The following is a 72,089-nucleotide window of genomic DNA, read 5'->3' on the forward strand; positions in this document are numbered from 1 at the left end:
AGGGGGAATCCAGTGCGCTTGAGGGACGGCTTGCTGCCTTCACGACAGGGCCTGGGGGCGGCCTAAGGCTATGCAGCACGCTTATGGGGAGGTGCCGGAGCTGGGGGCAGGCGCACGGGGCAAGGGGGGCCCGGGGAGGCTGAGCGGGACCTCCGGTGGGCCGGGGACGCGGCCATCATCTGCGCCCTGGGCACGGGGAAAAGGTCATCGTCCTCCTCCTTTCCCTCTTCCCTTCTGTCAGCTCCCGGGGAACTCACCGCTTCTCGGGAAGCGGCCGCACCCACAAGCCCCCAGTAATCAACACGAAGCCAACCCCAAAAATACACCTCGCGTACCGTACGCGCCACGGCCGCCCGGCACCCGAGCGCCGGAAGACCGCGCCTCCCGCCATGCCCGGCGAACCACGTGACAGGGCCGGCAGCCACTGCGCCAGGACTACAGCTCCCGGCATGCTCTGCGGCACAACCCGGCCGCCCGGCGGCCGGTTTGATGCGGAGCCACCCAGCGTCCCTGCGAGCACAGCTGCAGGCGCAACAGCAGTTACGCAGCCACAACTAGGCACTAAACAAAGGCTTTCCAACACTGGAGGTCTAGAACAGGTAGACATTAGCACAGAAGCACAAGGGGCTCCGTCACCCTGCACAAATCTCCCCGTGCCTACACACGCACACATTCAGAAGTTAGTTATCAGAAAACGCCCGACTCAGCCATTTGCCACAGTCACGAGACTCACGACATGATAACACGACATGACACACGAGGTGGGCTCAGAGTTTTAAGGCAAGAAATACCTCCCACGCCCCCCACCCGAGATCTTTCAGGGTCCACACCTGCCATCGCCCCGCACCAAACCTACCCGGCCAAAGGCTTTCAGGTGGCCCAAAACACTGTACACAGAAAATAACCAGGGACAGACCTGCATTGTTCGGAAGCGAACGATGCCCGACCGGGGCTCCTCTGCGGGGCACGGAGCCCCCCGGCCCCGCCCGGAGACACACACCCGCCCCCCGCTGCCCGAACTCACCCACCAGCGCTCTCCGGCCCCGGACACGGCCGCGCTGCTCTCTCAGGCGGCTGCCGCAGGCGAGGCTCGGGCACCGCCAGGCCTCCAGGCGTCCCGAGGGGCTGCCGGCCACCGCAGGGGATGGCTGCCGGCGGCCGGACCGCCGCGGCGCTCCCCGCCCAGCTCCAAGCAGGCTCCGCCGGCCGCGGGCTTCCCACGCCGGGCCGCAGAGGGGCCCCGGCACCGCACAGGGACGCCTCGCGACCCGGCCGCCACACGCACCGGCCCTTCGGCCTCCACACGCACCGCTCCCGCCCCCGCTCCGACGCGCACGCGCCACCGGAAGCCCGAGCCCCGCGGGGCGGCCCTTAAAGGGCGGCCGGAAGGAACGGCCCCCACCGGCCCCGCCACCGCGCCCAGCCGGTGAGCGCCAGCGCCCCCTGCTGGCCGGGCCGCGCTCAGCTCGCGAGGGCGCCGAGGGCCGGGCGGGGCGGGACGCGCCGGCTCGGGGCCAGCGCCTTCTCGGGGCGAGCGGGAAACCCCTGCGGGCCCCGGTCACGGCCGGGCACAGCCGCGCGCCCTCCGAGAGCTGCTGAACGCGGCTGCCGCTCGTGACACATACCGAGCCGTCTGCGACGGGAGCGGGCAGAGGAGGAAGGGGCCGGCGGCCGCGGGGCCCTGGCCCCAGGCGGGGGGGAGGGGCTGGGGCCCGGGGGGCCGCCCCCCTCCTCACAGTTCCCCCACAGTTCCCCCACAGTTCCCCCACAGTTCCCCCACAGTTCCCCCACAGTTCCCCCACAGTTCCCCCACAGTTCCCCCACAGTTCATCCCATGGACGGAACCGGGACCTACTGTGAGGCACTGGGAAAGAAGTGGGAGGAAGCCGGGACAGACCAATATAGCCCAGTATGGACTAGACCAATATAGCCCAGTATGGACTAGACCAATATAGCCCAGTATGGACTGGAGGGAACTGCGAGGGAACCGCGAGAGAACCCCACGGAACAAACCATGGGGCACGAGAAGGCAGAGGATTAAGAATTAGGGACAGGGAGCCAGAAAAAAAAAAAGAAAAAAACCAAAGGGAGACAGAGAGCAAAAGGAATCGCAATGCGTACGGAGAGAAGAGAGAAACAATTCTAGCATAGGGTCACGCGGGAGCCAGGGACAGCAAGATGGAGAAAGGACAGAAGCTACAGGCTACAGGGCAGAGAGGGAAGAATTAATGAATAGACACAGAGAGCTGGGCAGAAAGAGATGGAGAAAGGCTAAAGATCACACGGCCTACAGGGAAGAGAGAAGAGAGGGAGGAATTTTAAAAACAGGGGCAAGAAGCCAGAGAGAGGGAGAGAGAAGCAACAATAAAATGGGGACAAGCCACAGGGCAGCAAGGAGGGAATCAATGAATAAGAACAGCAGACCAAAGAGAACACAATGTAGAATGGAAAAAAGGAACAGCGGCCTACAGGGAAGGAGGAATTAAAGATCAGGGACTGGGAGGCAGACAGAGACACATGAAGAAACAAGTGAAAAAAAAGAAAAAAACAAACCAACAGCAATGGGCTACAAAGACAGAGAGGGAGGAAATGAGGAAATAAAACGTCGCAGCAAAGAGCTGGACAGAGAGAGATGAGGACAAACAAATAGCACGGGTCCACGTGACAGAGAACGTGGAATTAGAACACAGAGAGAGGGAGCCGGACAGAGAGAGAGGCCGAGAGAAACATCTAGACAGGCTACAGCGGGCAGAGGCAGGAATTAAAACCTAGGGACAGGGAGCTGGACAGAGAGAGATGGAGGTCACAGGGAACAGCGGTGGCTGCAGGAAGAACAGGAATTCATGAATAGGGCAAGGGAGCTGGACAGAGAAGAACTCAGAAAGGCAAGAACAGTAGCAGGGTACAGAGCACAGAAGACGAATTAAAAAGCACGGGGGGAGCGTTGAGGCAGACAGAGAGAGATTAAGAAAAAAGTCACGGGCTACGTGGCAAAGCAGGAGGAATTCAGAAACGAGGATGGGAACCAAGGGAGAGTGTGCTGGTGAAGGATAACGGGCATTAAAAGTGAGGGACGGGGAGCTGGGAAAAGCGAGGCAGAGAAAAACAGAATCACAGAGAGAATCACACAAAGCCAAAAAAGAAGAAACTGAACAACAGGAACAGGTGTAACCAAAGCGATGAAATCAACCAACCAGAGACGGTGTTCCATTACGGGAACATGGAGCGTACCAATCAGCGCACCTGTCGATCTGCATTTTAGTGCCTAGGCGATCGTTAATGTCAGCAGAACAACAGACAACATGCTTCTGTCAGAAAAGGATGACAAAACGCGGTTTCGCTTAGCGGACTGAGAAAACTAGCCAAGACTGCCAAGAGTAAGAGCCGAGAAGCTAAAAGGTAATTCCGGCAGGGGGAGATCGCGACCACCGACTCACAGACCACCACCGACCCAAGTAACACCACCTACTCAGAAGAGAACAACGGAAGAGGACAACCGAGCCTGCGCAGTGATTGACATACGGAACGAGCAAGTTTGTACCCATCGCTAGACAAGACAATAACGACTATGTATGAGTATGTAAAATTTTCATCTACAAATTGTACAGGAAAGGTGCGTGAGGTACGCACGCCAGGAGGAGCGATCCCCCGTGCATCCGGCGCCATGAATATAGAATGCCTGCTCTTTAATACTAAATTGGTGTTGAGGAGTCGTTTCCGATTTTAACGCGTTTTTCGGTAACAGTTTTGGCACCCCAGGTGGGAACCTGCTTTTGAATCTCGACGGATCCGTGGGATCGTGGGACCTGCAGCCGGCCCCGAGGAATTCTCCGGGAGAGCTTCCGATCCCCGGGCCAGAGAATTCTGAGCAAGATCCCCTGGATTGAGGTAAACAAGGCATTCTTTGAAGAAGAAACTTAGGTAGAATAATACGTGGGGTTAGTTTCCCACATAGGATAGGATAGCGGGTTTGAGTCCCACAGGCCTGCCCGTAAGGGGCGGCGAAAGCCACGCAGGGTCGGGGCCAAGAGGTGCCTCGGTTGGTAAGTCTCTGCTAGGCGAAAGCCTGTGGAGCGGGACCCGAGGGTAGGGGAGTCTTCAACAGGGGGTTGAAGTCTCCAGGGATATCTAGCAGGGGGCTACAGATCCCAGTGGCAGATTTCCAGTGAGACCTCTAACGGGGGTTGGAGTCCCTCTGACTAGTATTTGTGATAGTGCACTATCACAACTACTAGTCGACTGGGAGACGGGAGCATTACTGAGTAGGAAACCTATCCCACAGAGAACACCTTTGCGATGTATTTTGAAGCACTGGAAAGACGTCGGGGGCGGTGACCCACTAACTCGGAAACCATTAATTGAATATTGCAATCATTGGTGGCCAACGTATCAATTGGAAGGTGGGCACAAATGGCCAGAACACGAGACATTGCAATATCGTACCATCTTGCAATTAATGTTGTTTTGTAAAAAGGGAAGGCAAATGGGAAGAAGTGGCATATGTTGATTTGTTCTTTACACCGTGGAATCATCCCGAGCAGCAGAAACAGCGTGAGGTATGTCCACAAGATTCTACGGCAATGTTTCTGAAAAGAGGAAAACGTGGTGAGAACTTGAAAGAGTGTTGCTCTACTTGTGATACTGGATACTTCGCTTGATGAAACTGACAAGAAAATAGTATGGAATACAGCCAGAAGGCAGGTGCAGGGAGCACATGCTAACAGGAATTTACAGAGAACAATGAATAAGAATTTTCCATCTACAAATCCCGAGTGGGACCCTAATCAGCCAGGACCCAGGGGAATGTTGACTAGATGTCAGAGAGAGATTTTATTTGGAGTAAGACAAGCAATGCCAAAAGCAATAAATTGGTCAAAATTTATGAAGTGAGACAAGAATTAAGTGAGTCCCCTTCAGCCTTTATGGAAAGACTGAAGGTGACCACCAGAAAATATACTCATTTGAACCCAGAAAAACCAGAAAAAGCAATTCAGCTGGTCTCTATATTCATAAGACAATCAGCCCCAGATGGGGGCGGGGGGAGAGAAAACAACCTTCAGAAACTAGAACAACCTGAATCCAGAGATCTGGGTTAAATGCTTGAAGTAGCTTGGCATGAAGGAGACCAGGGGAATCAACCCTAGCTGAACACCTGGTTACACTGAAGCTACGGAATGAAGAAATAGAATTTTTGGTAGATACGGGAGCCACTTATTTGGTATTGAATACACGTGAAGAGAAATTTGATCATAAATCAGTAGATGTTGCTAGCGCAACAGGGCAAAGAAAAATTAGCCCCTCTCAGAGCCATTAAAGTTTAAACTGGAGAAGCAATGGGCAACTCACCAGTTTCTGCATATGCCTGAATGTCCACTGCCTCTGTTATGACGAGATCTATTAGGTCAATTAGATGCTCAAGTAACTTTTAAAGATGGAGAGATTAAATCACTAATACCAGAATCAAAAGCCACAGAGGCGAGAGCGTTTATTTTACAGGATTCCTCCAGGGAGGAACGGGTTCCCGAGGAAGTGGAAAACGTAGTAATTCCTTTGGTTTGAGCGAGCGGAGCTCCGGAGCGATCTAAGTGGGCAGAGCCGGTAAAAGTAACCTTAAAGCCTGGAGCCAAGCCCGTAAGACAAAAACAATACCCTATTAAGCGAGAGGCTCGAAAAGGATTACAGAAGTTAATTATAAAATTTTTCAGAATATGAGCTTTTAGTGGAATGTGAATCAGAATATAGTACTCCTGTGTCGCCAGTAAAGAAATCTAGAGGCAAAGAGTATTAGCTAGTTCACGATTTAAGGGCTATAAATCAGGTGGTCCAAGATATACATCCGGTAGTAGCTAATCCATACGCTTTACTGACCTCTTTTAAAGGAGGAGCATAAACGGTTTACTGTACTAGATTTGAAGGACGCCTTCTTTTGCATACCTCCAGGCATAAAAAGTCAAAGCCTATTTGCTTTGGAATGGGAAAGCCCCACCACAGAATGAAAGACACAGCTACCATGGACCGTACTTCCACAAGGATTTAAAAATAGTCCTACGATACTTGAGACTCAGCTGGCAAAAAAAAATTAGAGATATAGAAAAAACAGAACCCAGGGAGAGGCATCTTGTTACAGAATGCGGATGACATTCTGATAGCGGCACAAAGTAAAGAAAAATGTTTTGAAATTTTTAAATTTTCTCGGCCAAGGAAGATGCGGAGTTTCCAGAAACAAAACCCAAATAGGAAAAGAAGCAGCCATTTATTTAGGATTTGAAATATCTCAAAGACAAAGACAATTAGAAAGTGAAAAGAAAGAAACTATTTGTCAAATTCCCGAACCTAGCAGCCCGAAGGAACTGAGAGCTTTTCTGAAAACAATGAAATAGCATCAGCTCTGGATTCTGAACTATAGACTGTATGTAAAACCATTATTTGAGGCATTGAAAGACTCAAAAGGATAAATATTTAACCTGGACGCCCGGATGCCAAACGGCATTCAAAGAACTGAAAAGAGCCTCGATGATGGCCCCTGCATTAGGCCTACCTGATTTCGCTAAACCTTTTGAGTTGTTTGTCCACGAAAGACAACATTTAGCCCTTGGAGTGCTGACACAGCGACTGGGAACCTGGAAGAGACCTGTGGGCTACTTCTCCAAACAACCTGACCACGCGAGTAAAAGATGGCCTAGGTGTTTACGGGCAGTAGCAACAACAGCGCTGCCGATCCGGGAAGCCCCAAAGTTAACAATGGGACAGAAGATGACAGTATATGTCCCGCACATAGCGGTGACTGTTTTAGAACAAAAGGGGGGTCGTTGGCTATCCCTTAGCAGAATGTTGAAATATCAAGTTGTTCTGTTAGAACAAGACGATGTGGAATCGAAGACTACTGCTATACTGAATCCTGCTATGTTTTTAACAACAGAAAACCTTACGGACAATTTCGAACACGATCGCTTGCTAACTATTGAACAAGTCTATTCCAGCAGACCAGACCTGAGACACAAACCTCTGGGAAAATCCTGATCTGGAGTTGTTTACAGATGGAAGAAGCTCTGGGCGAGAAGAGAAGCGAATGGCCGGATATGCTGTCGTTATCGCCGCCGAGGGAATGGAGTCAGGGGTGCTGCCTGCAAACACCTCAGCACAGAAAGCAGTATTGGTAGCATTGAAGCGAGCTCTGCGAATGGCAGAAGGACAAAGGATAAATATCTAGACTGATTCCAAACGTGCATTTGGTGTGATCCACGATCATGGAGCTATTGGGAAGGAGAAAGGACTGCCATCAGCCCAAGAATCATCAATACAGCATAAAGAAGAAATTCTCCAACTTCTGGAAGACGTGCAGAAACCAAAAGAAGTGGCGGTAAAGCGTTGCAAAGCTCATCAATTTGGCCAGACGGCTGTAAACATAAGCAAACGACTGACCGATAAAGCTGCAAAGAGGACTGCAGAGCAAGGTATCCTTGCACTAGTACCAGTAAAACAGATCAGAATTCCAAAGTTGAAACCGAGATATAATAAATTGGATGAGCAATTAGCAGAACAATTGGAAGCATCACAAAACACAGAGAGATGGTAGGTAACACCAGAAAAACAAGTAATAACAACAACCACCCCACAAGTTATGACAGAACTTGCAAAAGAAAACCATGAGCAAACACATTAGGGTGTAGGCGCTACGGTTTTGAGTTTAAAAACATCTGTAGCGTGTGTAGGCATGACAAGAATAGTTAAACCCATAGTAGCTAAGTGTCCAATCTGTCCTAGAAATAATCCCCTGAACCAAAGGAAACAACCTTTAGGAGTAACAAAACAAAAAATTCTCCCGGAAATTATTAGCAAATTAAGTTCTCTGAGTTACCCAGACAAAATAGATATAGCAGTATTTGTCAGTGCTGATTGACAAATTTTCTAGATGGCCAGAAGCTTTCTCGTGCTGCACCGACAAAGCTAGAGTAGTAGTTAAAACGTTGCTGAAGGAAATAATACCAAGATTTAGAGTGCCAACGGGAACGTCCTCTGATAGAGCACCACATTTTTTTGCAGAGGTACTTCAACAAATTAATAAAATTTTGGGTAGAAAATGGGACCTGCATACACCCTGGAGACCACAATCAAGTGAAAAATTTCAGAACATGAAGCAAACACTAAACTGACATAGTGGAATGTTATTGATCTAGGATGGAAGTATTGAGAAAATTATTATTTCAGAACTTCCAAACAGGGGAAATGTAACCAAAGTGATGAAATCAACCAGAGACAGTGTTCCATTACGGGAACATGGAGCGTACCAATCAGCGCACCTGTCGATCTGCATTTTAGTCCGTAGGCGATCATTAATGCGAACAGAACAACAGACAACGTGCTTCTGTCAGAAAAGGATGAAAAAACGCTGTTTCGCTTAGCGGACTGAGAAAACTAGCCAAGACTGCCAAGAGTAAGAGCCGAGAAGCTAAAAGGTAATTCCGGCAGGGGGAGATCGCGACCACCGACTCACAGACCACCACCGACCCAAGTAACAGAAGAGAACAACGGAAGAGGACAACCGAGCCTGCGCAGCGATTTACATACGGAACGAGCAAGTTTGTACCAATCAGCAGACAGGACAATAATGAATATGTATGAATACGTAAAACATTGATCTACAAATTGTACGGGAAAGGTGCGTGAGGTACGCACGCCAGGAGGAGCGATCCCCCGTGCATCCGGCGCCGCGAATAAAGAATGCCTGCTCTTTAATACTAAATTGGTGTTGAGGAGTCGTTTCCGATTTTAACGCGTTTTTCGGTAACACAGGGAGTCAGATCAAGAGAGCCAGAGAACAACAAAACACCGACAGGCTACAGGACAGAGCAGGAGGAATAAAAAAAAAAAAAAAACGGAGCCAGAGCCAGGCAGAGAGAGGCGGAGAAAGAAAAAGGAGCCACAGGCTACAGGACAGAGAGAGGGAGGACTGAAAAGACGGGGAGGCAGGGAGACACTCAGAGCGAGATGGAGAAAGAAGGTGCGGGGGGGGGCGCAAAAAAAAAAAATAATTTTGCAGCAGGTAAGGAAAGAGAGGGGGCCGGGGGAGAGACAGGGAGGGCCCAGGACGCACAAGAGAGGCAACGGGGCCCCAGTGGCCGAGGACTCACCGCGACTCTCGCTCTCAGCGCTGCTGGCACAATTTAGCCGTTCAGATGCTTCTTTCCCCTCCTCTCCTCCCTGCCTCTTCTGCAGCTCCAGACTCTAGGCCGTCCTCCACCTGAAGAGAATACGTGGGTGTCTTACAGCTCTTACCAGATGAGGCTTCCTAGGCACGTAGCCTAGCTCGCTCGTGCACTACACGCCCGTACCCAACTCCGGGTTACGCGTACAGACCCTACGGTGCACGTTGGTGGCCTGGCCCGCTGCGGGCTATGAAGGGGGATCCTTCCTCCCCCACCTGCATGGACAGGCTCTCTCTTGCCTGCGGCAGGAAGGCAGCTGGCAGCCAGAGCACCTTCAGTTTCTTCTTCTTTACCTTTCGTTGGCGTCTCCAGCTTCAGCCGAGGCAGCTCCTGTCCGCAGCCGGGAAGGGCTTTGTCTATCCCTTTTCGGCCCTGCGCTGCGAGGACGGCGAGGACGGGCAGAGAGAAGCCACGCGAGCCTGAGACGGCCGCAGGCAACGGCATCCCCAGGGGAAGGACAGACAACCACGTCCTCAGCACAGTCTCTGGGAGAGGGAAAGAAGAAACAGCGACCGTCATTACCGTCGATCGACCCTGGCCAAAGCCTCTCCTTCCGCAGGGGCTTCTGGACACACCGCTCCCTCCCCACGCTACTGCTAAGGGCCCCTGCACCAAGGGGGAATCCAGTGCGCTTGAGGGACGGCTTGCTGCCTTCACGACAGGGCCTGGGGGCGGCCTAAGGCTATGCAGCACGCTTATGGGGAGGTGCCGGAGCTGGGGGCAGGCGCACGGGGCAAGGGGGGCCAGGGGAGGCTGAGCGGGACCTCCGGTGGGCCGGGGACGCGGCCATCATCTGCGCCCTGGGCACGGGGAAAAGGTCATCGTCCTCCTCCTTTCCCTCTTCCCTTCTGTCAGCTCCCGGGGAACTCACCGCTTCTCGGGAAGCGGCCGCACCCGCAAGCCCCCAGTAATCAACACGAAGCCAACCCCAAAAATACACCTCGCGTACCGTACGCGCCACGGCCGCCCGGCACCCGAGCGCCGGAAGACCGCGCCTCCCGCCATGCCCGGCGAACCACGTGACAGGGCCGGCAGCCACTGCGCCAGGAATACAGCTCCCGGCATGCTCTGCGGCACAACCCGGCCGCCCGGCAGCCGCAAGGACTACAGCTCCCGGCATGCTCTGCGGCACAACCCGGCCGCCCGGCGGCCGGTTTGATGCGGAGCCACCCAGCATCCCTGCGAGCACAGCTGCAGGCGCAACAGCAGTTACGCAGCCACAACTAGGCACTAAACAAAGGCTTTCCAACACTGGAGGTCTAGAACAGGTAGACATTAGCACAGAAGCACAAGGGGCTCCGTCACCCTGCACAAATCTCCCCGTGCCTACACACGCACACGTTCAGAAGTTAGTTATCAGAAAACGCCCGACTCAGCCATTTGCCACAGTCACGAGACTCACGACATGATAACACGACATGACACACGAGGTGGGCTCAGAGTTTTAAGGCAAGAAATACCTCCCACGCCCCCCACCGAGATCTTTCAGGGTCCACACCTGCCATCGCCCCGCACCAAACCTACCCGGCCAAAGGCTTTCAGGTGGCCCGAAACACTGTACACAGAAAATAACCAGGGACAGACCTGCATTGTTCGGAAGCGAACGATGCCCGACCGGGGCTCCTCTGCGGGGCACGGAGCCCCCCGGCCCCGCCCGGAGACACACACCCGCCCCCCGCTGCCCGAACTCACCCACCAGCGCTCTCCGGCCCCCGGACACGGCCGCGCTGCTCTCTCAGGCGGCTGCCGCAGGCGAGGCTCGGGCACCGCCAGGCCTCCAGGCGTCCCGACGGGCTGGCGGCCACCGCAGGGGATGGCTGCCGGCGGCCGGACCGCCGCGGCGCTCCCCGCCCAGCTCCGAGCAGGCTCCGCCGGCCGCGGGCTTCCCACGCCGGGCCGCAGAGGGGCCCCGGCACCGCACAGGGACGCCTCGCGACCCGGCCGCCACACGCACCGGCCCTTCGGCCTCCACACGCACCGCTCCCGCCCCCGCTCCGACGCGCACGCGCCACCGGAAGCCCGAGCCCCGCGGGGCGGCCCTTAAAGGGCGGCCGGAAGGAACGGCCCCCACCGGCCCCGCCACCGCGCCCAGCCGGTGAGCGCCAGCGCCCCCTGCTGGCCGGGCCGCGCTCAGCTCGCGAGGGCGCCGAGGGCCGGGCGGGGCGGGACGCGCCGGCTCGGGGCCAGCGCCTTCTCGGAGCGAGCGGGAAACCCCTGCGGGCCCCGGTCACGGCCGGGCAGAGCCGCGCGCCCTCGGAGAGCTGCTGAACGCGGCTGCCGCTCGTGACACATACCGAGCCGTCTGCGACGGGAGCGGGCAGAGGAGGAAGCGGCCGCGGGGCCTGGCCCCAGGCGGGGGGGAGGGGCTGGGGCCCGGGGGGCCGCCCCCCTCCTCACAGTTCCCCCACAGTTCCCCCACAGTTCCCCCACAGTTCCCCCACAGTTCCCCCACAGTTCCCCCACAGTTCCCCCACAGTTCCCCCACAGTTCATCCCATGGACGGAACCGGGACCTACTGTGAGGCACTGGGAAAGAAGTGGGAGGAAGCCGGGACAGACCAATATAGCCCAGTATGGACTAGACCAATATAGCCCAGTATGGACTGGAGGGAACTGCGAGGGAACCGCGAGAGAACCCCACAGAACAAACCATGGGGCACGAGAAGGCAGAGAATTAAGAATTAGGGACAGGGAGCCAGAAAAAAAAAAAGAAAAAAACCAAAGGGAGACAGAGAGCAAAAGGAACCGCAATGCGTACGGAGAGAAGAGAGAAACAATTCTAGCATAGGGTCACGCGGGAGCCAGGGACAGCAAGATGGAGAAAGGACAGAAGCTACAGGCTACAGGGCAGAGAGGGAAGAATTAATGAATAGACACAGAGAGATGGGCAGAAAGACATGGAGAAAGGCTAAAGATCACACGGCCTACAGGGAAGAGAGAAGAGAGGGAGGAATTTTAAAAACAGGGGCAAGAAGCCAGAGAGAGGGAGAGAGAAGCAACAATAAAATGGGGACAAGCCACAGGGCAGCGAGGAGGGAATCAATGAATAAGAACACGAGACCAAAGAGAACACAATGTAGAATGGAAAAAAGGAACAGCGGCCTACAGGGAAGGAGGAATTAAAGATCAGGGACTGGGAGGCAGACAGAGACACATGAAGAAACAAGTGGAAAAAAAAAAAAAAACACAAACCAACAGCAATGGGCTACAAAGACAGAGAGGGAGGAAATGAGGAAATAAAACATCGCAGCAAGGAGCTGGACAGAGAGAGATGAGGACAAACAAATAGCACGGGTCCACGTGACAGAGAACGTGGAATTAGAACACAGAGAGAGGGAGCCGGACAGAGAGAGAGGCCGAGAGAAACATCTAGACAGGCTACAGCGGGCAGAGGCAGGAATTAAAACCTAGGGACAGGGAGCTGGACAGAGAGAGATGGAGGTCACAGGGAACAGCGGTGGCTGCAGGAAGAACAGGAATTCATGAATAGGGCAAGGGAGCTGGACAGAGAAGAACTCAGAAAGGCAAGAACAGTAGCAGGGTACAGAGCAGAGAAGACAAATTAAAAAGCACGGGGGGAGCGTTGAGGCAGACAGAGAGAGATTAAGAAAAAAGTCACGGGCTACGTGGCAAAGCAGGAGGAATTCAGAAACGAGGATGGGAACCAAGGGAGAGTGTGCTGGTGAAGGATAACGGGCATTAAAAGTGAGGGACGGGGAGCTGGGAAAAGCGAGGCAGAGAAAAACAGAATCACAGAGAGAATCACACAAAGCCAAAAAAGAAGAAACTGAACAACAGGAACAGGTGTAACCAAAGCGATGAAATCAACCAACCAGAGACGGTGTTCCATTACGGGAACGTGGAGCGTACCAATCAGCGCACCTGTCGATCTGCATTTTAGTCCCTAGGCGATCGTTAATGTCAGCAGAACAACAGACAACATGCTTCTGTCAGAAAAGGATGACAAAACGCGGTTTCGCTTAGCGGACTGAGAAAACTAGCCAAGACTGCCAAGAGTAAGAGCCGAGAAGCTAAAAGGTAATTCCGGCAGGGGGAGATCGCGACCACCGACTCACAGACCACCACCGACCCAAGTAACACCACCTACTCAGAAGAGAACAACGGAAGAGGACAACCGAGCCTGCGCAGTGATTGACATACGGAACGAGCAAGTTTGTACCCATCGCTAGACAAGACAATAACGACTATGTATGAGTATGTAAAATTTTCATCTACAAATTGTAGAGGAAAGGTGCGTGAGGTACGCACGCCAGGAGGAGCGATCCCCCGTGCATCCGGCGCCGTGAATATAGAATGCCTGCTCTTTAATACTAAATTGGTGTTGAGGAGTCGTTTCCGATTTTAACGCGTTTTTCGGTAACAGTTTTGGCACCCCAGGTGGGAACCTGCTTTTGAATCTCGACGGATCCGTGGGATCGTGGGACCTGCAGCCGGCCCCGAGGAATTCTCCGGGAGAGCTTCCGATCCCCGGGCCAGAGAATTCTGAGCAAGATCCCCTGGATTGAGGTAAACAAGGCATTCTTTGAAGAAGAAACTTAGGTAGAATAATACGTGGGGTTAGTTTCCCACATAGGATAGGATAGCGGGTTTGAGTCCCACAGGCCTGCCCGTAAGGCGCGGCGAAAGCCACGCAGGGTCGGGGCCAAGAGGTGCCTCGGTTGGTAAGTCTCTGCTAGGCGAAAGCCTGTGGAGCGGGACCCGAGGGTAGGGGAGTCTTCAACAGGGGGTTGAAGTCTCCAGGGATATCTAGCAGGGGGCTACAGATCCCAGTGGCAGATTTCCAGTGAGACCTCCAACGGGGGTTGGAGTCCCTCTGACTAGTATTTGTGATAGTGCACTATCACAACTACTAGTCGACTGGGAGACGGGAGCATTACTGAGTAGGAAACCTATCCCACAGAGAACACCTTTGCGATGTATTTTGAAGCACTGGAAAGACGTCGGGGGCGGTGACCCACTAACTCGGAAACCATTAATTGAATATTGCAATCATTGGTGGCCAACGTATCAATTGGAAGGTGGGCACAAATGGCCAGAACACGAGACATTGCAATATCGTACCATCTTGCAATTAATGTTGTTTTGTAAAAAGGGAAGGCAAATGGGAAGAAGTGGCATATGTTGATTTGTTCTTTACACCGTGGAATCATCCCGAGCAGCAGAAACAGCGTGAGGTATGTCCACAAGATTCTACGGCAATGTTTCTGAAAAGAGGAAAACGTGGTGAGAACTTGAAAGAGTGTTGCTCTACTTGTGATACTGGATACTTCGCTTGATGAAACTGACAAGAAAATAGTATGGAATACAGCCAGAAGGCAGGTGCAGGGAGCACATGCTAACAGGAATTTACAGAGAACAATGAATAAGAATTTTCCATCTACAAATCCCGAGTGGGACCCTAATCAGCCAGGACCCAGGGGAATGTTGACTAGATGTCAGAGAGAGATTTTATTTGGAGTAAGACAAGCAATGCCAAAAGCAATAAATTGGTCAAAATTTATGAAGTGAGACAAGAATTAAGTGAGTCCCCTTCAGCCTTTATGGAAAGACTGAAGGTGACCACCAGAAAATATACTCATTTGAACCCAGAAAAACCAGAAAAAGCAATTCAGCTGGTCTCTATATTCATAAGACAATCAGCCCCAGATGGGGGCGGGGGGAGAGAAAACAACCTTCAGAAACTAGAACAACCTGAATCCAGAGATCTGGGTTAAATGCTTGAAGTAGCTTGGCATGAAGGAGACCAGGGGAATCAACCCTAGCTGAACACCTGGTTACACTGAAGCTACGGAATGAAGAAATAGAATTTTTGGTAGATACGGGAGCCACTTATTTGGTATTGAATACACGTGAAGAGAAATTTGATCATAAATCAGTAGATGTTGCTAGCGCAACAGGGCAAAGAAAAATTAGCCCCTCTCAGAGCCATTAAAGTTTAAATTGGAGAAGCAATGGGCAACTCACCAGTTTCTGCATATGCCTGAATGTCCACTGCCTCTGTTATGACGAGATCTATTAGGTCAATTAGATGCTCAAGTAACTTTTAAAGATGGAGAGATTAAATCACTAATACCAGAATCAAAAGCCACAGAGGCGAGAGCGTTTATGTTACAGGATTCCTCCAGGGAGGAACGGGTTCCCGAGGAAGTGGAAAACGTAGTAATTCCTTTGGTTTGAGCGAGCGGAGCTCCGGAGCGATCTAAGTGGGCAGAGCCGGTAAAAGTAACCTTAAAGCCTGGAGCCAAGCCCGTAAGACAAAAACAATACCCTATTAAGCGAGAGGCTCGAAAAGGATTACAGAAGTTAATTATAAAATTTTTCAGAATATGAGCTTTTAGTGGAATGTGAATCAGAATATAGTACTCCTGTGTCGCCAGTAAAGAAATCTAGAGGCAAAGAGTATTAGCTAGTTCACGATTTAAGGGCTATAAATCAGGTGGTCCAAGATATACATCCGGTAGTAGCTAATCCATACACTTTACTGACCTCTTTTAAAGGAGGAGCATAAACGGTTTACTGTACTAGATTTGAAGGACGCCTTCTTTTGCATACCTCCAGGCATAAAAAGTCAAAGCCTATTTGCTTTGGAATGGGAAAGCCCCACCACAGAATGAAAGACACAGCTACCATGGACCGTACTTCCACAAGGATTTAAAAATAGTCCTACGATACTTGAGACTCAGCTGGCAAAAAAAAATTAGAGATATAGAAAAAACAGAACCCAGGGAGAGGCATCTTGTTACAGAATGCGGATGACATTCTGATAGCGGCACAAAGTAAAGAAAAATGTTTTGAAATTTTTAAATTTTCTGGGCCAAGGAAGATGCGGAGTTTCCAGAAACAAAACCCAAATAGGAAAAGAAGCAGCCATTTATTTAGGATTTGAAATATCTCAAAGACAAAGACAATTAGAAAGTGAAAAGAAAGAAACTATTTGTCAAATTCCCGAACCTAGCAGCCCGAAGGAACTGAGAGCTTTTCTGAAAACAATGAAATAGCATCAGCTCTGGATTCTGAACTATAGACTGTATGTAAAACCATTATTTGAGGCATTGAAAGACTCAAAAGGATAAATATTTAACCTGGACGCCCGGATGCCAAACGGCATTCAAAGAACTGAAAAGAGCCTCGATGATGGCCCCTGCATTAGGCCTACCTGATTTCGCTAAACCTTTTGAGTTGTTTGTCCACGAAAGACAACATTTAGCCCTTGGAGTGCTGACACAGCGACTGGGAACCTGGAAGAGACCTGTGGGCTACTTCTCCAAACAACCTGACCACGCGAGTAAAAGATGGCCTAGGTGTTTACGGGCAGTAGCAACAACAGCGCTGCCGATCCGGGAAGCCCCAAAGTTAACAATGGGACAGAAGATGACAGTATATGTCCCGCACATAGCGGTGACTGTTTTAGAACAAAAGGGGGGTCGTTGGCTATCCCTTAGCAGAATGTTGAAATATCAAGTTGTTCTGTTAGAACAAGACGATGTGGAATCGAAGACTACTGCTATACTGAATCCTGCTATGTTTTTAACAACAGAAAACCTTACGGACAATTTCGAACACGATCGCTTGCTAACTATTGAACAAGTCTATTCCAGCAGACCAGACCTGAGACACAAACCTCTGGGAAAATCCTGATCTGGAGTTGTTTACAGATGGAAGAAGCTCTGGGCGAGAAGAGAAGCGAATGGCCGGATATGCTGTCGTTATCGCCGCCGAGGGAACGGAGTCAGGGGTGCTGCCTGCAAACACCTCAGCACAGAAAGCAGTATTGGTAGCATTGAAGCGAGCTCTGCGAATGGCAGAAGGACAAAGGATAAATATCTAGACTGATTCCAAACGTGCATTTGGTGTGATCCACGATCATGGAGCTATTGGGAAGGAGAAAGGACTGCCATCAGCCCAAGAATCATCAATACAGCATAAAGAAGAAATTCTCCAACTTCCGGAAGACGTGCAGAAACCAAAAGAAGTGGCGGTAAAGCGTTGCAAAGCTCATCAATTTGGCCAGACGGCTGTAAACATAAGCAAACGACTGACCGATAAAGCTGCAAAGAGGACTGCAGAGCAAGGTATCCTTGCACTAGTACCAGTAAAACAGATCAGAATTCCAAAGTTGAAACCGAGATATAATAAATTGGATGAGCAATTAGCAGAACAATTGGAAGCATCACAAAACACAGAGAGATGGTAGGTAACACCAGAAAAACAAGTAATAACAACAACCACCCCACAAGTTATGACAGAACTTGCAAAAGAAAACCATGAGCAAACACATTAGGCTGTAGGCGCTACGGTTTTGAGTTTAAAAACATCTGTAGCGTGTGTAGGCACGACAAGAATAGTTAAACCCATAGTAGCTAAGTGTCCAATCTGTCCTAGAAATAATCCCCTGAACCAAAGGAAACAACCTTTAGGAGTAACAAAACAAAAAATTCTCCCAGAAATTATTAGCAAATTAAGTTCTCTGAGTTACCCAGACAAAATAGATAGAGCAGTATTTGTCAGTGCTGATTGACAAATTTTCTAGATGGCCAGAAGCTTTCTCGTGCTGCACCGACAAAGCTAGAGTAGTAGTTAAAACGTTGCTGAAGGAAATAATACCAAGATTTAGAGTGCCAACGGGAATGCCCTCTGATAGAGCACCACATTTTTTTGCAGAGGTACTTCAACAACTTAATAAAATTTTGGGTAGAAAATGGGACCTGCATACACCCTGGAGACCACAATCAAGTGAAAAATTTCAGAACATGAAGCAAACACTAAACTGACATAGTGGAATATTATTGATCTAGGATGGAAGTATTGAGAAAATTATTATTTCAGAACTTCCAAACAGGGGAAATGTAACCAAAGTGATGAAATCAACCAGAGACGGTGTTCCATTACGGGAACATGGAGCGTACCAATCAGCGCACCTGTCGATCTGCATTTTAGTCCGTAGGCGATCATTAATGCGAACAGAACAACAGACAACGTGCTTCTGTCAGAAAAGGATGAAAAAACGCTGTTTCGCTTAGCGGACTGAGAAAACTAGCCAAGACTGCCAAGAGTAAGAGCCGAGAAGCTAAAAGGTAATTCCGGCAGGGGGAGATCGCGACCACCGACTCACAGACCACCACCGACCCAAGTAACAGAAGAGAACAACGGAAGAGGACAACCGAGCCTGCGCAGCGATTTACATACGGAACGAGCAAGTTTGTACCAATCAGCAGACAGGACAATAATGACTATGTATGAATACGTAAAACATTGATCTACAAATTGTACGGGAAAGGTGCGTGAGGTACGCACGCCAGGAGGAGCGATCCCCCGTGCATCCGGCGCCGCGAATAAAGAATGCCTGCTCTTTAATACTAAATTGGTGTTGAGGAGTCGTTTCCGATTTTAACGCGTTTTTCGGTAACACAGGGAGTCAGATCAAGAGAGCCAGAGAACAACAAAACACCGACAGGCTACAGGACAGAGCAGGAGGAATAAAAAAAAAAAAAAAAAACGGAGCCAGAGCCAGGCAGAGAGAGGCGGAGAAAGAAAAAGGAGCCACAGGCTACAGGACAGAGAGAGGGAGGACTGAAAAGACGGGGAGGCAGGGAGACACTCAGAGCGAGATGGAGAAAGAAGGTGCGGGGGGGGGGGGGGGGTGCGCAAAAAAAAAAATGTAAATTTTGCAGCAGGTAAGGAAAGAGAGGGGGCCGGGGGAGAGACAGGGAGGGCCCAGGACGCACAAGAGAGGCAACGGGGCCCCAGTGGCCCAGGACTCACCGCGACTCTCGCTCTCAGCGCTGCTGGCACAATTTAGCCGTTCAGATGCTTCTTTCCCCTCCTCTCCTCCCTGCCTCTTCTGCAGCTCCAGACTCTAGGCCGTCCTCCACCTGAAGAGAATACGTGGGTGTCTTACAGCTCTTACCAGATGAGGCTTCCTAGGCACGTAGCCTAGCTCGCTCGTGCACTACACGCCCGTACCCAACTCCGGGTTACGCGTACAGACCCTACGGTGCACGTTGGTGGCCTGGCCCGCTGCGGGCTATGAAGGGGGATCCTTCCTCCCCCACCTGCATGGACAGGCTCTCTCTTGCCTGCGGCAGGAAGGCAGCTGGCAGCCAGAGCACCTTCAGTTTCTTCTTCTTTACCTTTCGTTGGCGTCTCCAGCTTCAGCCGAGGCAGCTCCTGTCCGCAGCCGGGAAGGGCTTTGTCTATCCCTTTTCGGCCCTGCGCTGCGAGGACGGCGAGGACGGGCAGAGAGAAGCCACGCGAGCCTGAGACGGCCGCAGGCAACGGCATCCCCGGGGGAAGGACAGACAACCACGTCCTCAGCACAGTCTCTGGGAGAGGGAAAGAAGAAACAGCGACCGTCATTACCGTCGATCGACCCTGGCCAAAGCCTCTCCTTCCGCAGGGGCTTCTGGACACACCGCTCCCTCCCCACGCTACTGCTAAGGGCCCCTGCGCCAAGGGGGAATCCAGTGCGCTTGAGGGACGGCTTGCTGCCTTCACGACAGGGCCTGGGGGCGGCCTAAGGCTATGCAGCACGCTTATGGGGAGGTGCCGGAGCTGGGGGCAGGCGCACGGGGCAAGGGGGGCCAGGGGAGGCTGAGCGGGACCTCCGGTGGGCCGGGGACGCGGCCATCATCTGCGCCCTGGGCACGGGGAAAAGGTCATCGTCCTCCTCCTTTCCCTCTTCCCTTCTGTCAGCTCCCGGGGAACTCACCGCTTCTCGGGAAGCGGCCGCACCCGCAAGCCCCCAGTAATCAACACGAAGCCAACCCCAAAAATACACCTCGCGTACCGTACGCGCCACGGCCGCCCGGCACCCGAGCGCCGGAAGACCGCGCCTCCCGCCATGCCCGGCGAACCACGTGACAGGGCCGGCAGCCACTGCGCCAGGAATACAGCTCCCGGCATGCTCTGCGGCACAACCCGGCCGCCCGGCAGCCGCAAGGACTACAGCTCCCGGCATGCTCTGCGGCACAACCCGGCCGCCCGGCGGCCGGTTTGATGCGGAGCCACCCAGCATCCCTGCGAGCACAGCTGCAGGCGCAACAGCAGTTACGCAGCCACAACTAGGCACTAAACAAAGGCTTTCCAACACTGGAGGTCTAGAACAGGTAGACATTAGCACAGAAGCACAAGGGGCTCCGTCACCCTGCACAAATCTCCCCGTGCCTACACACGCACACGTTCAGAAGTTAGTTATCAGAAAACGCCCGACTCAGCCATTTGCCACAGTCACGAGACTCACGACATGATAACACGACATGACACACGAGGTGGGCTCAGAGTTTTAAGGCAAGAAATACCTCCCACGCCCCCCACCCGAGATCTTTCAGGGTCCACACCTGCCATCGCCCCGCACCAAACCTACCCGGCCAAAGGCTTTCAGGTGGCCCGAAACACTGTACACAGAAAATAACCAGGGACAGACCTGCATTGTTCGGAAGCGAACGATGCCCGACCGGGGCTCCTCTGCGGGGCACGGAGCCCCCCGGCCCCGCCCGGAGACACACACCCGCCCCCCGCTGCCCGAACTCACCCACCAGCGCTCTCCGGCCCCCGGACACGGCCGCGCTGCTCTCTCAGGCGGCTGCCGCAGGCGAGGCTCGGGCACCGCCAGGCCTCCAGGCGTCCCGAGGGGCTGCCGGCCACCGCAGGGGATGGCTGCCGGCGGCCGGACCGCCGCGGCGCTCCCCGCCCAGCTCCGAGCAGGCTCCGCCGGCCGCGGGCTTCCCACGCCGGGCCGCAGAGGGGCCCCGGCACCGCACAGGGACGCCTCGCGACCCGGCCGCCACACGCACCGCTCCCGCCCCCGCTCCGACGCGCCGCGCACGCGCCACCGGAAGCCCGAGCCCCGCGGGGCGGCCCTTAAAGGGCGGCCGGAAGGAGCGGCCCCCACCGGCCCCGCCCCCGCGCCGGACCGCCCCCGCGCCCAGCCGGTGAGCGCCAGCGCCCCCTGCTGGCCGGGCCGCGCTCAGCTCGCGAGGGCGCCGAGGGCCGGGCCGGGCGGGGCGGGACGCCCCGGCTCGGGGCCAGCGCCTTCTCGGGGCGAGCGGGAAACCCCTGCGGGCCCCGGTCACGGCCGGGCAGAGCCGCGCGCCCTCCGAGAGCTGCTGAACGCGGCTGCCGCTCGTGACACATACCGAGCCGTCTGCGACGGGAGCGGGCAGAGGAGGAAGGGGCCGGCGGCCGCGGGGCCCTGGCCCCAGGCGGGGGGGGGGGGCTGGGGCCCGGGGGGCCGCCCTGCTGGGTCACTGCCCTGCGCCGCACCGCGCTGGGGGCTGGGGCCCGACCGGCGCCGGGGGACCGGGGGCCGCCACGAGCAGGGGGCCTGAGCTTAGCCACGGCCTGCAAAACACCCCGAAGCGTGAGACGCTGCAAGGCCAAGGTGATCCTTGGCAATGGGGGCGCCTGGGCTCGGCCTCCGCCTTACCTGTCCTGGGTCTGCGTGGCGTTCCAGGGGAATGGTGTTTTCCTTGTGCGGAAGGTGGGCTGGCCGTTCGGCCGTGCCCCGGCCGTTACCGATCCTGCCAAAGGCGCTCGCACGCTCTGGCCCATTACTGCTGCGGTACCGCGCCGTAGCAGAAAGGTGTTGTGTTTTCTCACAAAAAGCCTCCTATGGTCAGTTGAAGAAATAACCTCCTTCCGTGGCACTGACTCTTTTCGTACAGTCCATAGCCGGCTTTCGGCTTTTGTCTTTACAGCATTCAGTTTGCTTTCTGCCTAGCTTTCTACCTGCTGTGAAACATTTGGATGGTTTTTTCTTGTTGGTTTTTTTTCCCCCTACTTGCTCCACAACTCCCACACCAACCACCCAGCGTGGCTCGCCTTTCAGCCCCCAGACCGAGGAGCCTTGCCCTGGGACGGCCCTTACATGTCAGCAGAGTTGTTCCAGCTCTCACCCTGTCCCTACCCAGCTGAGGACGTCTGTGTCCGTGGGAGACACCCAGACACTCCCCCTGCAGCGTGGCAGCCCCCTGCCCCGTCAGTGAAAACTGCGGCAATATCGGCTAAGTTTAAAAGCGTCGGCAGGAGGTGCAGAATACGTAAATAAAGCGGCGGTTGGCTGCCGGGTATGGGTGCGATATAAATACATTTTGTTTACAGGCCTTCGTGCCTATTCAGCGTTGAACGGCACCGCAGCCCACCCACCCCGGGGCTCACGGGGCTCGGAGAAGGGTCTCTCCAAGGGCACAACCTAAGGCAGCGCAGGAAGCCCAGCTGCCACGCTCCCAGTTGCTACGGGACGCTTGCTTACAGCTACACCGACGAGGGTACGGATGAGGCTGGAACTAGCAGAAATGCTGACTCTTCTGGCCTTTTATTTGTGGAAGGTACAGCGCGCGAGCCTCGGCGGCTCACAGGAGAAGCGCGCAGTGCTGCCTAACTCTCATTCTCAGCTCACGTACTACTGCCAAAGCTCCTGCCCTGTGCTGTGCCAGATGCCGGCTGGCGTGAGCACCTGGGCTCCTGAGGGACCCCCTTGTCCTGAGAGCCAGAGGTACTCACTTCCCTTTGCATGAGGCCTGTAGGAGATATACCCTGCAATTTAAAAAATCCGTATCAAATGTGGCAGACTCAAAAGAGGGCATTTTTAAAAAGGCAGGTTTGTTTTCTTTGTTAACTTTACGATCTACAGCCTAGCAAAGAGCTCCCTTTCAGTGTCAGTCGCTTGGCTTTCTCCCCTACTGACGAGGTCCCAGCCTCCCAGTGAGATCTCGCTGGAGATATTCTGAGTTTCCCTCGAGTACGTGGCTGCCCTGGCCCGAGGCCAGCGAAGAAGCTGACTTTGCCCGTGCCTGAATCAGCAACACGTCCAGCAGGCGACTTGCAGAGCCCAGGGAACCCTCGTAAAGAGGTTTGGGGGTGGGGCGCGCCACATCTGCGGCATCGGCCGTGGGAAAGGACCGGCGCAGTAAAACAGGTGGGTGAAACCGCGGTCCGCGCCAATACGTGCTGCTGCCTGGGGCATCGCTTTGCTGCGGGTCAAGTCAGATGCTCTCTGTAAGAGTCAGTCAGGGTAAAGGCAGCAGCAGATTTCTTTTCTGCTCATTTTAACAAAGGCTGGACGGAGCCCATAGAGGAAGGCACTACGCGTCTTGCTGGGTTGGTTTCCCTGCCTTCTCGTAAGCTGTCGCAGAAACTTGCACGAGCAAAGCCTGTGCAAGCTGATGACAGCCACACACGGTTGAAGAGGGAGCAGACGGTGAGAGCAGAGGTGTGCGCTCAGGCTGTGCGCTGGAAGCTAATGCTAATGCTGCAAAATAAAGAGTGGATTTTCTTTTTTGGGTTTAGGTGAGCGCTAAACATGACATGTGCGTATGTGCGTGTGTCTCTCGCAGGTTTTTGTCATACACCCCACCCTCCCACCCCAAAAAAACAACCCACACATGCCACGCGTTAAACAGTGGTTTTCCATTGTACTTAGAAGTGCTTACATAGGTGTGTTGGTTTGTTACTTTTTTATTTTTTAATGCAGAAACAGCAATACGATAGATTTAATACAGCTAGCAATTAGATGGGTGTAGCTTTAGAGCGTCGGCTGTTTACAAAGCAACCGCACACCTTCTTTAACTCACAGTTTAAACAAGTAAACTTGCAGTGCATCACACGTGCTTTGTACAGTCACGTTCCACACGGCAGGCCAGATGCTTCACCCTGCCTTGTCCTTGTTGCCCCGACTCCAACGGGACCGCCGAGGCCATCCTGGGGACAGCGCCGCTTTCTAGCAGCTGGGTTGCTTGCCTGGACGCCCCACAGACAAAGAGTCATTTCCCCACTGAACCTCTTCTCAAATAATTTCCTAGCCCTGCAGGCCCCACGTCCTTTGGTTCATATTTCCTTTTTTCCGGGCTTGATGCACAGGACCGACGATTTCCAGAAATAGAAACAGAGGCTGATTCAGTCCAGGCTCAACATTCTCTGACCTAAACCAAACTGTCTTCGAAGAGATAGCTGTACCGTAGGCACCACCTCGGGAACAGAAGTTGCCCTGTCATAAAAAAAAAAAAAAAGAAGGAAAACAAGGCATTTCAGGCTGAGGAGGCTGAGCGGTGTGCTGGGGGCGGTGGGGGTTGGAAAGAAACAGTTCAGACGATTAGAGCGAGCTTAGCGTTGCAAAGCGTGCCATTATTTTTAATTTGGCAGTCAGAAGACAATAGATTCTGACACTGATTTCCTGTGTGCTGCGGGAGTTCTCTCCTCAGCATTCCTGTGCACCATTTTACTTTTGTGTCCCGTCCGCTTCGCTTTTGCGCTGTAGCTCTCCGGTTCTAGCTACGCTTCCCACCACCCCCATTACTCTTTGACAAGCCCAGCTCTCACTGTGCTTCCCTTCCCTTCCCTTCCCTTCCCGTATGCGCGTGCAGGGAAAAGCCCGCGTGTCTGCCACTACAGGACACGCTCTGGGAGGCAGGAGAGATGACGACGCTCCCTGACAGAGGACACAGCTGAGGGGCGGTCCGCCGGGGCTGGGGAGATGGCAGCACCTTCCCTCAGCTGCCCCATCCGAGCACAGGTGCAGGTGAGCACTGAGGAGAGACAAGCAGGCAGGAGCCGCAGAGCGAGAGAGAAAATAAAATTCACGGGTGGGTGCTACTTGCGTCTCATTTTTAGCGCAAGGGATGAATTCTCAGCACATTCTTGGAGCTGCCCCTTTGGGACTCACGGAGAAGAGGGAGGTTGGCCACGCGGTGCAGCCCAGCTCTGCTTCCCCTAAATGGTTTTACTGTTCAGGTGTTGCCCTAATCTGGCCGGTACCCCTGCAAAGAGTTTGGGATTTCTGCTGCCTCTCCGGGCCAGCCGCAGACCCTGACTTCATCGCAGCGAATGACCCTGCGCTCGTCAGAGCGGTTGCCGAGTCACATCCCGCTGCCTTCCCTGCAGAACCGGTGACCCTTTTTCAGCCCTTGCCCCCTCTTCTCTCCGCTCGTTGCCCATCCCTTTATCAGTGCCGGCACCGATCCTGCCTCCAGCTCGCCCTGTCTCCACCTGCGAGCACCCAACAGGAGCTAAATGTCTCCTCAAGGACGCACGGAAGAGACGCGCAGGTAACCCAGCACAGACCCCCTGCAAACATCTTCTTTCCATTTTCTTTCCTCTCCTGACACGAAGAGATGACTTAGGAAAAAGCGTACTGCTCACACTTCACCTGCACTGCTTCTACTTTCACTTTCGCTCTCCTTGGCAGTAATTAATAGCGGTGGCTGGGGGGGCTGGGGCATTCCCCCAAAGCGGCTGCAGTTACATCCGGGCGGTTGTGGCACTCCATTAGCTCTGTAGTTTTTAAATCTAAATCTTCTGGAATTGTTAGTTCTGCTCAGGAATCACCCGTACCTGCAAATTTTCTTAATAGCTACGCTTGACCCCAGCCACTGTTTAACAGCTCACCTTTATTTCTCTTCATTTAAGAACCTAAAGCTTCGTTTACTGCTTGGGTTGGAAGCAGGAGCTGTCGCTGCCTCTGAACTTTCTAACAGCCCTGTTACAATTTCAGTACTACCCGCTCCCAATTTAGCTTTCCGGGTCGATTTTCATTCTAGATTCGAAAATTTCCTTATTTTGTTTCTGATCAGGAGTCATTAATGCCTGCAGTTGATTTAGTAACGGCTGTATTTAGATTGAGCTATTAATGACTCGCAACTCTATTTATGGCATAAAAAAGGACTGCCTTTATTTTTTTTAACTACAGATTAGGAATAATGACTGCCTGGTTTGTTCAGTAATAGGTGTGATTAAATTTAGTCACGACTCCTCCCTAAATAATATGTATTTATTTGCACTCTAACAATTTAACCTTCCCTTTACCGGCCAGGGGCACCGACAAGTGCCCGTGCGTACCTCCGCTCCCCCTGCGCCGGCTCCCCAGGGAACAGCCTCTTACCCTGACCAGAGTCTGCAGCGGCCCGTTGTCATCCCAGCTCCTCGCCCTCGAGAAAGCGGCCGCCTGAAGCGGCGGCAGCTCCGCTGCTGCCCAGAGGGGACGGAAATGGCGCGGGGTAAAGCTCTCCGGGCCGCCTGCGTCCCGCGCGGAGGCGGTGACCTCAGCAGCCTGTACGCTGTTGGGGCCGAGCCAACAACCTGAGGAGGAGTCGCAGGGCGTAGCTGTTTCTGCAACAACCACGCTTTCCCGCCTGGCTGGACAAGAAAGCGGGGCCTGCGGGGGCCTGGAGAGGCAGCATCGCTGCAGGTTGTGCCACGGCTGTTGAGAGGCCAAGGCAACACCTGAAACAGTGAACGGCACAACTAGTGAAAACCCCCAAGGTTCCGGGTTCAGTAAAGACAGGAATTGCAGCAGCACAATAAAATGATCTCACGAGGGGAAAAAAAACAGCAAAGCAAAAACCAAACCCCAAACAGAACACCATACCACTAACCCGTCTCACCGCCCCCTCAGCGCCCAAAACAGCATCCTGGGAGAAAAAAAGCAAAGCAGGCCACAAGGGACCTTTCTAGTACAGATGCCGCCAAAGAGTGCCAAGCTCTGGAATCCTTACCTCAGGCAACGCCTCCGCTTCTCTAAACGCCAGAGCACGCCTGCCCGGGGGGCTGAGACAGCCCCAAAGCTGCGACCGCCCGAGGGAACACGGGAGCACCGACGCCAGAGAAGCCCAGGGCCAGAGCCGGGGCTCTTCCACCCCCGGGCCCCGCCCCCGCCCTTCCCACAGCGCCCCGCGAAAGGGGCGGGCCGAGCCCCCCGGGGGGTGAAGGCCCCGGGAGCCGTACGAGAGCCGCCTGGAGTTCCCGGCACGGGAGGGAGGGGGGAGAGAAAACACCCAAACCGAGCCCCCCGAGCGGAGCAAACACAGGCTCGGGCTGTTGCCGGGGGGCGGGGCCTGTCGCTAAGGGGAGAGAGCCGGCACCGCCCCCCGGGCCGTTGCCGGGGGGTGGGGCCTGTCGCTAAGGGGAGAGAGCCGGCACCGCCCCCCGGGCCGTTGCCGGGGGGTGGGGCCTGTCACTAAGGGGGTGTGTCCAAAGGGACGCTGGCAATGCCCCTGGAGCCATCACCAAGGGCAGGGCCTGTTGCTATGGAGGGTGGGGCCAGGCAGCACCAGCAACACCCCCAGGCTGTCACCAGGGGGTGGGACCTCTTGCTAACTGGGGATGCTGGGGAGCACACGAGCACGGCCCCACCCCACCAGGCCCTCGCCAGGGAGCGGGGCCTGTCGCAAAGGTGGGTGGGGCCAGAGGGGTCAGACATCAGCCCGCGCGTATAGACCAGTGCGTCCCAGTAATGACCAACATGCCACACAGTATGGATCCCAGTATATCCCAGCTCCCTCCCAGCGACGCCCAGTACATCCCAGTTCCCTACCAGTACATCCCAGTTCCCTACCAGTGCAGCCCAGTACATCCCAGATCCCTCCCAGTCCCTCCCAGTTCCTTCCCAGTCCGTCCCAGTACATCCCAGTTCCCTCACAGTACATCCCAGTTCCCTCCCAGTTCACACACAGTTCACTCCCAGTTCCATTCCAGTACATCCCAGTACATGCCAGTTGCCTCCCAGTTTCCTCTAAGTACATCCCAGTACTTCAAAGTTCCCTCCCAGTACATCCCAGTTCCCTCACAGTACATCCCAGTACTTCACAGTTCACTCCCACTACATCCCAGTACGTCCCAGTTCCCCCTTGGTACATAACACTTCCCTCCCAATACATCCCAGTTCCCTCCCATTACATCCCGATTCCCTCCCAGTACATCCCAGTTCCCTCCCAGTATGTCCCAGTACATCCCAGTTCCCTCACAGTACATCCCAGTTCCCTCCCAGTACATCCCACTACATCCCAGTTCCCTCCCAGTACATACCAGTTCCCTCCCACTACATCCCAGTACATCCTGGTACATCCCAGTTCCCACCCAGTACATCCTACTACATACCAGTTCCCTCCCAGTTCCATCCCAGTTCCATCCCAGTTCCCTCTAAGTACATCCCAGTACTTCACGTTCCCTCCCAGCACATCCCAGTACGTCCCAGTTCCCCTCAGTACATAACACTTCCCTCCCAGTACATAACAGTACATCCCAGTGTCCTCACGGTACGTCCCAGTTCCCTCCCAGTACATCCCAGTTCCCTACCAGTACATCCCAGTTCCCTCCCAGTTCCTTCCCAGTACATAACAGTTACCTCCCAGTACATCCCAGTACATCCCAGTACATCCTGGTACATCCCAAATCCCTGCCAGTTCCACCCGGTACAACCCAGTACAAGCCTGTACATCCTAGTTCCTCCACGGTACATCCCAGGGCATCCCCGCACATTGTAGTGCCTCCCAGTACATCCCAGATCCCTCCCAGTACATCCCAGTTCCCTCCCAGTCTGTCCCAGTACGTCCCAGTACATCCCAGATCCCTCCCAGTACATCCCAGTTCCCTCCCAGTCTGTCCCAGTACGTCCCAGTACATCCCAGTTCCCTCCCAGTACATCCCAGTTCCCTCCCAGTATGTCCCACTACATCCCAGTTCCCTCCCAGTCCATCCCAGTTCCCTCCCGGTACATCCCAGTTGCCACCCACTACATCCTACTACATACCAGTTCCCTCCCAGTTCACTCCCAGTACACAACAGTTCCCTCCCAGTACGTCCCAGTACATCCCAGTACGTCCCAGTACATCCCAGTTCCGTCCCTGTTTCCGACCAGTGCGTCCTAGTTCCCTCCCAGTACGTCCCAGTTCCCTCTTATTCCATTCCAGTTCCCTCCAGGATATCCCAGTACATCCCAGTTCCCTCCAGTACATCTCAGTTCTCTCCCATTTCCCTCCAAGTACATCCCAGTTCCCTCCCAGTTCAGTCCCAGTACACAACAGTTACCTCCCAGTACATCTCAGTACATCCTAGTAGATCCTAGGACATTTCAAATCCCTGCCAGTTCCACCCGGTACAACCCAGTACAAGCCTGTACATCCTAGTTCCTCCACAGTACATCCCAGGGCATCCCCGCACATTGTAGTGCCTCCCAGTACATCCCAGTTCCCTCCCAGTACTGGGAGGGACCTGGGATGTACTGGGAGGGAACTGGGACGTACTGGGAGGGACCTGGGATGTACTGGGATGTAATGGGACGGAACTGGGATGTAATGGGACGGAACTGGTATGTAATGGGACGGAACTGGGAAAGAAGTGGTAGTGAACCGGGAGGGAATTGGGATGTACGGGGATGAACTGGTAGGGAACTGGGATGTACTGGCATGGAACGGGGATGTATTGGGATGTACAGGAACGGAACTGGAATGTACTGCGATGTACTGGCATGTACTGGGAGCAAACTGGGATTTACTGGGATGTACTGGGAGGAAACTGGGATATACTGGGAGGCACTGGGAGGGAAGTGGGTGTCAACTGGGACATTCCAGTTTCCTCCCAGTACATCCCAGTTCCCTACCAGTGCAGCCCAGTACATCCCAGATCCCTCCCAGTACATCCCAGTTCCCTCCCAGTCCGTCCCAGTACATCCCAGTACATCCCAGTTCCCTCACAGTACATCCCAGTTCCCTCACAGTTCACACACAGTTCACTCCCAGTTCCATTCCAGTACATCCCAGTACATGCCACTTTCCTCCAAGTAAACCCCAGTTCCCTCCCACTACATCCAAGTTCCCTCCCACTTCCCTCTAAGTACATCCCAGTACTTCACAGTTCACTCCCAGTATATCCCAGTTCCCCCTCGGTACATAACAGTTCCCTCCCAGTACACCCCAGTACATCCCAGTTCCCTCCCAGTATGTCCCACTACATCCCAGTTCCCTCCCAGTCCATCCCAGTTCCCTCCCAGTAAATCCCAATTCCCAACACTTTCCACCCAGTACATCCCAGTTCCCTCCCAGTACATCCCAGTTCCCTCCCAGTACATCCCAGTACTTCACAGTTCCCTCCCAGTTCACTCCCAGTTCCCTCCCAGTACATCCCAGTTCCCTCTAAGTACATCCCAATACTTCATAGTTCCCTCCCAGCACGTCCCAGTACGTCCCAGTTCCCCTCAGTACATAACACTTCCCTCCCAGTACATACCAGTACATCCCAGTGTCCTCACAGTACATCCCAGTTCCCTCCCAGTACATCCCAGTTCTCTCCCAGTTCACTCCCAGTACACAACAGTTACCTCCCAGTACATCCCAGTACATCCCAGGAGATCCTGGTACATCCCAAATCCCTGCCAGTTCCACCCGGTACAACCCAGTACAAGCCTGTACATCCTAGTTCCTCCACAGTACATCCCAGGGCATCCCCGCACATTGTAGTGCCTCCCAGTACATCCCAGTTCCCTCCCAGTACTGGGAGGGACCTGGGATTAACTGGGAGGGACCTGGGATGTACTGGGAGGGAACTGGGATGTACTGGGATGTAATGGGACGGAACTGGGATGTAATGGGACGGAAGTGGGAAAGAAGTGGTAGTGAACCGGGAGGGAATTGGGATGTACGGGGATGAACTGGTAGGAAACTGGGATGTACTGGCATGGAACGGGGATGTATTGGGATGTACAGGAACAGAACTGGAATGTACAGCGATGTATTGGCATGTACTGGCAGCGAGCTGGGATTTACTGGGATGTACTGGGAGGAAACTGGGATATACTGGGAGGAAACTGGGATATACTGGGAGGAACCTGGGAGGGAAGTGGGTGTCAACTGGGACATTCCAGTTTCCTCCCAGTACATCCCAGTTCCCTACCAGTGCAGCCCAGTACATCCCAGTTCCCTCCCAGTCCGTCCCAGTACATCCCAGTACATCCCAGTTCCCTCACAGTACATCCCAGTTCCCTCCCAGTTCACACACAGTTCACTCCCAGTTCCATTCCAGTACATCCCAGTACATGCCAGTTGCCTCCCAGTTTCCTCTAAGTACATCCCAGTACTTTAAAGTTCCCTCCCAGTACATCCCAGTTCCCTCACAGTACATCCCAGTACTTCACAGTTCACTCCCACTACATCCCAGTACGTCCCAGTTCCCCCTTGGTACATAACACTTCCCTCCCAATACATCCAAGTTCCCTCCCAGTACATCCCAATCCCCTCCCAGTACATCCCAGTTCCCTGCCAGTATGTCCCAGTACATCCCAGTTCCCTCCCAGTACATACCAGTTCCCTGCCAGTACATCCCAGTTCCCTCCCAGTTCCCTCCCACTACATCCCAGTTCCCTCCCAGTACATACCAGTTCCCTCCCAGTACATCCCAGTACATCCTCGTACATCCCAGTTCCCACCCAGTACATCCTACTACATACCAGTTCCCTCCCAGTTCACTCCCAGTACATCCCAGTACTTCACAGTTCCATCCCAGTACATCCCAGTACGTCCCAGTTCCCCTCAGTACATAACACTTCCCTCCCAGTACATACCAGTACATCCCAGTGTCCTCACAGTACGTCCCAGTTCCCTCCCAGTACATCCCAGTTCCCTACCAGTACGTCCCAGTTCCCTCCCAGTTCACTCCCAGTACATAACAGTTACCTCCCAGTACATCCCAGTACATCCCAGTAGATCCTGGTACATCCCAAATCCCTGCCAGTTCCACCCGGTACAACCCAGTACAAGCCTGTACATCCTAGTTCCTCCACAGTACATCCCAGGGCATCCCCGCACATTGTAGTGCCTCCCAGTACATCCCAGGTGCCTCCCAGTACTGGGAGGGAACTGGGATGTACTGGGAGGGAACTGGGACGTACTGGGAGGGAACTGGGATGTACTGGGATGTAATGGGACGGAACTGGGATGTAATGGGACGGAACTGGGAAAGAAGTGGTAGTGAACCGGGAGGGAATTGGGATGTACGGGGATGAACTGGTAGGAAACTGGGATGTACTGGCATGGAACGGGGATGTATTGGGATGTACAGGAACGGAACTGGAATGTACTGCGATGTACTGGGATGTACTGGGAGCGAACTGGGATTTACTGGGATGTACTGGGAGGAAACTGGGATATACTGGGAGGAAACTGGGATATACTGGGAGGCATTGGGAGGGAAGTGGGTGTCAACTGGGACATTCCAGTTTCCTCCCAGTACATCCCAGTTCCCTACCAGTGCAGCCCAGTACATCCCAGTTCCCTCCCAGTCCGTCCCAATCCCCTCCCAGTACATCCCAGTTCCCTGCCAGTATGTCCCAGTACATCCCAGTTCCCTCCCAGTACATACCAGTTCCCTCCCAGTACATCCCAGTACATCCTGGTACATCCCAGTTCCCACCCAGTACATCCTACTACATACCAGTTCCCTCCCAGTTCACTCCCAGTACATCCCAGTACTTCACAGTTCCCTCCCAGTACATCCCAGTACGTCCCAGTTCCCCTCAGTACATAACACTTCCCTCCCAGTACATACCAGTACATCCCAGTGTCCTCACAGTACGTCCCAGTTCCCTCCCAGTACATCCCAGTTCCCTACCAGTACATCCCAGTTCCCTCCCTGTTCCTTCCCAGTACATAACAGTTACCTCCCAGTACATCCCAGTAGATCCTGGTACATCCCAAATCCCTGCCAGTTCCACCCGGTACAGCCCAGTACAAGCCTGTACATCCTAGTTCCTCCACAGTACATCCCAGGGCATCCCCGCACATTGTAGTGCCTCCCAGTACATCCCAGTTCCCTCCCAGTACTGGGAGGGACCTGGGATGTACTGGGAGGGACCTGGGATGTACTGGGAGGGAACTGGGATGTACTGGGATGTAATGGGACGGAACTGGGATGTAATGGGACGGAACTGGGAAAGAAGTGGTAGTGAACCGGGAGGGAATTGGGATGTACGGGGATGAACTGGTAGGGAACTGGGATGTACTGGCATGGAACGGGGATGTATTGGGATGTACAGGAACAGAACTGGAATGTACAGCGATGTATTGGCATGTACTGGCAGCGAGCTGGGATTTACTGGGATGTACTGGGAGGAAACTGGGATATACTGGGAGGAAACTGGGATATACTGGGAGGCATTGGGAGGGAAGTGGGTGTCAACTGGGACATTCCAGTTTCCTCCCAGTACATCCCAGTTCCCTACCAGTGCAGCCCAGTACATCCCAGTTCCCTCCCAGTCCGTCCCAATCCCCTCCCAGTACATCCCAGTTCCCTGCCAGTACATACCAGTTCCCTCCCAGTACATACCAGTTCCCTCCCAGTACATCCCAGTACATCCTGGTACATCCCAGTTCCCACCCAGTACATCCTACCACATACCAGTTCCCTCCCAGTTCACTCCCAGTACATCCCAGTACTTCACAGTTCCATCCCAGTACATCCCAGTACGCACCGGTTCCCCTCTGTACATAACACTTCCCTCCCAGTACATAACAGTACATCCCAGTGTCCTCACAGTACGTCCCAGTTCCCTCCCAGTACATCCCAGTTCCCTACCAGTACGTCCCAGTTCCCTCCCAGTTCACTCCCAGTACATAACAGTTACCTCCCAGTACATCCCAGTACATCCCAGTAGATCCTGGTACATCCCAAATCCCTGCCAGTTCCACCCGGTACAACCCAGTACAAGCCTGTACATCCTAGTTCCTCCACAGTACATCCCAGGGCATCCCCGCACATTGTAGTGCCTCCCAGTACATCCCAGTTCCCTCCCAGTACTGGGAGGGACCTGGGATGTACTGGGAGGGACCTGGGATGTACTGGGAGGGACCTGGGATGTACTGGGATGTAATGGGACGGAACTGGGATGTATTGGGAGGCACTGGGAAAGAAGTGGTAGCGAACCGGGAGGGAATTGGGATGTACGGGGATGAACTGGTAGGAAACTGGGATGTACTGGCATGGAACGGGGATGTATTGGGATGTACAGGAACGGAACTGGAATGTACTGGCATGTACTGGGAGCAAACTGGGATTTACTGGGATGTACTGGGAGGAAACTGGGATATACTGGGAGGAAACTGGGAGGGAAGTGGGTGTCAACTGGGACATTCCAGTTTCCTCCCAGTACATCCCAGTTCCCTACCAGTGCATCCCAGTCCGTCCCAGTTCCCTCCCAGTCCGTCCCAGTACATCCCAGTTCCCTCCCAGTTCACTCCCAGTACATAACAGATACCTCCCAGTACATCCCAGTACATCCCAAATCCCTGCCAGTTCCACCCGGTACAACCCAGTACAAGCCTGTACATCCTAGTTCCTCCACAGTACATCCCAGGGCATCCCCGCACATTGTAGTGCCTCCCAGTACATCCCAGTTCCCTCCCAGTACTGGGAGGGAACTGGGACGTACTGGGAGGGAACTGGGATATACTGGGAGGAAACTGGGATATACTGGGAGGAACCTGGGAGGGAAGTGGGTGTCAACTGGGACATTCCAGTTTCCTCCCAGTACATCCCAGTTCCCTACCAGTGCAGCCCAGTACATCCCAGATCCCTCCCAGTCCCTCCCAGTACATCCCAGTACATCCCAGTTCCCTCACAGTACATCCCAGTTCCCTCCCAGTTCACACACAGTTCACTCCCAGTTCCATTCCAGTACATCCCAGTACATGCCAGTTGCCTCCCAGTTTCCTCTAAGTACATCCCAGTACTTTAAAGTTCCCTCCCAGTACATCCCAGTTCCCTCACAGTACATCCCAGTACTTCACAGTTCACTCCCACTACATCCCAGTACGTCCCAGTTCCCCCTTGGTACATAACACTTCCCTCCCAATACATCCAAGTTCCCTCCCAGTACATCCCAATCCCCTCCCAGTACATCCCAGTTCCCTGCCAGTATGTCCCAGTACATCCCAGTTCCCTCCCAGTACATACCAGTTCCCTCCCACTACATCCCAGTTCCCTCCCAGTTCCCTCCCAGTACATACCAGTTCCCTCCCAGTACATCCCAGTACATCCTGGTACATCCCAGTTCCCACCCAGTACATCCTACTACATACCAGTTCCCTCCCAGTTCACTCCCAGTACATCCCAGTACTTCACAGTTCCATCCCAGCACATCCCAGTACGCACCAGTTCCCCTCAGTACATAACACTTCCCTCCCAGTACATACCAGTACATCCCAGTGTCCTCACAGTACGTCCCAGTTCCCTCCCAGTACATCCCAGTTCCCTACCAGTACATCCCAGTTCCCTCCCAGTTCACTCCCAGTACATAACAGTTACCTCCCAGTACATCCCAGTAGATCCTGGTACATCCCAAATCCCTGCCAGTTCCACCCGGTACAACCCAGGACAAGCCTGTACATCCTAGTTCCTCCACGGTACATCCCAGGGCATCCCCGCACATTGTAGTGCCTCCCAGTACATCCCAGCTCCCTCCCAGTACTGGGAGGGAACTGGGACGTACTGGGAGGGAACTGGGATGTACTGGGATGTAATGGGACGGAACTGGGATGTATTGGGAGGCACTGGGAAAGAAGTGGTAGTGAACCGGGAGGGAATTGGGATGTACGGGGATGAACTGGTAGGAAACTGGGATGTACTGGCATGGAACGGGGATGTATTGGGATGGACAGGAACGGAACTGGAATGTACTGCGATGTACTGGGATGTACTGGGAGCGAACTGGGATTTACTGGGATGTACTGGGAGGAAACTGGGATATACTGGGAGGAAACTGGGATATACTGGGAGGCATTGGGAGGGAAGTGGGTGTCAACTGGGACATTCCAGTTTCCTCCCAGTACATCCCAGTTCCCTACCAGTGCAGCCCAGTACATCCCAGTTCCCTCCCAGTCCGTCCCAATCCCCTCCCAGTACATCCCAGTTCCCTGCCAGTATGTCCCAGTACGTCCCAGTTCCCTCCCAGTACATACCAGTTCCCTCCCAGTTCCCTCCCACTACATCCCAGTTCCCTCCCAGTACATACCAGTTCCCTCCCAGTACATCCCAGTTCCCACCCAGTACATCCTACTACATACCAGTTCCCTCCCAGTTCACTCCCAGTACATCCCAGTACTTCACAGTTCCCTCCCAGTACATCCCAGTATGTCCCAGTTCCCCTCAGTACATAACACTTCCCTCCCAGTACATAACAGTACATCCCAGTGTCCTCACGGTACGTCCCAGTTCCCTCCCAGTACATCCCAGTTCCCTACCAGTACATCCCAGTTCCCTCCCTGTTCCTTCCCAGTACATAACAGTTACCTCCCAGTACATCCCAGTAGATCCTGGTACATCCCAAATCCCTGCCAGTTCCACCCGGTACAACCCAGTACAAGCCTGTACATCCTAGTTCCTCCACAGTACATCCCAGGGCATCCCCGCACATTGTAGTGCCTCCCAGTACATCCCAGTTCCCTCCCAGTACTGGGAGGGACCTGGGATGTACTGGGAGGGAACTGGGACGTACTGGGAGGGACCTGGGATGTACTGGGATGTAATGGGACGGAACTGGGATGTAATGGGACGGAACTGGTATGTAATGGGACGGAACTGGGAAAGAAGTGGTAGTGAACCGGGAGGGAATTGGGATGTACGGGGATGAACTGGTAGGGAACTGGGATGTACTGGCATGGAACGGGGATGTATTGGGATGTACAGGAACGGAACTGGAATGTACTGCGATGTACTGGCATGTACTGGGAGCAAACTGGGATTTACTGGGATGTACTGGGAGGAAACTGGGATATACTGGGAGGCACTGGGAGGGAAGTGGGTGTCAACTGGGACATTCCAGTTTCCTCCCAGTACATCCCAGTTCCCTACCAGTGCAGCCCAGTACATCCCAGATCCCTCCCAGTACATCCCAGTTCCCTCCCGGTCCGTCCCAGTACATCCCAGTACATCCCAGTTCCCTCACAGTACATCCCAGTTCCCTCACAGTTCACACACAGTTCACTCCCAGTTCCATTCCAGTACATCCCAGTACATGCCACTTTCCTCCAAGTAAACCCCAGTTCCCTCCCACTACATCCAAGTTCCCTCCCACTTCCCTCTAAGTACATCCCAGTACTTCACAGTTCACTCCCAGTACATCCCAGTTCCCCCTCGGTACATAACAGTTCCCTCCCAGTACACCCCAGTACATCCCAGTTCCCTCCCAGTATGTCCCACTACATCCCAGTTCCCTCCCAGTCCATCCCAGTTCCCTCCCAGTAAATCCCAATTCCCAACACTTTCCACCCAGTACATCCCAGTTCCCTCCCAGTACATCCCAGTTCCCTCCCAGTACATCCCAGTACTTCACAGTTCCCTCCCAGTTCACTCCCAGTTCCCTCCCAGTACATCCCAGTTCCCTCTAAGTACATCCCAATACTTCATAGTTCCCTCCCAGCACGTCCCAGTACGTCCCAGTTCCCCTCAGTACATAACACTTCCCTCCCAGTACATACCAGTACATCCCAGTGTCCTCACAGTACATCCCAGTTCCCTCCCAGTACATCCCAGTTCTCTCCCAGTTCACTCCCAGTACACAACAGTTACCTCCCAGTACATCCCAGTACATCCCAGTAGATCCTGGTACATCCCAAATCCCTGCCAGTTCCACCCGGTACAACCCAGTACAAGCCTGTACATCCTAGTTCCTCCACAGTACATCCCAGGGCATCCCCGCACATTGTAGTGCCTCCCAGTACATCCCAGTTCCCTCCCAGTACTGGGAGGGACCTGGGATGTACTGGGAGGGAACTGGGACGTACTGGGATGTAATGGGACGGAACTGGGATGTATTGGGAGGCACTGGGAAAGAAGTGGTAGTGAACCAGGAGGGAACTGGGATGTACGGGGATGAACTGGTAGGAAACTGGGATGTACTGGCATGGAACGGGGATGTATTGGGATGTACAGGAACAGAACTGGAATGTACAGCGATGTATTGGCATGTACTGGCAGCGAGCTGGGATTTACTGGGATGTACTGGGAGGAAACTGGGATATACTGGGAGGAAACTGGGATATACTGGGAGGCATTGGGAGGGAAGTGGGTGTCAACTGGGACATTCCAGTTTCCTCCCAGTACATCCCAGTTCCCTACCAGTGCAGCCCAGTACATCCCAGTTCCCTCCCAGTCCGTCCCAATCCCCTCCCAGTACATCCCAGTTCCCTGCCAGTATGTCCCAGTACATCCCAGTTCCCTCCCAGTACATACCAGTTCCCTCCCAGTACATCCCAGTACATCCTGGTACATCCCAGTTCCCACCCAGTACATCCTACTACATACCAGTTCCCTCCCAGTTCACTCCCAGTACACAACAGTTACCTCCCAGTACGTCCCAGTTCCCTCCCAGTACGTCCCAGTACATCCCAGTTCCGTCCCAGTTCCCTACCAGTGCGTCCTAGTTCCCTCCCAGTACGTCCCAGTTCCCTCTTAGTCCATTCCAGTTCCCTCCAGTATATCCCAGTACATCCCAGTTCCCTCCAGTACATCTCAGTTCCCTCACAGTTCACACACAGTTCACTCCCAGTTCCATTCCAGTACATCCCAGTACATGCCAGTTCCCTCCCAGTACATCGCAGTTCCCTCACTGTTCACACACAGTTCACTCCCAGTTCCATTCCAGTACATCCCAGTACATGCCAGTTGCCTCCCAGTTTCCTCTAAGTACATCCCACTACTTCAAAGTTCCCTCCCAGTACATCCCAGTTCCCTCACAGTACATCCCAGTACTTCACAGTTCACTCCCACTACATCCCAGTACGTCCCAGTTCCCCCTTGGTACATAACACTTCCCTCCCAATACATCCAAGTTCCCTCCCAGTACATCCCAATCCCCTCCCAGTACATCCCAGTTCCCTGCCAGTATGTCCCAGTACATCCCAGTTCCCTCCCAGTACATACCAGTTCCCTCACAGTACATCCCAGTTCCCTCCCAGTTCCCTCCCACTACATCCCAGTACATCCCAGTTCCCTCCCAGTACATACCAGTTCCCTGCCAGTACATACCAGTTCCCTTCCAGTACATACCAGTTCCCTCCCAGTACATCCTGGTACATCCCAGTTCCCACCCAGTACATCCTACTACATACCAGTTCCCTCCCAGTTCACTCCCAGTACATCCCAGTACTTCACAGTTCCCTCCCAGTACATCCCAGTACGTCCCAGTTCCCTCCCAGTACATACCAGTTCCCTCCCAGTACATCCCAGTACATCCCAGTGTCCTCACAGTACGTCCCAGTTCCCTCCCAGTACATACCAGTTCCCTCCCAGTACATCCCAGTACATCCTGGTACATCCCAGTTCCCACCCAGTACATCCTACTACATACCAGTTCACTCCCAGTACATCCCAGTTCCATCCCAGTACATCCCAGTTCCCTCCCAGTTCCTTCCCAGTACATAACAGTTACCTCCCAGTACATCCCAGTACATCCCAGTACATCCTGGTACATCCCAAATCCCTGCCAGTTCCACCCGGTACAACCCAGTACAAGCCTGTACATCCTAGTTCCTCCACGGTACATCCCAGGGCATCCCCGCACATTGTAGTGCCTCCCAGTACATCCCAGATCCCTCCCAGTACATCCCAGTTCCCTCCCAGTCTGTCCCAGTACGTCCCAGTACATCCCAGTTCCCTCACAGAACATCCCAGTTCCCTCACAGTTCACACACAGTTCACTCCCAGTTCCATTCCAGTACATCCCAGTACATGCCACTTTCCTCCAAGTAAATCCCAGTACCCTCCCACTACATTCAAGTTCCCTCCCACTTCCCTCTAAGTACATCCCAGTACTTCACAGTTCACTCCCAGTACATCCCAGTTCCCCCTCGGTACATAACAATTCCCTGCCAGTACACCCCAGTACATCCCAGTTCCCTCCCAGTATGTCCCACTACATCCCAGTTCCCTCCCAGTCCATCCCAGTTCCCTCCCGGTACATCCCAGTTGCCACCCACTACATCCTACTACATACCAGTTCCCTCCCAGTTCACTCCCAGTACACAACAGTTCCCTCCCAGTACGTCCCAGTACATCCCAGTACGTCCCAGTACATCCCAGTTCCGTCCCTGTTTCCGACCAGTGCGTCCTAGTTCCCTCCCAGTACGTCCCAGTTCCCTCTTATTCCATTCCAGTTCCCTCCAGGATATCCCAGTACATCCCAGTTCCCTCCAGTACATCTCAGTTCTCTCCCATTTCCCTCCAAGTACATCCCAGTTCCCTCCCAGTTCAGTCCCAGTACACAACAGTTACCTCCCAGTACATCTCAGTACATCCTAGTAGATCCTAGGACATTTCAAATCCCTGCCAGTTCCACCCGGTACAACCCAGTACAAGCCTGTACATCCTAGTTCCTCCACAGTACATCCCAGGGCATCCCCGCACATTGTAGTGCCTCCCAGTACATCCCAGTTCCCTCCCAGTACTGGGAGGGACCTGGGACGTACTGGGAGGGAACTGGGATGTACTGGGATGTAATGGGACGGAACTGGGATGTATTGGGAGGCACTGGGAAAGAAGTGGTAGTGAACCGGGAAGGAATTGGGATGTACGGGGACGAACCGGTAGGAAACTGGGAGGTACTGGAATGGAACGGGGATGTATTGGGATGTACAGGAACGGAACTGGAATGTACGGCGATGTATTGGCATGTACTGGGAGCGAACTGGGATTTACTGGGATGTACTGGGAGGAAACTGGGATATACTGGGAGGAAACTGGGAGGGAAGTCGGTGTCAACTGGGACATGCCAGTTTCCTCCCAGTACATCCCAGTTCCCTACCAGTCCGTCCCAGTACATCCCAGTTCCCTCCCAGTTCACTCCCAGTACATCCCAGTACATCCCAGTTCCCTCACAGTACATCCCAGTTCCCTCCCAGTTCACACACAGTTCACTCCCAGTTCCATTCCAGTACATCCCAGTACATGCCTGTTGCCTCCCAGTTTCCTCTAAGTACATCCCAGTACTTCAAAGTTCCCTCCCAGTACATCCCAGTTCCCTCACAGTACATCCCAGTACTTCACAGTTCACTCCCACTACATCACAGTACGTCCCAGTTCCCCCTTGGTACATAACACTTCCCTCCCAATACATCCAAGTTCCCTCCCAGTCCGTCCCAATCCCCTCCCAGTACATCCAAGTTCCCTGCCAGTATGTCCCAGTACATCCCAGTTCCCTCCCAGTACATACCAGTTCCCTCCCAGTACATCCCAGTTCCCTCCCAGTTCCCTCCCACTACATCCCAGTTCCCTCCCAGTACATACCAGTTCCCTCCCAGTACATCCGGGTACAACCTGGTACATCCCAGTTCCCACCCAGTACATCCTACTACATACCAGTTCCCTCCCAGTTCACTCCCAGTACATCCCAGTACTTCACAGTTCCATCCCAGTACATCCCAGTACGTCCCAGTTCCCCTCAGTACATAACACTTCCCTCCCAGTACATACCAGTACATCCCAGTGTCCTCACAGTACGTCCCAGTTCCCTCCCAGTACATCCCAGTTCCCTACCAGTACGTCCCAGTTCCCTCCCAGTTCCCTCCCAGTACACAACAGTTACCTCCCAGTACATCCCAGTACATCCCAGTAGATCCTGGTACATCCCAAATCCCTGCTAGTTCCACCCGGTACAACCCAGTACAAGCCTGTACATCCTAGTTCCTCCACAGTACATCCCAGGGCATCCCCGCACATTGTAGTGCCTCCCAGTACATCCCAGGTCCCTCCCAGTACTGGGAGTACTGGGAGGGAACTGGGACGTACTGGGAGGGAACTGGGATGTACTGGGATGTAATGGGACGGAACTGGGATGTATTGGGAGGCACTGGGAAAGAAGTGGTAGTGAACCGGGAGGGAATTGGGATGTACGGGGATGAACTGGTAGGAAACTGGGATGTACTGGCATGGAACGGGGATGTATTGGGATGTACAGGAACAGAACTGGAATGTATAGCGATGTATTGGCATGTACTGGCAGCGAGCTGGGATTTACTGGGATGTACTGGGAGGAAACTGGGATATACTGGGAGGAAACTGGGATATACTGGGAGGCATTGGGAGGGAAGTGGGTGTCAACTGGGACATTCCAGTTTCCTCCCAGTACATCCCAGTTCCCTACCAGTGCAGCCCAGTACATCCCAGTTCCCTCCCAGTCCGTCCCAATCCCCTCCCAGTACATCCCAGTTCCCTGCCAGTATGTCCCAGTACATCCCAGTTCCCTCCCAGTACATACCAGTTCCCTCCCAGTACATCCCAGTTCCCTCCCAGTTCCCTCCCACTACATCCCAGTACATCCCAGTTCCCTCCCAGTACATACCAGTTCCCTCCCAGTACATCCCAGTTCCCTCCCGGTACATCCCAGTTCCCACCCAGTACATCCTACTACATACCAGTTCCCTCCCAGTTCACTCCCACTACATCCCAGTACTTCACAGTTCCATCCCAGTACATCCCAGTACGCACCAGTTCCCCTCAGTACATAACACTTCCCTCCCAGTACATACCAGTACATCCCAGTGTCCTCACAGTACGTCCCAGTTCCCTCACAGTACATCCCAGTTCCCTACCAGTACATCCCAGTTCCCTCCCAGTTCACTCCCAGTACATAACAGTTACCTCCCAGTACATCCCAGTAGATCCTGGTACATCCCAAATCCCTGCCAGTTCCACCCGGTACAACCCAGGACAAGCCTGTACATCCTAGTTCCTCCACAGTACATCCCAGGGCATCCCCGCACATTGTAGTGCCTCCCAGTACATCCCAGGTCCCTCCCAGTACATCCCAGTTCCCTCCCAGTTCCCTCCCACTACATCCCAGTTCCCTCCCAGTACATACCAGTTCCCTCCCAGTACATCCCAGTTCCCACCCAGTACATCCTACTACATACCAGTTCCCTCCCAGTTCACTCCCAGTACATCCCAGTACTTCACAGTTCCCTCCCAGTACATCCCAGTATGTCCCAGTTCCCCTCAGTACATAACACTTCCCTCCCAGTACATAACAGTACATCCCAGTGTCCTCACGGTACGTCCCAGTTCCCTCCCAGTACATCCCAGTTCCCTACCAGTACATCCCAGTTCCCTCCCTGTTCCTTCCCAGTACATAACAGTTACCTCCCAGTACATCCCAGTAGATCCTGGTACATCCCAAATCCCTGCCAGTTCCACCCGGTACAACCCAGTACAAGCCTGTACATCCTAGTTCCTCCACGGTACATCCCAGGGCATCCCCGCACATTGTAGTGCCTCCCAGTACATCCCAGTTCCCTCCCAGTACTGGGAGGGACCTGGGATGTACTGGGAGGGAACTGGGACGTACTGGGAGGGACCTGGGATGTACTGGGATGTAATGGGACGGAACTGGGATGTAATGGGACGGAACTGGTATGTAATGGGACGGAACTGGGAAAGAAGTGGTAGTGAACCGGGAGGGAATTGGGATGTACGGGGATGAACTGGTAGGGAACTGGGATGTACTGGCATGGAACGGGGATGTATTGGGATGTACAGGAACGGAACTGGAATGTACTGCGATGTACTGGCATGTACTGGGAGCAAACTGGGATTTACTGGGATGTACTGGGAGGAAACTGGGATATACTGGGAGGCACTGGGAGGGAAGTGGGTGTCAACTGGGACATTCCAGTTTCCTCCCAGTACATCCCAGTTCCCTACCAGTGCAGCCCAGTACATCCCAGATCCCTCCCAGTACATCCCAGTTCCCTCCCAGTCCGTCCCAGTACATCCCAGTACATCCCAGTTCCCTCACAGTACATCCCAGTTCCCTCACAGTTCACACACAGTTCACTCCCAGTTCCATTCCAGTACATCCCAGTACATGCCACTTTCCTCCAAGTAAACCCCAGTTCCCTCCCACTACATCCAAGTTCCCTCCCACTTCCCGATAAGTACATCCCAGTACTTCACAGTTCACTCCCAGTATATCCCAGTTCCCCCTCGGTACATAACAGTTCCCTCCCAGTACACCCCAGTACATCCCAGTTCCCTCCCAGTATGTCCCACTACATCCCAGTTCCCTCCCAGTCCATCCCAGTTCCCTCCCAGTAAATCCCAATTCCCAACACTTTCCACCCAGTACATCCCAGTTCCCTCCCAGTACATCCCAGTTCCCTCCCAGTACATCCCAGTACTTCACAGTTCCCTCCCAGTTCACTCCCAGTTCCCTCCCAGTACATCCCAGTTCCCTCTAAGTACATCCCAATACTTCATAGTTCCCTCCCAGCACGTCCCAGTACGTCCCAGTTCCCCTCAGTACATAACACTTCCCTCCCAGTACATACCAGTACATCCCAGTGTCCTCACAGTACATCCCAGTTCCCTCCCAGTACATCCCAGTTCTCTCCCAGTTCACTCCCAGTACACAACAGTTACCTCCCAGTACATCCCAGTACATCCCAGTAGATCCTGGTACATCCCAAATCCCTGCCAGTTCCACCCGGTACAACCCAGTACAAGCCTGTACATCCTAGTTCCTCCACAGTACATCCCAGGGCATCCCCGCACATTGTAGTGCCTCCCAGTACATCCCAGTTCCCTCCCAGTACTGGGAGGGACCTGGGATTAACTGGGAGGGACCTGGGATGTACTGGGAGGGAACTGGGATGTACTGGGATGTAATGGGACGGAATTGGGATGTAATGGGACGGAAGTGGGAAAGAAGTGGTAGTGAACCGGGAGGGAATTGGGATGTACGGGGATGAACTGGTAGGAAACTGGGATGTACTGGCATGGAACGGGGATGTATTGGGATGTACAGGAACAGAACTGGAATGTACAGCGATGTATTGGCATGTACTGGCAGCGAGCTGGGATTTACTGGGATGTACTGGGAGGAAACTGGGATATACTGGGAGGAAACTGGGATATACTGGGAGGAACCTGGGAGGGAAGTGGGTGTCAACTGGGACATTCCAGTTTCCTCCCAGTACATCCCAGTTCCCTACCAGTGCAGCCCAGTACATCCCAGTTCCCTCCCAGTCCCTCCCAGTACATCCCAGTACATCCCAGTTCCCTCACAGTACATCCCAGTTCCCTCCCAGTTCACACACAGTTCACTCCCAGTTCCATTCCAGTACATCCCAGTACATGCCAGTTGCCTCCCAGTTTCCTCTAAGTACATCCCAGTACTTTAAAGTTCCCTCCCAGTACATCCCAGTTCCCTCACAGTACATCCCAGTACTTCACAGTTCACTCCCACTACATCACAGTACGTCCCAGTTCCCCCTTGGTACATAACACTTCCCTCCCAATACATCCAAGTTCCCTCCCAGTACATCCCAATCCCCTCCCAGTACATCCCAGTTCCCTGCCAGTATGTCCCAGTACATCCCAGTTCCCTCCCAGTACATACCAGTTCCCTGCCAGTACATCCCAGTTCCCTCCCAGTTCCCTCCCACTACATCCCAGTTCCCTCCCAGTACATACCAGTTCCCTCCCACTACATCCCAGTACATCCTCGTACATCCCAGTTCCCACCCAGTACATCCTACTACATACCAGTTCCCTCCCAGTTCACTCCCAGTACATCCCAGTACTTCACAGTTCCCTCCCAGTACATCCCAGTACGTCCCAGTTCCCCTCAGTACATAACACTTCCCTCCCAGTACATACCAGTACATCCCAGTAGATCCTGGTACATCCCAAATCCCTGCCAGTTCCACCCGGTACAACCCAGTACAAGCCTGTACATCCTAGTTCCTCCACAGTACATCCCAGGGCATCCCCGCACATTGTAGTGCCTCCCAGTACATCCCAGTTCCCTCCCAGTACTGGGAGGGACCTGGGATGTACTGGGAGGGACCTGGGATGTACTGGGAGGGAACTGGGATGTACTGGGATGTAATGGGACGGAACTGGGATGTATTGGGAGGCACTGGGAAAGAAGTGGTAGTGAACCGGGAGGGAATTGGGATGTACGGGGATGAACTGGTAGGGAACTGGGATGTACTGGCATGGAACGGGGATGTATTGGGATGTACAGGAACAGAACTGGAATGTACTGCGATGTACTGGGATGTACTGGGAGCAAACTGGGATTTACTGGGATGTACTGGGAGGAAACTGGGATATACTGGGAGGAAACTGGGATATACTGGGAGGCATTGGGAGGGAAGTGGGTGTCAACTGGGACATCCCAGTTCCCTCCCAGTACATCCCAGTTCCCTCCCAGTACATCCCAGTACTTCACAGTTCCCTCCCAGTTCACTCCCAGTTCCCTCCCAGTACATCCCAGTTCCCTCTAAGTACATCCCAATACTTCATAGTTCCCTCCCAGCACGTCCCAGTACGTCCCAGTTCCCCTCAGTACATAACACTTCCCTCCCAGTACATACCAGTACATCCCAGTGTCCTCACAGTACATCCCAGTTCCCTCCCAGTACATCCCAGTTCTCTCCCAGTTCACTCCCAGTACACAACAGTTACCTCCCAGTACATCCCAGTACATCCCAGGAGATCCTGGTACCTCCCAAATCCCTGCCAGTTCCACCCGGTACAACCCAGTACAAGCCTGTACATCCTAGTTCCTCCACAGTACATCCCAGGGCATCCCCGCACATTGTAGTGCCTCCCAGTACATCCCAGTTCCCTCCCAGTACTGGGAGGGACCTGGGATGTACTGGGAGGGAACTGGGACGTACTGGGATGTAATGGGACGGAACTGGGATGTATTGGGAGGCACTGGGAAAGAAGTGGTAGTGAACCGGGAGGGAACTGGGATGTACGGGGATGAACTGGTAGGAAACTGGGATGTACTGGCATGGAACGGGGATGTATTGGGATGTACAGGAACAGAACTGGAATGTACAGCGATGTATTGGCATGTACTGGCAGCGAGCTGGGATTTACTGGGATGTACTGGGAGGAAACTGGGATATACTGGGAGGAAACTGGGATATACTGGGAGGCATTGGGAGGGAAGTGGGTGTCAACTGGGACATTCCAGTTTCCTCCCAGTACATCCCAGTTCCCTACCAGTGCAGCCCAGTACATCCCAGTTCCCTCCCAGTCCGTCCCAATCCCCTCCCAGTACATCCCAGTTCCCTGCCAGTATGTCCCAGTACATCCCAGTTCCCTCCCAGTACATACCAGTTCCCTCCCAGTACATCCCAGTACATCCTGGTACATCCCAGTTCCCACCCAGTACATCCTACTACATACCAGTTCCCTCCCAGTTCACTCCCAGTACATCCCAGTACTTCACAGTTCCCTCCCAGTACATCCCAGTACGTCCCAGTTCCCCTCAGTACATAACACTTCCCTCCCAGTACATAACAGTACATCCCAGTGTCCTCACAGTACGTCCCAGTTCCCTCACAGTACATCCCAGTTCCCTACCAGTACATCCCAGTTCCCTCCCTGTTCCTTCCCAGTACATAACAGTTACCTCCCAGTACATCCCAGTAGATCCTGGTACATCCCAAATCCCTGCCAGTTCCACCCGGTACAACCCAGTACAAGCCTGTACATCCTAGTTCCTCCACAGTACATCCCAGGGCATCCCCGCACATTGTAGTGCCTCCCAGTACATCCCAGTTCCCTCCCAGTACTGGGAGGGACCTGGGATGTACTGGGAGGGACCTGGGATGTACTGGGAGGGAACTGGGATGTACTGGGATGTAATGGGACGGAACTGGGATGTAATGGGACGGAACTGGGAAAGAAGTGGTAGTGAACCGGGAGGGAATTGGGATGTACGGGGATGAACTGGTAGGGAACTGGGATGTACTGGCATGGAACGGGGATGTATTGGGATGTACAGGAACAGAACTGGAATGTACAGCGATGTATTGGCATGTACTGGCAGCGAGCTGGGATTTACTGGGATGTACTGGGAGGAAACTGGGATATACTGGGAGGAAACTGGGATATACTGGGAGGCATTGGGAGGGAAGTGGGTGTCAACTGGGACATTCCAGTTTCCTCCCAGTACATCCCAGTTCCCTACCAGTGCAGCCCAGTACATCCCAGTTCCCTCCCAGTCCGTCCCAATCCCCTCCCAGTACATCCCAGTTCCCTGCCAGTATGTCCCAGTACATCCCAGTTCCCTCCCAGTACATACCAGTTCCCTCACAGTACATCCCAGTTCCCTCCCAGTTCCCTCCCACTACATCCCAGTACATCCCAGTTCCCTCCCAGTACATACCAGTTCCCTCCCACTACATCCCAGTACATCCTGGTACATCCCAGTTCCCACCCAGTACATCCTACTACATACCAGTTCCCTCCCAGTTCACTCCCAGTACATCCCAGTACGTCCCAGTTCCCCTCAGTACATAACACTTCCCTCCCAGTACATACCAGTACATCCCAGTGTCCTCACAGTACATCCCAGTTCCCTCCCAGTACATCCCAGTTCCCTCCCAGTACATCCCAGTTCCCTCCCTGTTCCTTCCCAGTACATAACAGTTACCTCCCAGTACATCCCAGTAGATCCTGGTACATCCCAAATCCCTGCCAGTTCCACCCGGTACAACCCAGTACAAGCCTGTACATCCTTGTTCCTCCACAGTACATCCCAGGGCATCCCCGCACATTGTAGTGCCTCCCAGTACATCCCAGTTCCCTCCCAGTACTGGGAGGGACCTGGGATGTACTGGGAGGGACCTGGGATGTACTGGGAGGGAACTGGGATGTACTGGGATGTAATGGGACGGAACTGGGAAAGAAGTGGTAGTGAACCGGGAGGGAATTGGGATGTACGGGGATGAACTGGTAGGGAACTGGGATGTACTGGCATGGAACGGGGATGTATTGGGATGTACAGGAACAGAACTGGAATGTACAGCGATGTATTGGCATGTACTGGCAGCGAGCTGGGATTTACTGGGATGTACTGGGAGGAAACTGGGATATACTGGGAGGAAACTGGGATATACTGGGAGGCATTGGGAGGGAAGTGGGTGTCAACTGGGACATTCCAGTTTCCTCCCAGTACATCCCAGTTCCCTACCAGTGCAGCCCAGTACATCCCAGTTCCCTCCCAGTCCGTCCCAATCCCCTCCCAGTACATCCCAGTTCCCTGCCAGTATGTCCCAGTACATCCCAGTTCCCTCCCAGTACATACCAGTTCCCTCCCAGTACATACCAGTTCCCTCCCAGTACATCCCAGTACATCCTGGTACATCCCAGTTCCCACCCAGTACATCCTACCACATACCAGTTCCCTCCCAGTTCACTCCCAGTACATCCCAGTACTTCACAGTTCCATCCCAGTACATCCCAGTACGCACCGGTTCCCCTCTGTACATAACACTTCCCTCCCAGTACATAACAGTACATCCCAGTGTCCTCACAGTACGTCCCAGTTCCCTCCCAGTACATCCCAGTTCCCTACCAGTACGTCCCAGTTCCCTCCCAGTTCACTCCCAGTACATAACAGTTACCTCCCAGTACATCCCAGTACATCCCAGTAGATCCTGGTACATCCCAAATCCCTGCCAGTTCCACCCGGTACAACCCAGTACAAGCCTGTACATCCTTGTTCCTCCACAGTACATCCCAGGGCATCCCCGCACATTGTAGTGCCTCCCAGTACATCCCAGTTCCCTCCCAGTACTGGGAGGGACCTGGGATGTACTGGGAGGGACCTGGGATGTACTGGGAGGGACCTGGGATGTACTGGGATGTAATGGGACGGAACTGGGATGTATTGGGAGGCACTGGGAAAGAAGTGGTAGCGAACCGGGAGGGAATTGGGATGTACGGGGATGAACTGGTAGGAAACTGGGATGTACTGGCATGGAACGGGGATGTATTGGGATGTACAGGAACGGAACTGGAATGTACTGCGATGTACTGGGAGCAAACTGGGATTTACTGGGATGTACTGGGAGGAAACTGGGATATACTGGGAGGAAACTGGGAGGAAAGTGGGTGTCAACTGGGACATTCCAGTTTCCTCCCAGTACATCCCAGTTCCCTACCAGTGCATCCCAGTCCGTCCCAGTTCCCTCCCAGTCCGTCCCAGTACATCCCAGTTCCCTCCCAGTTCACTCCCAGTACATAACAGATACCTCCCAGTACATCCCAAATCCCTGCCAGTTCCACCCGGTACAACCCAGTACAAGCCTGTACATCCTAGTTCCTCCACAGTACATCCCAGGGCATCCCCGCACATTGTAGTGCCTCCCAGTACATCCCAGTTCCCTCCCAGTACTGGGAGGGAACTGGGACGTACTGGGAGGGAACTGGGATATACTGGGAGGAAACTGGGATATACTGGGAGGAACCTGGGAGGGAAGTGGGTGTCAACTGGGACATTCCAGTTTCCTCCCAGTACATCCCAGTTCCCTACCAGTGCAGCCCAGTACATCCCAGATCCCTCCCAGTCCCTCCCAGTACATCCCAGTACATCCCAGTTCCCTCACAGTACATCCCAGTTCCCTCCCAGTTCACACACAGTTCACTCCCAGTTCCATTCCAGTACATCCCAGTACATGCCAGTTGCCTCCCAGTTTCCTCTAAGTACATCCCAGTACTTTAAAGTTCCCTCCCAGTACATCCCAGTTCCCTCACAGTACATCCCAGTACTTCACAGTTCACTCCCACTACATCCCAGTACGTCCCAGTTCCCCCTTGGTACATAACACTTCCCTCCCAATACATCCAAGTTCCCTCCCAGTACATCCCAATCCCCTCCCAGTACATCCCAGTTCCCTGCCAGTATGTCCCAGTACATCCCAGTTCCCTCCCAGTACATACCAGTTCCCTCCCAGTACATACCAGTTCCCTCCCAGTTCCCTCCCACTACATCCCAGTTCCCTCCCAGTACATACCAGTTCCCTCCCAGTACATCCCAGTACATCCTGGTACATCCCAGTTCCCACCCAGTACATCCTACTACATACCAGTTCCCTCCCAGTTCACTCCCAGTACATCCCAGTACTTCACAGTTCCATCCCAGCACATCCCAGTACGCACCAGTTCCCCTCAGTACATAACACTTCCCTCCCAGTACATACCAGTACATCCCAGTGTCCTCACAGTACGTCCCAGTTCCCTCCCAGTACATCCCAGTTCCCTACCAGTACATCCCAGTTCCCTCCCAGTTCACTCCCAGTACATAACAGTTACCTCCCAGTACATCCCAGTAGATCCTGGTACATCCCAAATCCCTGCCAGTTCCACCCGGTACAACCCAGGACAAGCCTGTACATCCTAGTTCCTCCACGGTACATCCCAGGGCATCCCCGCACATTGTAGTGCCTCCCAGTACATCCCAGCTCCCTCCCAGTACTGGGAGGGAACTGGGACGTACTGGGAGGGAACTGGGATGTACTGGGATGTAATGGGACGGAACTGGGATGTATTGGGAGGCACTGGGAAAGAAGTGGTAGTGAACCGGGAGGGAATTGGGATGTACGGGGATGAACTGGTAGGAAACTGGGATGTACTGGCATGGAACGGGGATGTATTGGGATGGACAGGAACGGAACTGGAATGTACTGCGATGTACTGGGATGTACTGGGAGCGAACTGGGATTTACTGGGATGTACTGGGAGGAAACTGGGATATACTGGGAGGAAACTGGGATATACTGGGAGGCATTGGGAGGGAAGTGGGTGTCAACTGGGACATTCCAGTTTCCTCCCAGTACATCCCAGTTCCCTACCAGTGCAGCCCAGTACATCCCAGTTCCCTCCCAGTCCGTCCCAATCCCCTCCCAGTACATCCCAGTTCCCTGCCAGTATGTCCCAGTACGTCCCAGTTCCCTCCCAGTACATACCAGTTCCCTCCCAGTTCCCTCCCACTACATCCCAGTTCCCTCCCAGTACATACCAGTTCCCTCCCAGTACATCCCAGTTCCCACCCAGTACATCCTACTACATACCAGTTCCCTCCCAGTTCACTCCCAGTACATCCCAGTACTTCACAGTTCCCTCCCAGTACATCCCAGTATGTCCCAGTTCCCCTCAGTACATAACACTTCCCTCCCAGTACATAACAGTACATCCCAGTGTCCTCACGGTACGTCCCAGTTCCCTCCCAGTACATCCCAGTTCCCTACCAGTACATCCCAGTTCCCTCCCTGTTCCTTCCCAGTACATAACAGTTACCTCCCAGTACATCCCAGTAGATCCTGGTACATCCCAAATCCCTGCCAGTTCCACCCGGTACAACCCAGTACAAGCCTGTACATCCTAGTTCCTCCACAGTACATCCCAGGGCATCCCCGCACATTGTAGTGCCTCCCAGTACATCCCAGTTCCCTCCCAGTACTGGGAGGGACCTGGGATGTACTGGGAGGGAACTGGGACGTACTGGGAGGGACCTGGGATGTACTGGGATGTAATGGGACGGAACTGGGATGTAATGGGACGGAACTGGTATGTAATGGGACGGAACTGGGAAAGAAGTGGTAGTGAACCGGGAGGGAATTGGGATGTACGGGGATGAACTGGTAGGGAACTGGGATGTACTGGCATGGAACGGGGATGTATTGGGATGTACAGGAACGGAACTGGAATGTACTGCGATGTACTGGCATGTACTGGGAGCAAACTGGGATTTACTGGGATGTACTGGGAGGAAACTGGGATATACTGGGAGGCACTGGGAGGGAAGTGGGTGTCAACTGGGACATTCCAGTTTCCTCCCAGTACATCCCAGTTCCCTACCAGTGCAGCCCAGTACATCCCAGATCCCTCCCAGTACATCCCAGTTCCCTCCCAGTCCGTCCCAGTACATCCCAGTACATCCCAGTTCCCTCACAGTACATCCCAGTTCCCTCACAGTTCACACACAGTTCACTCCCAGTTCCATTCCAGTACATCCCAGTACATGCCACTTTCCTCCAAGTAAACCCCAGTTCCCTCCCACTACATCCAAGTTCCCTCCCACTTCCCTCTAAGTACATCCCAGTACTTCACAGTTCACTCCCAGTACATCCCAGTTCCCCCTCGGTACATAACAGTTCCCTCCCAGTACACCCCAGTACATCCCAGTTCCCTCCCAGTATGTCCCACTACATCCCAGTTCCCTCCCAGTCCATCCCAGTTCCCTCCCAGTAAATCCCAATTCCCAACACTTTCCACCCAGTACATCCCAGTTCCCTCCCAGTACATCCCAGTTCCCTCCCAGTACATCCCAGTACTTCACAGTTCCCTCCCAGTTCACTCCCAGTTCCCTCCCAGTACATCCCAGTTCCCTCTAAGTACATCCCAATACTTCATAGTTCCCTCCCAGCACGTCCCAGTACGTCCCAGTTCCCCTCAGTACATAACACTTCCCTCCCAGTACATACCAGTACATCCCAGTGTCCTCACAGTACATCCCAGTTCCCTCCCAGTACATCCCAGTTCTCTCCCAGTTCACTCCCAGTACACAACAGTTACCTCCCAGTACATCCCAGTACATCCCAGTAGATCCTGGTACATCCCAAATCCCTGCCAGTTCCACCCGGTACAACCCAGTACAAGCCTGTACATCCTAGTTCCTCCACAGTACATCCCAGGGCATCCCCGCACATTGTAGTGCCTCCCAGTACATCCCAGTTCCCTCCCAGTACTGGGAGGGACCTGGGATGTACTGGGAGGGAACTGGGACGTACTGGGATGTAATGGGACGGAACTGGGATGTATTGGGAGGCACTGGGAAAGAAGTGGTAGTGAACCAGGAGGGAACTGGGATGTACGGGGATGAACTGGTAGGAAACTGGGATGTACTGGCATGGAACGGGGATGTATTGGGATGTACAGGAACAGAACTGGAATGTACAGCGATGTATTGGCATGTACTGGCAGCGAGCTGGGATTTACTGGGATGTACTGGGAGGAAACTGGGATATACTGGGAGGAAACTGGGATATACTGGGAGGCATTGGGAGGGAAGTGGGTGTCAACTGGGACATTCCAGTTTCCTCCCAGTACATCCCAGTTCCCTACCAGTGCAGCCCAGTACATCCCAGTTCCCTCCCAGTCCGTCCCAATCCCCTCCCAGTACATCCCAGTTCCCTGCCAGTATGTCCCAGTACATCCCAGTTCCCTCCCAGTACATACCAGTTCCCTCCCAGTACATACCAGTTCCCTCCCAGTACATCCCAGTTCCCACCCAGTACATCCTACTACATACCAGTTCCCTCCCAGTTCACTCCCAGTACACAACAGTTACCTCCCAGTACGTCCCAGTTCCCTCCCAGTACGTCCCAGTACATCCCAGTTCCGTCCCAGTTCCCTACCAGTGCGTCCTAGTTCCCTCCCAGTACGTCCCAGTTCCCTCTTAGTCCATTCCAGTTCCCTCCAGTATATCCCAGTACATCCCAGTTCCCTCCAGTACATCTCAGTTCCCTCACAGTTCACACACAGTTCACTCCCAGTTCCATTCCAGTACATCCCAGTACATGCCAGTTCCCTCCCAGTACATCGCAGTTCCCTCACTGTTCACACACAGTTCACTCCCAGTTCCATTCCAGTACATCCCAGTACATGCCAGTTGCCTCCCAGTTTCCTCTAAGTACATCCCACTACTTCAAAGTTCCCTCCCAGTACATCCCAGTTCCCTCACAGTACATCCCAGTACTTCACAGTTCACTCCCACTACATCCCAGTACGTCCCAGTTCCCCCTTGGTACATAACACTTCCCTCCCAATACATCCAAGTTCCCTCCCAGTACATCCCAATCCCCTCCCAGTACATCCCAGTTCCCTGCCAGTATGTCCCAGTACATCCCAGTTCCCTCCCAGTACATACCAGTTCCCTCCCAGTACATCCCAGTTCCCTCCCAGTTCCCTCCCACTACATCCCAGTACATCCCAGTTCCCTCCCAGTACATACCAGTTCCCTGCCAGTACATACCAGTTCCCTTCCAGTACATACCAGTTCCCTCCCAGTACATCCTGGTACATCCCAGTTCCCACCCAGTACATCCTACTACATACCAGTTCCCTCCCAGTTCACTCCCAGTACATCCCAGTACTTCACAGTTCCCTCCCAGTACATCCCAGTACGTCCCAGTTCCCTCCCAGTACATACCAGTTCCCTCCCAGTACATCCCAGTACATCCCAGTGTCCTCACAGTACGTCCCAGTTCCCTCCCAGTACATACCAGTTCCCTCCCAGTACATCCCAGTACATCCTGGTACATCCCAGTTCCCACCCAGTACATCCTACTACATACCAGTTCACTCCCAGTACATCCCAGTTCCATCCCAGTACATCCCAGTTCCCTCCCAGTTCCTTCCCAGTACATAACAGTTACCTCCCAGTACATCCCAGTACATCCCAGTACATCCTGGTACATCCCAAATCCCTGCCAGTTCCACCCGGTACAACCCAGTACAAGCCTGTACATCCTAGTTCCTCCACGGTACATCCCAGGGCATCCCCGCACATTGTAGTGCCTCCCAGTACATCCCAGATCCCTCCCAGTACATCCCAGTTCCCTCCCAGTCTGTCCCAGTACGTCCCAGTACATCCCAGTTCCCTCACAGAACATCCCAGTTCCCTCACAGTTCACACACAGTTCACTCCCAGTTCCATTCCAGTACATCCCAGTACATGCCACTTTCCTCCAAGTAAATCCCAGTACCCTCCCACTACATTCAAGTTCCCTCCCACTTCCCTCTAAGTACATCCCAGTACTTCACAGTTCACTCCCAGTACATCCCAGTTCCCCCTCGGTACATAACAATTCCCTGCCAGTACACCCCAGTACATCCCAGTTCCCTCCCAGTATGTCCCACTACATCCCAGTTCCCTCCCAGTCCATCCCAGTTCCCTCCCGGTACATCCCAGTTGCCACCCACTACATCCTACTACATACCAGTTCCCTCCCAGTTCACTCCCAGTACACAACAGTTCCCTCCCAGTACGTCCCAGTACATCCCAGTACGTCCCAGTACATCCCAGTTCCGTCCCTGTTTCCGACCAGTGCGTCCTAGTTCCCTCCCAGTACGTCCCAGTTCCCTCTTATTCCATTCCAGTTCCCTCCAGGATATCCCAGTACATCCCAGTTCCCTCCAGTACATCTCAGTTCTCTCCCATTTCCCTCCAAGTACATCCCAGTTCCCTCCCAGTTCAGTCCCAGTACACAACAGTTACCTCCCAGTACATCTCAGTACATCCTAGTAGATCCTAGGACATTTCAAATCCCTGCCAGTTCCACCCGGTACAACCCAGTACAAGCCTGTACATCCTAGTTCCTCCACAGTACATCCCAGGGCATCCCCGCACATTGTAGTGCCTCCCAGTACATCCCAGTTCCCTCCCAGTACTGGGAGGGACCTGGGACGTACTGGGAGGGAACTGGGATGTACTGGGATGTAATGGGACGGAACTGGGATGTATTGGGAGGCACTGGGAAAGAAGTGGTAGTGAACCGGGAAGGAATTGGGATGTACGGGGACGAACCGGTAGGAAACTGGGAGGTACTGGAATGGAACGGGGATGTATTGGGATGTACAGGAACGGAACTGGAATGTACGGCGATGTATTGGCATGTACTGGGAGCGAACTGGGATTTACTGGGATGTACTGGGAGGAAACTGGGATATACTGGGAGGAAACTGGGAGGGAAGTCGGTGTCAACTGGGACATGCCAGTTTCCTCCCAGTACATCCCAGTTCCCTACCAGTCCGTCCCAGTACATCCCAGTTCCCTCCCAGTTCACTCCCAGTACATCCCAGTACATCCCAGTTCCCTCACAGTACATCCCAGTTCCCTCCCAGTTCACACACAGTTCACTCCCAGTTCCATTCCAGTACATCCCAGTACATGCCTGTTGCCTCCCAGTTTCCTCTAAGTACATCCCAGTACTTCAAAGTTCCCTCCCAGTACATCCCAGTTCCCTCACAGTACATCCCAGTACTTCACAGTTCACTCCCACTACATCACAGTACGTCCCAGTTCCCCCTTGGTACATAACACTTCCCTCCCAATACATCCAAGTTCCCTCCCAGTCCGTCCCAATCCCCTCCCAGTACATCCAAGTTCCCTGCCAGTATGTCCCAGTACATCCCAGTTCCCTCCCAGTACATACCAGTTCCCTCCCAGTACATCCCAGTTCCCTCCCAGTTCCCTCCCACTACATCCCAGTTCCCTCCCAGTACATACCAGTTCCCTCCCAGTACATCCGGGTACAACCTGGTACATCCCAGTTCCCACCCAGTACATCCTACTACATACCAGTTCCCTCCCAGTTCACTCCCAGTACATCCCAGTACTTCACAGTTCCATCCCAGTACATCCCAGTACGTCCCAGTTCCCCTCAGTACATAACACTTCCCTCCCAGTACATACCAGTACATCCCAGTGTCCTCACAGTACGTCCCAGTTCCCTCCCAGTACATCCCAGTTCCCTACCAGTACGTCCCAGTTCCCTCCCAGTTCCCTCCCAGTACACAACAGTTACCTCCCAGTACATCCCAGTACATCCCAGTAGATCCTGGTACATCCCAAATCCCTGCTAGTTCCACCCGGTACAACCCAGTACAAGCCTGTACATCCTAGTTCCTCCACAGTACATCCCAGGGCATCCCCGCACATTGTAGTGCCTCCCAGTACATCCCAGGTCCCTCCCAGTACTGGGAGTACTGGGAGGGAACTGGGACGTACTGGGAGGGAACTGGGATGTACTGGGATGTAATGGGACGGAACTGGGATGTATTGGGAGGCACTGGGAAAGAAGTGGTAGTGAACCGGGAGGGAATTGGGATGTACGGGGATGAACTGGTAGGAAACTGGGATGTACTGGCATGGAACGGGGATGTATTGGGATGTACAGGAACAGAACTGGAATGTATAGCGATGTATTGGCATGTACTGGCAGCGAGCTGGGATTTACTGGGATGTACTGGGAGGAAACTGGGATATACTGGGAGGAAACTGGGATATACTGGGAGGCATTGGGAGGGAAGTGGGTGTCAACTGGGACATTCCAGTTTCCTCCCAGTACATCCCAGTTCCCTACCAGTGCAGCCCAGTACATCCCAGTTCCCTCCCAGTCCGTCCCAATCCCCTCCCAGTACATCCCAGTTCCCTGCCAGTATGTCCCAGTACATCCCAGTTCCCTCCCAGTACATACCAGTTCCCTCCCAGTACATCCCAGTTCCCTCCCAGTTCCCTCCCACTACATCCCAGTACATCCCAGTTCCCTCCCAGTACATACCAGTTCCCTCCCACTACATCCCAGTTCCCTCCCGGTACATCCCAGTTCCCACCCAGTACATCCTACTACATACCAGTTCCCTCCCAGTTCACTCCCACTACATCCCAGTACTTCACAGTTCCATCCCAGTACATCCCAGTACGCACCAGTTCCCCTCAGTACATAACACTTCCCTCCCAGTACATACCAGTACATCCCAGTGTCCTCACAGTACGTCCCAGTTCCCTCACAGTACATCCCAGTTCCCTACCAGTACATCCCAGTTCCCTCCCAGTTCACTCCCAGTACATAACAGTTACCTCCCAGTACATCCCAGTAGATCCTGGTACATCCCAAATCCCTGCCAGTTCCACCCGGTACAACCCAGGACAAGCCTGTACATCCTAGTTCCTCCACAGTACATCCCAGGGCATCCCCGCACATTGTAGTGCCTCCCAGTACATCCCAGGTCCCTCCCAGTACATCCCAGTTCCCTCCCAGTTCCCTCCCACTACATCCCAGTTCCCTCCCAGTACATACCAGTTCCCTCCCAGTACATCCCAGTTCCCACCCAGTACATCCTACTACATACCAGTTCCCTCCCAGTTCACTCCCAGTACATCCCAGTACTTCACAGTTCCCTCCCAGTACATCCCAGTATGTCCCAGTTCCCCTCAGTACATAACACTTCCCTCCCAGTACATAACAGTACATCCCAGTGTCCTCACGGTACGTCCCAGTTCCCTCCCAGTACATCCCAGTTCCCTACCAGTACATCCCAGTTCCCTCCCTGTTCCTTCCCAGTACATAACAGTTACCTCCCAGTACATCCCAGTAGATCCTGGTACATCCCAAATCCCTGCCAGTTCCACCCGGTACAACCCAGTACAAGCCTGTACATCCTAGTTCCTCCACGGTACATCCCAGGGCATCCCCGCACATTGTAGTGCCTCCCAGTACATCCCAGTTCCCTCCCAGTACTGGGAGGGACCTGGGATGTACTGGGAGGGAACTGGGACGTACTGGGAGGGACCTGGGATGTACTGGGATGTAATGGGACGGAACTGGGATGTAATGGGACGGAACTGGTATGTAATGGGACGGAACTGGGAAAGAAGTGGTAGTGAACCGGGAGGGAATTGGGATGTACGGGGATGAACTGGTAGGGAACTGGGATGTACTGGCATGGAACGGGGATGTATTGGGATGTACAGGAACGGAACTGGAATGTACTGCGATGTACTGGCATGTACTGGGAGCAAACTGGGATTTACTGGGATGTACTGGGAGGAAACTGGGATATACTGGGAGGCACTGGGAGGGAAGTGGGTGTCAACTGGGACATTCCAGTTTCCTCCCAGTACATCCCAGTTCCCTACCAGTGCAGCCCAGTACATCCCAGATCCCTCCCAGTACATCCCAGTTCCCTCCCAGTCCGTCCCAGTACATCCCAGTACATCCCAGTTCCCTCACAGTACATCCCAGTTCCCTCACAGTTCACACACAGTTCACTCCCAGTTCCATTCCAGTACATCCCAGTACATGCCACTTTCCTCCAAGTAAACCCCAGTTCCCTCCCACTACATCCAAGTTCCCTCCCACTTCCCGATAAGTACATCCCAGTACTTCACAGTTCACTCCCAGTATATCCCAGTTCCCCCTCGGTACATAACAGTTCCCTCCCAGTACACCCCAGTACATCCCAGTTCCCTCCCAGTATGTCCCACTACATCCCAGTTCCCTCCCAGTCCATCCCAGTTCCCTCCCAGTAAATCCCAATTCCCAACACTTTCCACCCAGTACATCCCAGTTCCCTCCCAGTACATCCCAGTTCCCTCCCAGTACATCCCAGTACTTCACAGTTCCCTCCCAGTTCACTCCCAGTTCCCTCCCAGTACATCCCAGTTCCCTCTAAGTACATCCCAATACTTCATAGTTCCCTCCCAGCACGTCCCAGTACGTCCCAGTTCCCCTCAGTACATAACACTTCCCTCCCAGTACATACCAGTACATCCCAGTGTCCTCACAGTACATCCCAGTTCCCTCCCAGTACATCCCAGTTCTCTCCCAGTTCACTCCCAGTACACAACAGTTACCTCCCAGTACATCCCAGTACATCCCAGTAGATCCTGGTACATCCCAAATCCCTGCCAGTTCCACCCGGTACAACCCAGTACAAGCCTGTACATCCTAGTTCCTCCACAGTACATCCCAGGGCATCCCCGCACATTGTAGTGCCTCCCAGTACATCCCAGTTCCCTCCCAGTACTGGGAGGGACCTGGGATTAACTGGGAGGGACCTGGGATGTACTGGGAGGGAACTGGGATGTACTGGGATGTAATGGGACGGAATTGGGATGTAATGGGACGGAAGTGGGAAAGAAGTGGTAGTGAACCGGGAGGGAATTGGGATGTACGGGGATGAACTGGTAGGAAACTGGGATGTACTGGCATGGAACGGGGATGTATTGGGATGTACAGGAACAGAACTGGAATGTACAGCGATGTATTGGCATGTACTGGCAGCGAGCTGGGATTTACTGGGATGTACTGGGAGGAAACTGGGATATACTGGGAGGAAACTGGGATATACTGGGAGGAACCTGGGAGGGAAGTGGGTGTCAACTGGGACATTCCAGTTTCCTCCCAGTACATCCCAGTTCCCTACCAGTGCAGCCCAGTACATCCCAGTTCCCTCCCAGTCCGTCCCAGTACATCCCAGTACATCCCAGTTCCCTCACAGTACATCCCAGTTCCCTCCCAGTTCACACACAGTTCACTCCCAGTTCCATTCCAGTACATCCCAGTACATGCCAGTTGCCTCCCAGTTTCCTCTAAGTACATCCCAGTACTTTAAAGTTCCCTCCCAGTACATCCCAGTTCCCTCACAGTACATCCCAGTACTTCACAGTTCACTCCCACTACATCACAGTACGTCCCAGTTCCCCCTTGGTACATAACACTTCCCTCCCAATACATCCAAGTTCCCTCCCAGTACATCCCAATCCCCTCCCAGTACATCCCAGTTCCCTGCCAGTATGTCCCAGTACATCCCAGTTCCCTCCCAGTACATACCAGTTCCCTGCCAGTACATCCCAGTTCCCTCCCAGTTCCCTCCCACTACATCCCAGTTCCCTCCCAGTACATACCAGTTCCCTCCCACTACATCCCAGTACATCCTCGTACATCCCAGTTCCCACCCAGTACATCCTACTACATACCAGTTCCCTCCCAGTTCACTCCCAGTACATCCCAGTACTTCACAGTTCCCTCCCAGTACATCCCAGTACGTCCCAGTTCCCCTCAGTACATAACACTTCCCTCCCAGTACATACCAGTACATCCCAGTAGATCCTGGTACATCCCAAATCCCTGCCAGTTCCACCCGGTACAACCCAGTACAAGCCTGTACATCCTAGTTCCTCCACAGTACATCCCAGGGCATCCCCGCACATTGTAGTGCCTCCCAGTACATCCCAGTTCCCTCCCAGTACTGGGAGGGACCTGGGATGTACTGGGAGGGACCTGGGATGTACTGGGAGGGAACTGGGATGTACTGGGATGTAATGGGACGGAACTGGGATGTAATGGGACGGAACTGGGAAAGAAGTGGTAGTGAACCGGGAGGGAATTGGGATGTACGGGGATGAACTGGTAGGGAACTGGGATGTACTGGCATGGAACGGGGATGTATTGGGATGTACAGGAACAGAACTGGAATGTACAGCGATGTATTGGCATGTACTGGCAGCGAGCTGGGATTTACTGGGATGTACTGGGAGGAAACTGGGATATACTGGGAGGAAACTGGGATATACTGGGAGGCATTGGGAGGGAAGTGGGTGTCAACTGGGACATTCCAGTTTCCTCCCAGTACATCCCAGTTCCCTACCAGTGCAGCCCAGTACATCCCAGTTCCCTCCCAGTCCGTCCCAATCCCCTCCCAGTACATCCCAGTTCCCTGCCAGTATGTCCCAGTACGTCCCAGTTCCCTCCCAGTACATACCAGTTCCCTCCCAGTACATACCAGTTCCCTCCCAGTACATCCCAGTACATCCTGGTACATCCCAGTTCCCACCCAGTACATCCTACCACATACCAGTTCCCTCCCAGTTCACTCCCAGTACATCCCAGTACTTCACAGTTCCATCCCAGTACATCCCAGTACGCACCGGTTCCCCTCTGTACATAACACTTCCCTCCCAGTACATAACAGTACATCCCAGTGTCCTCACAGTACGTCCCAGTTCCCTCCCAGTACATCCCAGTTCCCTACCAGTACGTCCCAGTTCCCTCCCAGTTCACTCCCAGTACATAACAGTTACCTCCCAGTACATCCCAGTACATCCCAGTAGATCCTGGTACATCCCAAATCCCTGCCAGTTCCACCCGGTACAACCCAGTACAAGCCTGTACATCCTAGTTCCTCCACAGTACATCCCAGGGCATCCCCGCACATTGTAGTGCCTCCCAGTACATCCCAGTTCCCTCCCAGTACTGGGAGGGACCTGGGATGTACTGGGAGGGACCTGGGATGTACTGGGAGGGACCTGGGATGTACTGGGATGTAATGGGACGGAACTGGGATGTATTGGGAGGCACTGGGAAAGAAGTGGTAGCGAACCGGGAGGGAATTGGGATGTACGGGGATGAACTGGTAGGAAACTGGGATGTACTGGCATGGAACGGGGATGTATTGGGATGTACAGGAACGGAACTGGAATGTACTGGCATGTACTGGGAGCAAACTGGGATTTACTGGGATGTACTGGGAGGAAACTGGGATATACTGGGAGGAAACTGGGAGGAAAGTGGGTGTCAACTGGGACATTCCAGTTTCCTCCCAGTACATCCCAGTTCCCTACCAGTGCATCCCAGTCCGTCCCAGTTCCCTCCCAGTCCGTCCCAGTACATCCCAGTTCCCTCCCAGTTCACTCCCAGTACATAACAGATACCTCCCAGTACATCCCAGTACATCCCAAATCCCTGCCAGTTCCACCCGGTACAACCCAGTACAAGCCTGTACATCCTAGTTCCTCCACAGTACATCCCAGGGCATCCCCGCACATTGTAGTGCCTCCCAGTACATCCCAGTTCCCTCCCAGTACTGGGAGGGAACTGGGACGTACTGGGAGGGAACTGGGATATACTGGGAGGAAACTGGGATATACTGGGAGGAACCTGGGAGGGAAGTGGGTGTCAACTGGGACATTCCAGTTTCCTCCCAGTACATCCCAGTTCCCTACCAGTGCAGCCCAGTACATCCCAGATCCCTCCCAGTCCCTCCCAGTACATCCCAGTACATCCCAGTTCCCTCACAGTACATCCCAGTTCCCTCCCAGTTCACACACAGTTCACTCCCAGTTCCATTCCAGTACATCCCAGTACATGCCAGTTGCCTCCCAGTTTCCTCTAAGTACATCCCAGTACTTTAAAGTTCCCTCCCAGTACATCCCAGTTCCCTCACAGTACATCCCAGTACTTCACAGTTCACTCCCACTACATCCCAGTACGTCCCAGTTCCCCCTTGGTACATAACACTTCCCTCCCAATACATCCAAGTTCCCTCCCAGTACATCCCAATCCCCTCCCAGTACATCCCAGTTCCCTGCCAGTATGTCCCAGTACATCCCAGTTCCCTCCCAGTACATACCAGTTCCCTCCCACTACATCCCAGTTCCCTCCCAGTTCCCTCCCAGTACATACCAGTTCCCTCCCAGTACATCCCAGTACATCCTGGTACATCCCAGTTCCCACCCAGTACATCCTACTACATACCAGTTCCCTCCCAGTTCACTCCCAGTACATCCCAGTACTTCACAGTTCCATCCCAGCACATCCCAGTACGCACCAGTTCCCCTCAGTACATAACACTTCCCTCCCAGTACATAACAGTACATCCCAGTGTCCTCACAGTACGTCCCAGTTCCCTCCCAGTACATCCCAGTTCCCTACCAGTACATCCCAGTTCCCTCCCAGTTCACTCCCAGTACATAACAGTTACCTCCCAGTACATCCCAGTAGATCCTGGTACATCCCAAATCCCTGCCAGTTCCACCCGGTACAACCCAGGACAAGCCTGTACATCCTAGTTCCTCCACGGTACATCCCAGGACATCCCCGCACATTGTAGTGCCTCCCAGTACATCCCAGCTCCCTCCCAGTACTGGGAGGGAACTGGGACGTACTGGGAGGGAACTGGGATGTACTGGGATGTAATGGGACGGAACTGGGATGTATTGGGAGGCACTGGGAAAGAAGTGGTAGTGAACCGGGAGGGAACTGGGATGTACGGGGATGAACTGGTAGGAAACTGGGATGTACTGGCATGGAACGGGGATGTATTGGGATGTACAGGAACAGAACTGGAATGTACAGCGATGTATTGGCATGTACTGGCAGCGAGCTGGGATTTACTGGGATGTACTGGGAGGAAACTGGGATATACTGGGAGGAAACTGGGATATACTGGGAGGCATTGGGAGGGAAGTGGGTGTCAACTGGGACATTCCAGTTTCCTCCCAGTACATCCCAGTTCCCTACCAGTGCAGCCCAGTACATCCCAGTTCCCTCCCAGTCCGTCCCAATCCCCTCCCAGTACATCCCAGTTCCCTGCCAGTATGTCCCAGTACATCCCAGTTCCCTCCCAGTACATACCAGTTCCCTCCCAGTACATCCCAGTTCCCTCCCAGTTCCCTCCCACTACATCCCAGTACATCCCAGTTCCCTCCCAGTACATACCAGTTCCCTCCCACTACATCCCAGTACATCCTGGTACATCCCAGTTCCCACCCAGTACATCCTACTACATACCAGTTCCCTCCCAGTTCACTCCCAGTACATCCCAGTACTTCACAGTTCCCTCCCAGTACATCCCAGTACGTCCCAGTTCCCCTCAGTACATAACACTTCCCTCCCAGTACATAACAGTACATCCCAGTGTCCTCACAGTACGTCCCAGTTCCCTCCCAGTACATCCCAGTTCCCTACCAGTACATCCCAGTTACCTCCCTGTTCCTTCCCAGTACATAACAGTTACCTCCCAGTACATCCCAGTAGATCCTGGTACATCCCAAATCCCTGCCAGTTCCACCCGGTACAACCCAGTACAAGCCTGTACATCCTTGTTCCTCCACAGTACATCCCAGGGCATCCCCGCACATTGTAGTGCCTCCCAGTACATCCCAGTTCCCTCCCAGTACTGGGAGGGACCTGGGATGTACTGGGAGGGACCTGGGATGTACTGGGAGGGAACTGGGATGTACTGGGATGTAATGGGACGGAACTGGGATGTAATGGGACGGAACTGGGAAAGAAGTGGTAGTGAACCGGGAGGGAATTGGGATGTACGGGGATGAACTGGTAGGGAACTGGGATGTACTGGCATGGAACGGGGATGTATTGGGATGTACAGGAACAGAACTGGAATGTACAGCGATGTATTGGCATGTACTGGCAGCGAGCTGGGATTTACTGGGATGTACTGGGAGGAAACTGGGATATACTGGGAGGAAACTGGGATATACTGGGAGGCATTGGGAGGGAAGTGGGTGTCAACTGGGACATTCCAGTTTCCTCCCAGTACATCCCAGTTCCCTACCAGTGCAGCCCAGTACATCCCAGTTCCCTCCCAGTCCGTCCCAATCCCCTCCCAGTACATCCCAGTTCCCTGCCAGTATGTCCCAGTACATCCCAGTTCCCTCCCAGTACATACCAGTTCCCTCCCAGTACATACCAGTTCCCTCCCAGTACATCCCAGTACATCCTGGTACATCCCAGTTCCCACCCAGTACATCCTACCACATACCAGTTCCCTCCCAGTTCACTCCCAGTACATCCCAGTACTTCACAGTTCCATCCCAGTACATCCCAGTACGCACCGGTTCCCCTCTGTACATAACACTTCCCTCCCAGTACATAACAGTACATCCCAGTGTCCTCACAGTACGTCCCAGTTCCCTCCCAGTACATCCCAGTTCCCTACCAGTACGTCCCAGTTCCCTCCCAGTTCACTCCCAGTACATAACAGTTACCTCCCAGTACATCCCAGTACATCCCAGTAGATCCTGGTACATCCCAAATCCCTGCCAGTTCCACCCGGTACAACCCAGTACAAGCCTGTACATCCTAGTTCCTCCACAGTACATCCCAGGGCATCCCCGCACATTGTAGTGCCTCCCAGTACATCCCAGTTCCCTCCCAGTACTGGGAGGGACCTGGGATGTACTGGGAGGGACCTGGGATGTACTGGGAGGGACCTGGGATGTACTGGGATGTAATGGGACGGAACTGGGATGTATTGGGAGGCACTGGGAAAGAAGTGGTAGCGAACCGGGAGGGAATTGGGATGTACGGGGATGAACTGGTAGGAAACTGGGATGTACTGGCATGGAACGGGGATGTATTGGGATGTACAGGAACGGAACTGGAATGTACTGGCATGTACTGGGAGCAAACTGGGATTTACTGGGATGTACTGGGAGGAAACTGGGATATACTGGGAGGAAACTGGGAGGAAAGTGGGTGTCAACTGGGACATTCCAGTTTCCTCCCAGTACATCCCAGTTCCCTACCAGTGCATCCCAGTCCGTCCCAGTTCCCTCCCAGTCCGTCCCAGTACATCCCAGTTCCCTCCCAGTTCACTCCCAGTACATAACAGATACCTCCCAGTACATCCCAGTACATCCCAAATCCCTGCCAGTTCCACCCGGTACAACCCAGTACAAGCCTGTACATCCTAGTTCCTCCACAGTACATCCCAGGGCATCCCCGCACATTGTAGTGCCTCCCAGTACATCCCAGTTCCCTCCCAGTACTGGGAGGGAACTGGGACGTACTGGGAGGGAACTGGGATATACTGGGAGGAAACTGGGATATACTGGGAGGAACCTGGGAGGGAAGTGGGTGTCAACTGGGACATTCCAGTTTCCTCCCAGTACATCCCAGTTCCCTACCAGTGCAGCCCAGTACATCCCAGATCCCTCCCAGTCCCTCCCAGTACATCCCAGTACATCCCAGTTCCCTCACAGTACATCCCAGTTCCCTCCCAGTTCACACACAGTTCACTCCCAGTTCCATTCCAGTACATCCCAGTACATGCCAGTTGCCTCCCAGTTTCCTCTAAGTACATCCCAGTACTTTAAAGTTCCCTCCCAGTACATCCCAGTTCCCTCACAGTACATCCCAGTACTTCACAGTTCACTCCCACTACATCCCAGTACGTCCCAGTTCCCCCTTGGTACATAACACTTCCCTCCCAATACATCCAAGTTCCCTCCCAGTACATCCCAATCCCCTCCCAGTACATCCCAGTTCCCTGCCAGTATGTCCCAGTACATCCCAGTTCCCTCCCAGTACATACCAGTTCCCTCCCACTACATCCCAGTTCCCTCCCAGTTCCCTCCCAGTACATACCAGTTCCCTCCCAGTACATCCCAGTACATCCTGGTACATCCCAGTTCCCACCCAGTACATCCTACTACATACCAGTTCCCTCCCAGTTCACTCCCAGTACATCCCAGTACTTCACAGTTCCATCCCAGCACATCCCAGTACGCACCAGTTCCCCTCAGTACATAACACTTCCCTCCCAGTACATACCAGTACATCCCAGTGTCCTCACAGTACGTCCCAGTTCCCTCCCAGTACATCCCAGTTCCCTACCAGTACATCCCAGTTCCCTCCCAGTTCACTCCCAGTACATAACAGTTACCTCCCAGTACATCCCAGTAGATCCTGGTACATCCCAAATCCCTGCCAGTTCCACCCGGTACAACCCAGGACAAGCCTGTACATCCTAGTTCCTCCACAGTACATCCCAGGACATCCCCGCACATTGTAGTGCCTCCCAGTACATCCCAGCTCCCTCCCAGTACTGGGAGGGAACTGGGACGTACTGGGAGGGAACTGGGATGTACTGGGATGTAATGGGACGGAACTGGGATGTATTGGGAGGCACTGGGAAAGAAGTGGTAGTGAACCGGGAGGGAATTGGGATGTACGGGGATGAACTGGTAGGAAACTGGGATGTACTGGCATGGAACGGGGATGTATTGGGATGGACAGGAACGGAACTGGAATGTACTGCGATGTACTGGGATGTACTGGGAGCGAACTGGGATTTACTGGGATGTACTGGGAGGAAACTGGGATATACTGGGAGGAAACTGGGATATACTGGGAGGCATTGGGAGGGAAGTGGGTGTCAACTGGGACATTCCAGTTTCCTCCCAGTACATCCCAGTTCCCTACCAGTGCAGCCCAGTACATCCCAGTTCCCTCCCAGTCCGTCCCAATCCCCTCCCAGTACATCCCAGTTCCCTGCCAGTATGTCCCAGTACGTCCCAGTTCCCTCCCAGTACATACCAGTTCCCTCCCAGTTCCCTCCCACTACATCCCAGTTCCCTCCCAGTACATACCAGTTCCCTCCCAGTACATCCCAGTTCCCACCCAGTACATCCTACTACATACCAGTTCCCTCCCAGTTCACTCCCAGTACATCCCAGTACTTCACAGTTCCCTCCCAGTACATCCCAGTATGTCCCAGTTCCCCTCAGTACATAACACTTCCCTCCCAGTACATAACAGTACATCCCAGTGTCCTCACGGTACGTCCCAGTTCCCTCCCAGTACATCCCAGTTCCCTACCAGTACATCCCAGTTCCCTCCCTGTTCCTTCCCAGTACATAACAGTTACCTCCCAGTACATCCCAGTAGATCCTGGTACATCCCAAATCCCTGCCAGTTCCACCCGGTACAACCCAGTACAAGCCTGTACATCCTAGTTCCTCCACAGTACATCCCAGGGCATCCCCGCACATTGTAGTGCCTCCCAGTACATCCCAGTTCCCTCCCAGTACTGGGAGGGACCTGGGATGTACTGGGAGGGAACTGGGACGTACTGGGAGGGACCTGGGATGTACTGGGATGTAATGGGACGGAACTGGGATGTAATGGGACGGAACTGGGATGTAATGGGACGGAACTGGGAAAGAAGTGGTAGTGAACCGGGAGGGAATTGGGATGTACGGGGATGAACTGGTAGGGAACTGGGATGTACTGGCATGGAACGGGGATGTATTGGGATGTACAGGAACGGAACTGGAATGTACTGCGATGTACTGGCATGTACTGGGAGCAAACTGGGATTTACTGGGATGTACTGGGAGGAAACTGGGATATACTGGGAGGCACTGGGAGGGAAGTGGGTGTCAACTGGGACATTCCAGTTTCCTCCCAGTACATCCCAGTTCCCTACCAGTGCAGCCCAGTACATCCCAGATCCCTCCCAGTACATCCCAGTTCCCTCCCGGTCCGTCCCAGTACATCCCAGTACATCCCAGTTCCCTCACAGTACATCCCAGTTCCCTCACAGTTCACACACAGTTCACTCCCAGTTCCATTCCAGTACATCCCAGTACATGCCACTTTCCTCCAAGTAAACCCCAGTTCCCTCCCACTACATCCAAGTTCCCTCCCACTTCCCGATAAGTACATCCCAGTACTTCACAGTTCACTCCCAGTACATCCCAGTTCCCCCTCGGTACATAACAGTTCCCTCCCAGTACACCCCAGTACATCCCAGTTCCCTCCCAGTATGTCCCACTACATCCCAGTTCCCTCCCAGTCCATCCCAGTTCCCTCCCAGTAAATCCCAATTCCCAACACTTTCCACCCAGTACATCCCAGTTCCCTCCCAGTACATCCCAGTTCCCTCCCAGTACATCCCAGTACTTCACAGTTCCCTCCCAGTTCACTCCCAGTTCCCTCCCAGTACATCCCAGTTCCCTCTAAGTACATCCCAATACTTCATAGTTCCCTCCCAGCACGTCCCAGTACGTCCCAGTTCCCCTCAGTACATAACACTTCCCTCCCAGTACATACCAGTACATCCCAGTGTCCTCACAGTACATCCCAGTTCCCTCCCAGTACATCCCAGTTCTCTCCCAGTTCACTCCCAGTACACAACAGTTACCTCCCAGTACATCCCAGTACATCCCAGGAGATCCTGGTACATCCCAAATCCCTGCCAGTTCCACCCGGTACAACCCAGTACAAGCCTGTACATCCTAGTTCCTCCACAGTACATCCCAGGGCATCCCCGCACATTGTAGTGCCTCCCACTACATCCCAGTTCCCTCCCAGTACTGGGAGGGACCTGGGATGTACTGGGAGGGAACTGGGACGTACTGGGATGTAATGGGACGGAACTGGGATGTATTGGGAGGCACTGGGAAAGAAGTGGTAGTGAACCGGGAGGGAACTGGGATGTACGGGGATGAACTGGTAGGAAACTGGGATGTACTGGCATGGAACGGGGATGTATTGGGATGTACAGGAACAGAACTGGAATGTACAGCGATGTATTGGCATGTACTGGCAGCGAGCTGGGATTTACTGGGATGTACTGGGAGGAAACTGGGATATACTGGGAGGAAACTGGGATATACTGGGAGGCATTGGGAGGGAAGTGGGTGTCAACTGGGACATTCCAGTTTCCTCCCAGTACATCCCAGTTCCCTACCAGTGCAGCCCAGTACATCCCAGTTCCCTCCCAGTCCGTCCCAATCCCCTCCCAGTACATCCCAGTTCCCTGCCAGTATGTCCCAGTACATCCCAGTTCCCTCCCAGTACATACCAGTTCCCTCCCAGTACATCCCAGTACATCCTGGTACATCCCAGTTCCCACCCAGTACATCCTACTACATACCAGTTCCCTCCCAGTTCACTCCCAGTACATCCCAGTACTTCACAGTTCCCTCCCAGTACATCCCAGTACGTCCCAGTTCCCCTCAGTACATAACACTTCCCTCCCAGTACATAACAGTACATCCCAGTGTCCTCACAGTACGTCCCAGTTCCCTCACAGTACATCCCAGTTCCCTACCAGTACATCCCAGTTCCCTCCCTGTTCCTTCCCAGTACATAACAGTTACCTCCCAGTACATCCCAGTACATCCTGGTACATCCCAAATCCCTGCCAGTTCCACCCGGTACAACCCAGTACAAGCCTGTACATCCTAGTTCCTCCACAGTACATCCCAGGGCATCCCCGCACATTGTAGTGCCTCCCAGTACATCCCAGTTCCCTCCCAGTACTGGGAGGGACCTGGGATGTACTGGGAGGGACCTGGGATGTACTGGGAGGGACCTGGGATGTACTGGGATGTAATGGGACGGAACTGGGATGTAATGGGACGGAACTGGGAAAGAAGTGGTAGTGAACCGGGAGGGAATTGGGATGTACGGGGATGAACTGGTAGGGAACTGGGATGTACTGGCATGGAACGGGGATGTATTGGGATGTACAGGAACAGAACTGGAATGTACAGCGATGTATTGGCATGTACTGGCAGCGAGCTGGGATTTACTGGGATGTACTGGGAGGAAACTGGGATATACTGGGAGGAAACTGGGATATACTGGGAGGCATTGGGAGGGAAGTGGGTGTCAACTGGGACATTCCAGTTTCCTCCCAGTACATCCCAGTTCCCTACCAGTGCAGCCCAGTACATCCCAGTTCCCTCCCAGTCCGTCCCAATCCCCTCCCAGTACATCCCAGTTCCCTGCCAGTATGTCCCAGTACATCCCAGTTCCCTCCCAGTACATCCCAGTTCCCTCCCAGTACATCCCAGTTCCCTCCCAGTTCCCTCCCACTACATCCCAGTACATCCCAGTTCCCTCCCAGTACATACCAGTTCCCTCCCACTACATCCCAGTACATCCTGGTACATCCCAGTTCCCACCCAGTACATCCTACTACATACCAGTTCCCTCCCAGTTCACTCCCAGTACATCCCAGTACGTCCCAGTTCCCCTCAGTACATAACACTTCCCTCCCAGTACATACCAGTACATCCCAGTGTCCTCACAGTACATCCCAGTTCCCTCCCAGTACATCCCAGTTCCCTCCCAGTACATCCCAGTTCCCTCCCTGTTCCTTCCCAGTACATAACAGTTACCTCCCAGTACATCCCAGTAGATCC

The 72,089-nt window shown here is 53.7% G+C and overlaps 1 long non-coding RNA gene across 1 annotated transcript; it reads right to left on the bottom strand.

The window, feature by feature from the left end:
• Positions 1–23,613: 23,613 nt before the first annotated feature.
• Positions 23,614–26,875, bottom strand: LOC142050903 (uncharacterized). The gene is made up of 3 exons (XR_012658192.1): positions 26,713–26,875; positions 26,100–26,440; positions 23,614–24,209 (listed from the first exon to the last, which is right to left on the bottom strand). It is a non-coding gene; the product is annotated as an uncharacterized LOC142050903 (long non-coding RNA).
• Between the last annotated feature and the right edge of the window lie 45,214 nt (positions 26,876–72,089).

This window comes from Phalacrocorax aristotelis, unplaced genomic scaffold, assembly GCF_949628215.1.
Source record: "Phalacrocorax aristotelis unplaced genomic scaffold, bGulAri2.1 scaffold_38, whole genome shotgun sequence".
Lineage (NCBI taxonomy): Eukaryota > Metazoa > Chordata > Aves > Suliformes > Phalacrocoracidae > Phalacrocorax > Phalacrocorax aristotelis.